Here is a 69,190-nt window from a genome sequence, read left to right as displayed (position 1 = left end):
ACGCATTAAACATAGTGTTATTTTTATTTTTTTAAAAAAACTCTAGGCTCTGGCTTTATTTTCCATTTAATATCAGATTCTTCAAAGCTTGTTTAAGTTTTTGTGATGATCATTATTTCAGTAAGGTACAGTGCTCACCTTTTATAACTGCTCAACACATTCCTGCATGTTCTGTCTAATTACTGAAAAAATCGAAGATGGAATGGAAAAAACGACGGCTAGCTTTGATGATGATCAAAGCTAGCTGCCACGATCCATCAAATATTTCTGCCCAGGTTTCTGTAACTCGATGATCTGGGCATATTAAATGCAGGTTTATTAAATATAAGGCTTCTGACCTGGAAAATAAATCCATCTTAAGCTTACACCTCAGTCCTACATTCTTTTGTCATTTTAATCCATTTGCTATTCCTTAAATGGGGTATCGTTATGTATAATATTTTCATGATATGTGCAGACTGAGAACTCCAGTGTGTGTCTCAAGTTAATTTGATCATTTGAAGAGCATCCACGAAAGAGCTCTCAGGTGGAATCAATATCTATCCTTAAAGAGATCAAATTTTAACATTGAAATTGTGTGCTGGTCCTCTCATAGTTGGAGAACAAATTCAGAACCAATCAAAATGTTCCTTCACTTTTAATATAAATGCAGTATGCATGTCTGTCAAAAGTGCAGAATCTAAAACTGGTCCACAGCCAGCATGTTTATGGTTATGTCAGCCTGTCCCCCTCTCTGATTACTGCTCCATTCATGCCTCTCAGTTGAAACTGTAATGATGACTGCTGCTATTGCTAGTGATTAAAAGAATATTTACACACTTTCTGCTCTTGCCTATCAGCTAATAATGATGTTTTTACAGCAAGCGACAGCAAGCCATAAATAAGAGAGCTCAGCTGCTCAGCATCTTCTAACTATAGAGGAGATAATGTGGATCAGAGATAGGTCAGCGCCTCAAGCTTCCACTGTTCTCTTTTACACCCAGATTTCTGTTCCCTTTCTCCTCTTATCTGCACTCTTTTTAGCCATTCTACGTCCTGCTTTTGGAGCCTGAATTTAGGTACAAATCCAAGTCAGCAAACTGCTAACAAGGTTTAGACATTTAGACTTTGACATCTAAGTATTAGTTAAAGAATAAATGATAAAAATAACTACTTTTATTTATGATGTAAATGGTAAATGGCCTGTATTTATATAGCGCTTTTCTAGTCCCTAAGGACCCCAAAGCGCTTTACATATCCAGTCATCCACCCATTCACACACACATTCATACACTGGTGATGGCAAGCTACATTGTAGCCACAGCCACCCTGGGGCGCACTGACAGAGGCGAGGCTGCCGGACACTGGCGCCACCGGGCCCTCTGACCACCACCAGTAGGCAACGGGTGAAGTGTCTTGCCCAAGGACACAACGACCAAGACTGTCCAAGCCGGGGCTCGAACCGGCAACCTTCCGATTACAAGGCGAACTCCTAACTCTTGAGCCACGATCGTGTTATATTATATGACTAATATTATTGTTGGTTGTAAAAAAGTAAAACACAAAGACAAAAAGCCGTCCATCTTCTGTGCCTGCAAAATCTGGGTTTGGCAGTTGCCAGGAGAACTGTACTTGCACTGTGACAAGTGTAAACTTGGGGCGGGGGGGATTATGGTGTGGGGTTATTTTTCAGGAGTTGTGCTCGGCTCCTTAGCTCCAGTGAAAGGATCTCTTAATTCTTCAGGATACAAAGACATTTTGAGCAATTTTATGTTCCTAAATTTGTGGGAGCAGTTTGGGGATGGCCCCCCTTCCTCTTCCAACATGACTGCGTACCAGTGCACAAGGTCCATAAAGACATGCATGTGTGAAGTGGAAGAATGTTAGTAGCCTGCACACAGTCCTAACATCAACCCAATATAGGGATGAGAAAGATTTGCTGTATCTGTCCTTGTGGCAGCAGAGCAGTCATGATTTGAATGCCGATTGTTGTTGATCATGTGCATCGTACCATTTTAGTAGCTGCTTCTATACGGATAATGATCCTTGTCACACTGGTATCATGTACACAACAATGAGTTCATTGGTCTCCTTTGGCCGCCCCAGTTACCTCATCCAAATCCTTTTCATTTAGTATAATTGGACGTATACAGATGTCCAAAATGTCCAAGAATAAAAATATAGATCTAGAAAGGAATGCAACAAATCCATTGTAACTACTTATATTTCATCAGAGCAAAATCACAAAGGAGAAACATCCTTGAAACTGCTGCACTGAGCTGCTCATCCTGTTACCAGTGATCTTGAATCACTGTAAATACATTTAAATACATACATTTTTTTAAATGTATTTATTTTTACACAAGTGCCATACAAATTGAAACAATGTTACTCTTGACTAACTGCTCAATCTCCTGGTGACAGCAACATAATAATATGAGCATTAGTGGCTGAGAACCATTGATGCGCAGAGCAGAATAAAAACAACATTAAACATTCAACAAAGGACAAGAAGACACAGTGGGATACAAAATGTTTTTTCTTCCGCTCAGCCCACACTCCTTTCACTACTTACTCATTATCTCTGGCTGCTGAAATTATTAAGTAAGTGTAACAGAGTTGCAGCCAGGTTGACAGACACATTGTAGGTTGAGATAAACCGCTTGATGTTGGCTTTTCCTGTCCCCAAATTAACAAAGCCTCGAGAGCTCTTGCCTTGAATAAACTGTGCACAACATTGTCATATCTGCAGCTTAAGCTAGAAGAAGAATAGAGGTTTAAAAGGCTGGTAATGGCAGAGGGTTTTATAGTCTATATATTTAAACACTCTATATATTTAAATAGTCTATATTACATGCTCATATAAGCATATATCTTTATCCTATAATGCAGCTTACCTTGGCACAGTTGTAACTCCTCACTCTAACAGTGCAGGGACGATTATGTGGTATAACATTCATGTGAGCACACAGTGTGGTCCTTTGATATGCCAAAGCTACTGTGAAGATCCATACAGAGGTGACTGCTGCTCTCTCCCTGCAGGGCCCCATCCGTTCTTTGCAGGTGACGTGATAAGACAGGAGCTGACACATTAGCCCCCTACCTGCCACATATTAACCACATGGCAGCCTGCAGGGCAGACATCAGGCTTTGACCGACAGAAACCGTTTAATGGACTGTATTATACTGTAATTATGTATCCCTATTTTATTGTTCAGTCTCACATTTTTATAGACTGATCTGATCTCTATATATTACATTTTTTAACTTCATTGTTGATTTAACGCAGTTCATCCATGAAGTTAAAAAATAGGAAGCGTATAATAGCGAAAATCCTTGTGCGATTTAAATTTCCTCTTAAAGAAAATTTTCAGTGCAGCTGCTATTGATATCACCAATTTTGTGGAGCTGGATTTAAGAAATAAGTGCTTAAAGTTAAAAGGTTTTAGGAAATGTTTAGCGCCATCTTGTGCCAGTACGGAACGATACATCACATGGTTGGTTGGTTGGGATCAGAACAATTTTATACAACAAAATAGTCTTTTATTTTATAAAATCCAAACATTTTACTATGTAACAGGTTACGTCATGTCTGTGAAGGTTCTCAGTCATCCAGGTCATCGTAGTCATGCATCAGACCACAAACATATTTCCTACTGAAGAAAAATCGGGAATCCTGACATCCATGTCGTTGGGGGGGGGAAATGTATGGTTACTGTGTAACCTTGGTTCTCTGAGTGAGAGACTATCTCTCCACTTTCAGGCCGCTCAGAGATGCATTCCGATCAAGCTACCACCGGTGTCATGTTTGCACAGCTGTTTATACGTAAGCTCTCGGGTGTGGCCGGGCTAGCCAGAGTGTCTTAAAGAAATATCTGCACACCATGACCGGGTGGGGGTGGGGGTTATACTCCGTAACGGAGTGGAGAGATAGTCTCGATATGGTAGAGAACTCCATGTTACGGTCTCCTTCACTTACATTTGAGCATCAGTTTTCCTCACTTCTAAAACAGTCCCGCTTAAGCTTAAGACCACTTGAAAAACGGTCGCCTCTCTGGCGTGTCTCATGGATGCAACCCAACAGTTAGTCTAAGGAGCTTGGAAAGGTAAGGATCTGGACTTCTTTAAGTTTCTTGAAGATGTTCCACCTCTCATCTGAGAAGCTTCTTCAGTTCTGAAGTGAAGATTATTATGGCATGGATGACTAAGAACTTACACAGACACCCCAGCAGTTACCATTTACAGTGAGGTCTATAAGTTTATGGACAATAACACAGTTTTGTCTTTATACAATATCTCAGTGCGTTTTAAATCAAATCAAGTTGTGAATAAAGTGTAGCCCTTCGTCTTTAATGGATTTAACAAAAGTGATAAGGAATTATCACTTTTGCAGCCCCCAACCTTCAGAGGCTCACAATTAATTGAACATTTGTCTTATACATAGTTTCATGAGGGTGTTCCCAATTCCAAAGAAATGTTGATGGATGTGAGGGAGGCTGTCACTGGTCTGAAGGTCGACAGAATAGAAATATGTGGATGGGGAGGTGCATCATTGCCAAAGACACCTTCATGAATGGAAATACAGAGTTTACAACAAGGTGCAAACCACTGGTTACACTCAAGAACAAAAAGGCAGAAAACATCTAAAAGAGTTGCTAAGTTCTGACAAACGTATTTGGACAGATGAAACTAACTTTTACCAGAATGATGGGAAGAGCAACATATGGAGAAGGAGAGAGACAGCTCATGATCCAAAGCATACCACATCGCCTGTCAAATATAGTGGAGGCAATGTACTGTTTACTGATAATGTGACTGTTGATGTAAGTAGCACGATGGATTCTGAAGTGTACAGGACTACATTCTGCTCAGATTCAGCCAAATGATGCAAAACTGATCGGACAGCATGTCACAGCAGATAATGACCCAGAGCGTACTACAAAAGCAACCCAAGAGTTTCTCATATGCGCTGATGCCCACATCTCTTTGGCCTTCACATTTAATTTGCCAGTTTGAATTAGCTCCAGATAGTATGTCTGCCTCCTTTGTCAAGTCTTGCATTTAGCTCTGTCCACTACATGACACACTTTAGTGTTCATTTTTTATAGCTGTGTTAAGCTCTGCTGTACATGGTGGATGGATTCTAGAAGTCTTTTGGCAAATCAACAAAAGTCTGGAATATTCTGGCTGCCAGTTTAGCCCAAAGGGCGAGCAGGCAACCATATGCCACAAGGCTTAATGCTCCAGCCTGGACTCACCTCTGACCCAACGCCTTTGTTGTGTGTCTTCCCCTGCTTTTCTATCCTAAAAAAGGCCCAAAAACCTATGAGCAGAGTTGAGAATAGATTATCTGTCATGGTATTTTGAAAAGTTTGTGTTGTTTTTTTTTTTTACAAAATCCAGTTGGAATCCACTGTAAATGCTGTGACTTCATGCTGACTATAGTTGCACAAAGGAACAAACTACAGTTGAAAAGCACCTTTTATGCCTACAGGAGGATGATTCCTTCAAGTTAGTCTATTTGGTTGTGGAATCTCCTCGACTGGCTGATAGTTTGCTCTCCATTTTTCATGGAAGTTTCATTTTACTGGCCTGTCATATCTCCCACAAAATCCTTTAAAATGTTATTAATGGCATTATATAATTTATAGCTGTAACAGAGTTGTAAAATGGAGTGTTGAGATTAATACGGATTTTAATCAAAAATTCATTGATGGAAGTGTCAGTCCATCTGGCCATTTCACACTTATCCTTTGTTGGGTCTTACTGGAAGCAGGCTAAGCCAGAAGTTTGTCTCCAATGCAACATTTTTAAGCTCCGCCTGTGGGATCCTCAAATATTTCAAGACTGGATGACATATATTCTCTATGGCGTAACCTCCTAGTGGGACGTGATGGGAAAACCTGCACAGATAGCAGCCCAGGATGCATCCTAATCCGATGCCTGAACCACCTCACCTGACTCCTTATGATGCAAAGGAGCAATCACTCTACTCCAAGCTCCCACCAGACTGAACTCCTTACTCTATAAGGCACATGCAAATCCAGCCTCCAGCTTGAGTGGGACACAATGAAGGCTGCTTCTAACAGCTTGGACGAGTTTACGGACACTGTCACCTCCTATATCCACTTCTGTGAGGACAGCATTGTGCCATCACGCACCAGGGTGAGTTATAACAACGACAAACCCTGGTTTACTCCTAAACTCAAAAAGCTGTGGCTGGAAAAGAGAAAGGCGTTCAGAAGCGGAGACAGGGACTGCTACAGAGAGGCCAAGTACAGGTTCACTAAAGAAGTGGACATTGCCAAACATCAGCACTCTGAGAAGATGCAGCAGCAGATCTCAGAGAATGACTCGGCCTCTGTGTGGAAAGGTTTTAGGAATATTACAAACTACAAGCCTAAAACCCCCCACTCCACTGATGACTTGCTCTTAGCCAACACCCTTAACGACTTCTACTGCCGTTTTGACGAGCCATCAGGCAGCCTTCACACCTCCAACGACCCCAACAATAGAGGCACTTTGGACACTCATTCTCCCACCTCTCCCCCCTCCATAGAGCCATCACCACCTTCAAACTGTTCACCTGCAACACCCGCCCCCTCACCCCACACAAAAGAGGATTTCACACCACCTCCTCCGACCACAACTCTTCATATTCATGAAGCAGATGTGAGGAAGCAGTTTAGGAGTCTGAATGCTCGGAAAGCTCCCGGCCCAGACGGTGTGTCTCCTGCCACCCTCAGACACTGTGCAAACGAGCTGGCCCCAGTGTTTTCTGGCATCTTCAACTCCTCACTGCAGGCATGTCATGTGCCTGCCTGCTTCAAGTCCTCTACCATAATCCCTGTCCCCAAGAAACCTAGGATCACTGGACTAAATGACTACAGACCCGTGGCTCTGACATCTGTGGTCTTGAAGTCATTTGAGCGCCTAGTTCTCTCCCATCTCAAGACCCTCACGGCCCCCCTCCTGGACCCCCTGCAGTTTGCATATAGAGCCAACAGGTCTGTAGACGACGCCATCAACATGGCCCTACACTTCATCCTGCAGCATCTGGACTCCCCAGGAACCTACGCCAGGATCCTGTTTGTGGACTTCAGCTCTGCCTTCAACACCATCCTTCCAGACCATCTCCGAGACAAGCTTTCCCAGATGAATGTGCCTGATCCCATCTGCCGGTGGATCACTGACTTCCTGACGGACAGGAAGCAGCACGTGAGGCTGGGAAAGAATGTCTCGGACTCCCGGACCATCAGCACCGGCTCCCCTCAAGGCTGTGTTCTTTCTCCTCTGCTCTTCTCCCTGTACACCAACTGCTGCACCTCCACCCACCAGTCTGTCAAGCTAATCAAGTTTGCAGATGACACCACCGTTATTGGACTCATCTCGGACGGGGATGAGTCTGCCTACAGGAGGGAGGTTGAACGTCTGGTGTCTTGGTGCAGCCACAACAACCTGGTGCTGAATGCCCAGAAGACAGTGGAGATTATTGTGGACTTCAGGAAGCACACAGCCCCACTCCCCCCCATCATCCTGACTGACACCCCCATCACCTCTGTGGACTCATTCCGCTTCCTGGGTACCACCATCACCCAGGACCTGAAGTGGGAGCCCACCATCACCTCCGTCATTAAGAAAGCCCAGCAGAGGATGTACTTCCTGAGGCAGCTGAAGAAATTCAACCTGCCAACACGGACGATGATGCAATTCTACACTGCAATCATCGAGTCCATCCTCACCTCCTCCATCACCGTGTGGTACGCTGGAGCCACTATCAGGGACAAACAGAGACTGCAGCGTGTTGTGTGCTCTGCTGAGAAGGTGATTGGCTGCAGACTCCCATCTTTGCAGGACCTGTACACCTCCAGGACACTGCGGCGTGCAGCCCGGATCTCAGCTGACCCTTCTCACCCTGGACACAGTCTGTTTGACCTGCTCCCCTCAGGCAGGAGGCTCCGGTCCATTCGCACCAGAACCTCTCGCCACAAGAACAGTTTCTTCCCCTCTGCTGTTGGACACATGAACAATAACCACATGATTGTCCCCGCCACTAACACATGACCCTACGCTGTGTCACTGCATCATTTCATGTTTGGCACTGATCACCACCTGCACTCATGTATATATCTTTCTACGTAGCACTCATAATTCTTATTCTCATGTATATATCTCATGTATATCGCATGCACATATCTTTCTTTCTACATAGCACTTTAATTCTTATTGTCTGCACTGAAGCACCGCAGCAATTTCCTAATGTTGTAAACCTCAACATCTGGCAATAAACCCATTCTGATTCTGATTCTGAGTTAATATGGTCTGCTGCCGACCCTGTCCAAATTATACCGTGATACCAGGTGCAGTGCGAAGTGGACAGGAGTCAAACCCAGGATCAATGTGTTGAATCTGTTACGGCCGAGAGGGCCCGGCTGTGGGTGTGGACTCAAATGCAGACACAGAGGGAGGCAAACGGGCGTGAACACAGTGCTTTATTTACAAGTGTCTAGTGAAATTTCACAACAGGAGACTATGAATGCTATGAATTATGAAATGCTATGAACTGTGAACTGTGAGGCCAAACTGTGAACATGAAACTGAGTGCTATGGCTAGGTGCTGGATTTCACGGATGGAAAAAAGGGGCAGCGGCTTGGATGGAGGTACGCAGTCACTATAATGAGAAGAGACAAGTAGTCAGTGGCAGTCCAGTGAATCACAGCTGCAGGATTAGGCTATGGAGGTTAGGGCTTACGCGTTGCAGGTTTAAAGTGTCATGCGAGGAAGGGGTGTCCAGGGGGTTCCGGGTGAGGAGTGTCCAGAGAGGATCCAGAATATGCGTGGAGTGAGGGACTTGGCAGGGAGGCAGGCAGGTGTAGTCCGATGGTGGAGAGGAAGAAACCAGATGACAGAACCAGCGTCCAGGCGGAGATGAGAGTAGTTCGGGAAACGTGACTGCCAGGTGGGTCCTATGACAAAGAAAAACACGGTGAGGGAAAAGCAGTAGTTGAGGGTTCTCACAAGGGGTTCGCAGCCTAGCACTGACATGGGTTAGCAGAAGATCTGGCAGAGGTCTGTTGTGAATGCTGGTCTTATATGCAGGTGACTTGATTGGAACCAGGTGTGGAAGCTGATTGGAGTCTCTGCCTGAAGGTAGAACCCAGCGGAGTGGAAAAACCCCGTGCTCACCCGGACCATGACAGAATCTCAACCAAGCAACCAGTATCTGCGTCTGAAAAATTAAGACAGTGCAGAAAAGGGCAAAAACTGCAGTTCCTCTAGTGGCCACTTGAGGCTGGCTCCATGTTAAAATGTCCAACTAACAATAGCTGATAGCTTAGTACTCTGGCCTCCGGGCTAAATATGGTCACATGTGGCTCAAATATCAGCGGGTGATGTCACAGTGATTGCATTCATCTTTTATGTACAGTCTGCAGCCTGATCTGAACACGTGCAAACAAAAATAGAACAATGTAAATAATAGAAATTAGGTTGACCTGGTGTCCTTTTTCCATATAATACTAGAAATGACTTTGTTCCTTGTAAAAATCAGTCAAAGTACGACCAGCATGGAACCTGTCCCTCCACATGTTGCTACAGTGTTTTGATCACATAAATCACAGCAGGTACATTTTAATCCAAATCAGTGAGAAATACATTTTTGAGGGAAATTGATTCCTGGTTTTAAAACGGATTTTCTGCTGTCAGTGAAAAACAAACTGCCATCTTATATTTAGGTATCATTTACAGAGATACAGTGCATCTGTCAAAATCTCCACAGATAATAAAGGAACCGGTTAATGGGTCGTTAACCATGAGGTACTTTAAGGAAGAGCGATCACACTCTTTTGTGTAGCCTGAGCAATGAAAATAAGACCTTGTGTCTGTGCAAATGAAGCTACTGAGTGACATGGCATCACCCTTGGCTTGTCTGCCTTGGGCTCAGATTCCTGGCTATTGTTGCTTGACAAGCTGCCAACAAGGCTGGCACCACTGATGCTCCTGACTCCTGCACTGATCCTGTGTCTCAAGCATGGCAGCCTGTTAGCCGATGCTTTCAGTTTCTCAACAAACACTGCCAATGCACTAGTTATTACTCCAGTCTTACTTTTGGAACTGCTAAATTTTCCAGGCATCAAGTTCCTCTAGCACTGTATCTGTTCATTTGTTCCTTTCGCAGTGGCTACTTTATAAGGTGTACATGTTTTATTGTAACCACATCTTCTGATGGCTGGCTTAAACTGGCTTCTCAAACACACCAATGACTTCGCTGTACTCTGTACACTGTATGTGATGGAATGACAGATTTGCACAATGCATGTGCATCCAACAAATCTGCAGAAACTGTGTGATGCTGTGTGATACATCACTTTTTGGGCATAATTGCCATAAATATATTTTATACACAATGAAGGTTTATACCCAGCACTATAACAGAAAGTTGTTAATGCATTTTATTCTAAACCCTAAATGTAAATTAGACGGTGCAACATCTTTTAAAAAAAAAAAAGAATTCAAACAACCCAGCACGGCAGCCCGATGTGAGAGATTTGGCACTATTTGCCAGCAACCAGCACCTTATGAGTAGTGTGACAGCCAGTTAAGCAAAGTAGAATCAGGTACGGTATAAACCCCATGCTACACTGGTTCAGTGCTACACTGGTTCAGTGCTACACTGGTTCAGTGCTACACTGGTTCAGTGCTACACTGTTAGAGAATAGATGCAAACAGTGTGTCTTTGTGAACTCTGAGAACATAATTTGCTGCCGGCAAAGTTATCATGGCAGTGCCATCACACTTCCTGAGTGCAAATTGAGTTGAGTTGGTTGCTTTGTGGTCGACCTCATTATGCACTGAATGCTTTGTGGTAATCAGAATCTAGGCATTCAGTGGTGTAATTATCTGAAATTATCTGTTTGAAAAGCAACAATTTTATGATTAACACCCAGTGTGTTGTCTTCTATAGTATAAAATATTGAAACAGAAGAGGAAACGCTCACCCAGAGGTACTTACAGTAAAGGGAAATCTTTATGGCACCCTTATGAAACATGTTTAAAAGTCCATTACCTATATTGGTTTGAGCTTTTCAGCACTCAGTGGGACTCATTTTTGTATAATTATTTCACAGGTAAGCCAGATTTTAAAGATGAATTATAAGCCAAGAGTATGCTCTATTTAAAGAGTCGCTGTAGCTCACCTAAAACCTCCAACCAGGCTGAATTCACTTCCAACTCTCTGAACTGGCTTTCGGGGCTTCTTTGCAGGTGCATTCTCATTTCAATGATAACATGAACACTGTACCCTACACCCTCCTTCTCATGGAAGAGTCCGGGGATGTCAGTGGTGTGTGTGTGTTTATCTGTGTGGTAATGGTACACCACCTCATACCTTATTAATGCTGATTTCTCTGTACTGGTTCCTTTGGCTCAGAGGGTAAAATGTAGAGAGGATGGAGACTGCTGCAAATTAATGGATAGAGGAGAAGAGCAGAGAGAGGGGAAGAGAAGAGAATGACATGATGGAAAAATGGTGACTTAATGATGTCTTGAAGAACTGTAAAAAAAAAAATCAGCAAAAAGAAGGGCAGAACAGCAGGGAGGGGAACAAAAAACAAAACGTAGGCATACTGTATGTGGATAGAGGTGAGCCATCCATCCCCATGAAGAGGTCACTGGAAACTGCCTCATTAACCAGACAGAACACATAGATCCTCCCTTGGGTGAATTACTATAACAATGATGAGCCGTGTATCGCAAAAATAACACACACTCACACACACACACACACGCTGCCATAGTAATAATGAGCAGAAGTGCAACGGTGCTTGTATGCAGGGGAAAACCCCTTCCTGTGCTAATGTATGTGAAAACAGCCGATCAGGTTTCCAGACATTAAAGATGCTATATTCTTTAAGTTACCACTTCCTCCCAGAATACACTCGGACACAAGATCACCTGGTGCTTGGAGATGTGCTGCTCCAAGGACCAACTCAGGGAACAAATGCACCTTTGCTCATCGTTCGATAACCTGCCAAAGTGCTACGGAAAATACAAATGCATCATTGTACTTTCAAACCTAAACAAACCACTGCCAGTGTTTACAGGGATGAATGCTGTAAAGTAGACTGAAACCCATCATTGTCACCAGTTGTTGCTGTGTGTGGAGCACCTTCTATTAGTCTAATGCATTACTGTTATCAGTTATCACTCCAGGACTGCATGTGGACTGCATGTAAAAGAGGAGTGTATTGACTTGTTAGTTTTGGACACTGTGTACTGAGGCGTACTGCTCACTGTCATACTGATTTCTCTGGAGCCAGAAGTGACCATATTTAGATATGAAGGTGAGGTGCTAAGTGCTAAAAATGGCCAGTCGGTTAGCAGAATCTATAAATTGTATGGGTTCAAAGCACAGACACACATTTACGCAGATGGATTAAAAACTAGAATTTCACTCAGGAAACTGACACAGTGGATTATAATATTTGACCAGATCAGTGACTTGAATTAGCAGAGGTGGACAGCTATCAGCTACAGTATGTGTTGGCACAGCAGCAATGTGCCTAAACTGAAGCCTTATCAGTATTTGAGGGTAGGATTTTTTTTTTTTTAAATCACCCACCTTACAGCTGTCATGAAGGTGGAAACTAAACAGAACATGTACTATGCTCCAAGAATGATTTTACACATGTCCTGGGATTTACAGCTTCATTTTTACACATGAATCTCAGCCGGAGTTAGGAGAATGGAGTCTGGGATTCGTCAAAGTTGCAAATTTTTATTTTATTTTATTTTTTTACATTCAATACAAAAAGCAGATTCACAGCCTCAGCTACGTTCTCACTTGTGGAAATACCGAGTTTTATTTGGGTACAGTGCTGTCTGGACAGAGCATGCAGGGGCAGGCCACATGACATCCACTCAGTATGAATTCTCCAGAGTTTTACCTGCCGCGCTGTCTCATGCATGATATAATTCTGTCGTTTGTACAATCTAAAGCTGATTTTTTTTGTCCAAATCTCTTTAATCAAAGTGGGACTATTATACCATCCATAGTTATTTACTCTGTGAGCATTTCCATGTGGAAAGCCAAAAGGCAAGGATATCAACAACAGCAACCCCCTGACACAACAGAACAGGCATGTAAATGCCATGAAAAGCACAAACCGGAGGAGTTTGGGTGGAGGTGGGTTGCAAAATGGCTTGCAAAGGCAGCAACATGGGGCTGAAACTTAAATAGCACACCAAATGGACAATTTGCAATAAAATGTGCCAAAGAATATCAGCTGAGCGAACAGTTGATGTAAAATAGCATTAAATCAACGGATGTACCAAGATTGCTGACTGTGCTTGACACTGTCACCTGCTAAAAGTAACTATGATCAGTTTAGGGATGGGCAGTCCTGGGAATGTGCACCACTGTTCCAAATTCTTTCCATTTACTGGATTCCATAAACCTTAAAAATGACTTTGTAATCTTTTCTAGACTGATGGATAACAATGACTTTGTTTCACAGCTGTTTTTCTAGACTGAGGCATGATGTATTACATTTTTAGTCTACTTCACTTTTTTAGACATTTTCTCTTTAAGTGATTTCTTGATCCAACAGGCCTGGATGTGCCTCGTGAAACTGAACTTTCCATAAAAAAGTTGTTTTAATCAGTTCATTCATGATGTAATAATTGTGCAATTTCTTTTCACATTGGTACTACTTTTTCAGTCATTTGTCCAGTAAATATAGTGGAGTCAAACTTAAACTTTAATTATCATGTAGAGCAGTAGAATTGATGTGGAAATGATTGGTGGGAAAATGAAGAAAAACTGAGGGATTCAGTTACACAGCTGCCTCTCACATACTCTCACTGAATAAATTAGCATGTTTTCACAAAGGTTAAAGGGATAGTTAAAATAAGAACAGTGAAAGAAGTTGAGGCATTACATCTGTTGTGAGCATCAACAGAGCTGAGTTTTTCCATGTCAGCTGTAGTAAAAGTATTCAAGTTTAAATGGCAACAAGAAGAATGCAAGTAAAAATCAGATTTTGAAGGAAAAGTTTTTACGACTGCAGTCTGCAGCTCAGTTTAACATAGTCCAAGTAAAAACATGAAACTGATGTACTGCAGATAAGTTTATAGCTAATTTCCAACCAGTGTCCCTTGTTGGGCTTACATTCACAATACACGGAGATAAATCATGAAACCAAAACACACCATGAATACAGCTACAATTAACAGACAATGTAAAAACAAACAAACACTGTCAGAACCTGAGCAATCTGATTCTGTGTCGGTATGAATAACAGTCCATTTACTACTGCAGAGATAAGCTCCTGAATGAAAACGGTGCCACACGTTACAAAAGCCCATTTTCTAGGTCAGCTGGGTCAACAGTAATACACAATCCAAAGACGGCAATGCCAGCACACATAAATGTATTCCCATAGCTGCTAAAGGTCACTTAATTTTGAAAGGTAATTATAGGTTATAATAAGCTGCTCTCATGCAATATGTGGTTGATTATGTGCAGGAAGATTCTCCTCTTGGAACCGAAATGTCAATGCATTCGCAAAACCATAAGCATAACTGTGAGATACACTATAAATGAAGATCTTGCCTAACAACCCACCTCCCTCATTTGCTTCCCCTTCTTGGATGACCTGGAACACCTTTCAGGATCCTCCATTGGTGAAAACTACTGCCAGAGATCTACACGTCTTCTGAAAAATTACTTTTTCTATACATCCCAAGCAGAAAGCAATGGCTTGAAGTATATAAGTCCAAACAAGTTAGTTTGGACAAGTAGTTTAATTTTTTTGTGTATGCGATCTAGCCAATCAGAAAACAGCTAGGTTTCAGCTAAAGCAGTTTCAGACATATGAGCTGCACAAACCCCCGGTATGATATAAATAATAGTTATTTTGAACTGTGAAGACCATGAAAAACACAGAGCTAGGCATGAGCAGCTTATGGAACAAATTTGTTAGGCCGAATTATAGTGCCCCTCTTATTTTTCCAGCCAATAAAGGCTCCAAAGGGAGATCTTCATAAGGTTGGCAAATTTAAAGGCTGCTGTGATCATTTCTGTTATCATTCTGCAATCTTCGCTATAGAAGGAAACACTGGTATACGGTCAGTGTTGCAGCAGTTTTCTTAAAAGGCGTGTGGTACTTTCTAAAGTAGTCATGCACTAATGCAAGCTCAATGCTATTAAAGTGAAAAGTTTTATTATCCAGTGACTGCTACTGACAGAAACTCTCTAGCATGAACTTTACACACTCCCTGCCCTGCACAATCCCCCAAAGTCACCTTAACCTTTTAACAGAGATCAAAGAGGGGCAAAAAAAAATACAGAGACACAAGAAAGCTTTAGTCACAGTTCAAAGCACCGATATCTGTGTGTGTTGTGTGTGTGTGTGTGTGTGTGTGTGTGTGTGTGTGTGTGTGTGTGTGTGTGTGTGTGTGTGTGTGTGTGTGTGTGTGTGTGTGTGTGCAAAGAAATGATGGAGAAAGTGATGAGAGAAGAGAGGGAGAGAGTCAATGAGGCACAACCTGACTTCAAACACATACAGATTAACCTTACACCCCTCCTCATAGTGGCATGTTGGTTCTGCCAGGATCCAGAAACCTATTAGTGAGTCCAAGCTCTCTTTAGAAAGATCGTGATGGGGAAGGCGGGGCACTGCAGTGGCACTGTCTGAATACAAAGAAATCCGCCTGAACACTTGTTTCTTCCCATTTAATTGGATCTGGTTCAGTTTGTACTCATGTATATGTATATTTTTACTAATGATGTGAAGAAACCAACCACAGTTGTGGAAAAGGATAATCAGAAGTCTTATTGAGAGGTTAATAAAAGAGCTGCTCAAAGGTCATCAAACACAGCTGGACCTTGAGTTCAGAAATAAAATAATCCTGCCAATTCCAAGGTTACTAATCTGAATAAAAACAGAATCCAAAATAAACATTTAAAGTCACGAAAATTTGATCTCAATATTTGATCTTCAATATTAATATATTATTTCAGTGTTTGGATATAGCCTATAGGTGATCAGTCTGCTAAAGGAACTAATGTGATGACCAGTAGCTGAAAATTAACATTAAATAATGCTGAAGATCAACAAGAGTCGTGGCTAAAAAAGTTACTTTCACTGTTATATAAGCTACTTGGATATTCTTTGCCTCTCTGAAAGTACTCTGTCAGAAAACTCTGAGGGTCTGTCTGGGGGATTTTCCTCCTCCTCGTTGCTTCTTTTTCTTTTTTGGAGTTCTCTATTCTATGGTTTTTCATCTGCTTGTTTAAGTTCGTGGTGTTGACACAGGAGTGAATATCTTATATATACAGATTACAGTTTACATTGTTCTCATTTGCAGCCATAGAATATCTCCTCTTTTTTTCTGCTATCGTGCTGTCTCACACTCCAGAGTCACATGACAGCATGGCAACAAGACACGGCAGAGCAGGGGAGGAGGTGACAAGCAACATGTGCATGCAAGATGTGAGAGAAGCAGCATTTGTTCAAACCTGTCTACTTTTTGATGGAACAGGAGCAATGTACTGAACACAGAGGGGAGAAACAAACAAAGGTATCGATCCCTTCACACGTATCAATCAACTGGTATTGATACTATCAATATTTGGATCAATTCACTCATAGCAGTAGGTTGTGAAGTCCATATACTCATAGTTAAATCGGCTGTAGTGTGGAAGTGCCAATGCAAAAGGGTCTTTGGTAACATAAAGTAGTAGTAATCCTGCTACTTTTCTCAGTAAGCAATAGATTTTTAATGACTAACAAATTACTTTAAAAACATAATGCTACTCAACACTGTCTGTCAGGCTTATAGTATGATTTACTGTTTCTAAAGTTCTACAACACAGAAACATTGTGTTTTACATTTTGCCTCTGTGCAGAGTAGCTTCACAGTGTTTGGCTAGAATAGACTGCAAAGACAGCAATGGAGGGGTAAAAGATAGATAGATGAATGAACTAATTTAAATATTCATTAATGTCCACAAAATAAAGAAGGTAAAGCTGCACAGTTTCATGCAAATCATTTTAGAGTCTTTTTTAATGGAAAACCTTGTAAATAGCTGATGAACATGAAGGCGTTTTTATGGTCTGACCAAGTGAGGTTAGGTCACCTTTTAAAGAAAAGCCAGCATGTCGTATGAAGGTTCAGTTATCTGTGCAGAATATGGCTCAGTGAGATGAGAAAGGTACAGATATCCCCTCTGGCTGCATCAGATTCATCTGTGCCTAAAATGTTTGCACAGGGAGAGAGAGTCTGTATGTGTGATGACCTAAAAAAGGCAGAAAGTCAGTGTAGGTTCAGAAAAAAGGGTACAGATAAGAGATTTGACAAGAACACACTTCAAGGCAACACACCCAACAATAGCAGCAGAGTATAGGCAATTTTCAGGGAATATATAAACATTTTTTGCAAATATGTTTGCTTTGCTTACCAGATTTAGGAGAAAAGACTAATATTAATGTGTTAAATAAGATCATTTTGAGCATCTTAGAAATTTGCTTGAAATTTAATCAGCACGCTCTTCTACCCACAGGATGAACTGTGTTCATTTGAATTCCCCATGAGCTTTTTATTTGCCATATTCTTTAGCCAGAATGTCCCATTCAATTCAATTCTATTTATGCAACACCAAATTACAACAACAGTTGCTTCAAGGAGCTTTATATTATAAGGTGAAGACCCGACAATAATACAAGGAATACACAGCAAACCCCAACAATCAAGTGCTTTGGCGACAGTGAGAAGGAAAAACTCCCTTTTAACAGGAAGAAATTTCTGGCAGAACCAGGCTCAGGAAAGGGCGGCCGCTGCCGTTACCATGAGCAGAGACAGGGCAAAGACACGCTGTGGAAGAGAGTCAGAGATTAATAATAACTAATAACTAAATGCAGAGAGGTGTATAAGACATGGTGAGTGGAAAAGGTGACTGAAGAAGCAGTGCATCATGGGAATCCCCCAGCAGAATCCAAACTGGAAGCTGGTTCCACAGAAGAGGGGCCTGGAAACTGAAGGCTGTGCTGGGTCCACATCTACAAAACAAAAACCAAACAGCAGTGTCCAGTGGAAGAGCATGCTGTTTTTAAGACTGTGTCAGGTGAGAGTGTTACCATTCGACATTTAAAGTACGCCGTAAACTCAAACTGTCAGTGCCAAGTCCTACAGTAGCATCCTGAACAAGAACATTTGGTATAGACAGCTTCATGGACGTGACTGCTAACGGTTCTCCCGAAGAACTATGTGTTTAGTACTGATTACATTCAAGGGCTATGTAACCACAATGGACCGCAGTAAGTTTACATTATTATTTTGAATTATTGAACTATTACTCAGTACACAATCAGATGCTAAACTGGCTTCATGAATGAATCATCAGTCTCTTCAGCTTTATCTCCAGCTTTGTTTGTCCGACCATGTTTAACAACTTCTGCCTTCCTCACATTTCAGTTCTCTACCTGGATGTGTTGTCTTCCTATTTATTCTCTGCTCACTACTAGAAGAGGTTAATAATTAACCCCTTGCTTACAGTTTTCTTGCATTTTGTACCTCACAAATCAGTCTACACACTTCACTCTTATAAACCCAAAAAATTAAATAAATGCCAGAAGATTCAAATTTTTTGAAACTGGAGTCATTATTGAACCTTCCGGTGAATTAAAAACAATAAATGTCAGTTTGGATACATCAGTTTAATTTATATCATATTTCTTACCTCTGGCATATTTATATTTATTCCTTAAAAACATATTGTTCGGTTTTTGAAGACAGGAAAAACTACACTGATGATGTAGAACTCTCAAAAACTCATACATATGATGCACTTGGTGTAGGGTTAAATAACAATATCTAAGCTGTGACTGTTCATTGGCTCTCTTGCATGAAATACACTTAACTGATGACTCACTGACCTGTGAAATATCTACCAAGAATTGGATCACCAGAAGATGGATGGATGGATGGATATGTCCTGTCACTGAACTATTTAATCACACCTTGCAAGGACAAATTGATAATTCTGAATGTAGCTTAATAACTTGAACAAGTTAGACAGCAAAATATCAAGAAAAGAGCAAATAGACATACTGTATGTCACTTAGTTTATTCAAAAATGTGAGAAAAACTGTTAAATGTTGAGGCTGTAAATTTACTGTAGCTTGGTGAAACAGCTGAAAAGAATAGTTGTGAAAAAACTGTTGGTTTAGAAAAGAAAGCTGAGGTTTGTTTCACAGCCTGCTGCAAGTATTTGTGTGGATGTAGCTCACGAGGTAGAGTATCTACTAATTGGAGGGTTGGTTGTCCAATCCCTGCCTGCTCCAGTCTGCATGCCAAATATCCTCGGGCAACGTGCTAACCCCAAGATGCGATGCATGCATTGAAGTGTGAATGTTAGATAGAAAGCATTTCAGCTGGAAAAAGGAGAGAAACATGAATGGGAGAATGAGGCATGTTGTATAAAGCGCTTTGAGTGCTCAGGCAAATTAGGAAGCTGTCTGTTTATATTATTATTATATTGTTTTTTATATATCACTGATGAAGCGATTACATTTAGAATTAGTTGTGTTGGGTATTTTTTGGCACGATGTATGCATATGCATATGGCATGCCATTCTTCCACAAGCAACAACTTCAATTTAAATGTCTTCCAACCATCAAAACTGATCATGTGGTGCTTCTTTCTATGATGTTTCACCACTTTCATATTCCAAACAATGATTTTCTCCATTTGATCCCTTTTCACTCCATCCAAGTGCTCGTTTTGAGGGGCTGCTGAAAATCAAGACAGCATTATACTTGTATATAGGGCAGGACAGTTTTTTCTATGCTTTCTTAAATGATAATCATCAAGCACCTTTGAGTAAATATCTATATATTCAAAGAGTGGAAAAATAAGGGATAGCTCTAAAAATTCTTATTAAATGTGGCTTTGTGGTAAAGTCTTCCACCAAATGATGTGCATTCTGTTGACAGATGAAAATATCAATACCTTAATGTGACATGACTGCCTCCACTGAGAGTAGAGAGTCAATATTCAGTGCATTTATCTCTAATTGTCTCTTTCTGTGATATCAGAAAAAGCAAAAAATTACACAAGTACTTTTTTCTCTGCTCTGCATTGCCATCAGAGCTAATAGAGCTCTGACGGTGGGGTGGAGGAGGGAAACAACATTCAGTAGTTGAGTTTGTGTAATTCCATTCGTAATGATGACAAATCCACTCTAGGGAGTCATTCAAATATCCAACGCATGTGAAGGAAATGAGAAACATTTCCCTTCCTGAAGCTCACGAAGACACACTATTATTCTTGTCAAGTGTAAAAAGAGATTTACAATTCGTTAGAGGCCCAGATTATGCTCATCAACATCACACTCACACCCTTCACTGTGTTCATTGGAACTTGCGCTTACATACACCAGTGGGGGATGGGGATTATTCACTTGTGGGAATCTTATGTTTACACATAAGCAACATCTTTGTCAAGCTTGGTGTGCTAGGCAACTTAGTGACCATAGAAGGGCATTAAAATGTTTTCAACAGCCAATCACAAAAGCAGACTACATCCAACAATTCAGCTTGGCTACTTGTTTTAATTGTGTCTTTTCCTCTAAACTGAAAAATTAAGCAAAAAACAAACACAGTAAAAAGAAAGTGAATTGATGTGTAAGACAGTGAAGCCAAATTTACAACAAAATGTGTTTATATACTCAATACAGTAGTACTCTTTGGTACTGTTGATTTTGCCAGTGCATGGTGACACTGAAGAATCATAAATGTACAGTTATATGGCATGACAGACTATAACCTAACACTAAAACAAACCTGATATAAACACAGACAACATTCACATTTTTAATGCAGTTTTACATGCATGCTTAAATTACACATATGATGGACATGGGCGGCACGGTGGTTAGCACTGTTCACAGCACAGCAAGAAGGTGCTGAATTCAGTTCCACCATCAGGCCAGGGAGTTTGCATGTTCTCCCCGTGTTTGCCTGGGTTCTCTCTGGGTACTCCGACTTCCTCTCACAGTCCAAAGACATGCAGTTAGTGGGGATAGGTTAATTGAGAACTCTAAATTTTCCATAGATGTGAGTATGAATTGTTCACTGTGTCTATGCGTTTTGCATCTTGCCCCCCGGTGACCATGAAAAAAGGACAAGTGGCAGCGAATGGATGGATATGTATATTCTAACTGACAGGTTGCGAAAAATCAGAAGGTTGATATATCCTAATAGTACTATTTACTATTAGCATGTATAGTTAATGAGCAGAAACTAAAACTAATGGAAAAGGTTTAGCAGAAGAAAAAAAGAAGTAAAAACATACTAATTAGATGCTGAATGTCAAGATTAATTGACAGTTAGATTAATCTGACAGTCCTTTTGTGCGTTCCAAATTCCATCAATTTTGAAAAGCTCTGCAGCACCACTGGCTGAAATGCTGCCCACATCATGACAGAGCCTCCACTGTGTTTTACAGAAGGCTGTAGACACTCACTGCTGTACTGTTCTACCTCTCTCCTGACCTTCGCTCCTCATATTGACAATAGTTTTAACCAAAAGTTGTCAAATTTGAACCTGTTGCTACTGCTTGCTCATTTCTTCAGTCCAGTTTTGTGTAATTCAGCATATCTCAGCCTTTTGTCCTTGTTTCCTTTCATAAGAATGGCTTCTGACAGCCACCCTGTTTCTGATGAGGCTTCAGAGAACAGTAGCAGGATCATTGGAAGGGCCCGATGTATCTCTCATGCACTATGTCAGAATCTTTGCTAGAACTTATCCTTTTTCTTAAAGACATGACTTTAAAATATACTTTCATTCATACGCTTTCATTTGTCCTCCACTTTCCAGTTTGCTGATATTTTAAGGACACACAGCGCACAACACTAAGATATGCCAGGATTTTACCAACAGATCTTTGGAAATTGCGTACAAAAATAATATTTTTTTCCCCTGTCAAACTGTCTTTGGCATTTATTGCAGTTTCAGCTAAAGAAATGTGAACAAATGACTTTTTTTTTTTTGTGATAGGGCGCTTTAACAAAGTGCCTAAAGATATCATTTTAAATTTGGCTCTTTCCTAAGATTTCTGTGATGTGTACACACAGGACTGGTTCATCCCTTGAGTTAGTTGTTCTGTTATTGCTTGAATTCATAGGTCAGTGTTAAGTGGCTTAAAAAAGACATTATTCTGAAAATGGTCAGGTACAAGGGCTGGTTTGAAAATGAGTGAAGAAGCAGTCAATGTCCAAAGAAAAACTTTTAAAGAGCTTCAGAAAGCCTGGACAGCTATTGCTCAAGAGCACTTTAAAAATTAAACAAAGTCTGTTGCTTTGGAAGCAAAACAAATCAGGGGTTGCTCAAGACCATTAAATTTCACCTCCTTTTTGCTCTTAAAATTTAGTGTATCTCCATTATTAACGCTCGTAAATATCATTGTCTTGATTTTCCATCATCCTACAATTCAGAATTGATTTTTGTCTTTTAAATTAAACTTGCTTTGCTTTAGAAATCAAATTTCCTTCTGAGCCACAGAGAGTGGTTTTATAAAATTTTATTACAGTGTAGCTTAAACTTTGCTCAGCCTTTGACATAGTTTCACCAGTGACTGTACAGTCATTGGTTGTCACTGGCTATAGCTGTGTCTGTGCTTCAGTTCGCTGTGCCGTAGTGACTGACTGTGTCCAGTGATTGCTGAGCTTGCTAAGCATATTATTGAAACAGCTGGGCATGTTGTCAACACGATATTTAGCATATAAATACAGCTGAAGTCTGAACAACAATCACCAACAGCTTCACCTAGCATAGTCAGGCAGAGCAGCTATATACTGTTGGGGAATGTTACTGTATGACTTTTCATAATCTTTCCCAAAGAAATGATGTCTTTTGTGAGATAAATGAGACCAAAGCAACATTTTAAATCATTGTGAATTGACTAACACCAGATAATGTTGTCCATTATTGCAAAAGGTAGTAGCAATAACTGTCGCTGCAACCTTTGACTGAGAGGACTTCATGTTTTGCAGTGGTTAAAAACCCATCCATCCATTCATCCATGTCCAGGAGAGATGCCCAGACCTCCCTCTTCGTAGCCACCTCCTCCGACTCTTATGGGGGAACACCAAGGCATTCCCAAGCCAGCTGAGAGACCCTGCATGTCCTGGGTCTGCTCCAGACCTCCTTCAGGTGAAGCATACCCAGAACCCCTCACCTAGGAGGTACTTGGGTAAAAACCAATCAAATAATTACGATTACAATATTAATCAAATATTTAAATGCAATGAATGTAATAAATGTAAAGATTAATTTACTAAGCAATATCATTAATTTGAATATTTGAAAGTATGTGAAAAGAAACGAAATGTAACATTTCAGCACATTTCAGACTTAATCAGAGATCTATAGATATGCCTTCAAATCAGCTAAGTACAGACAGTACACTATATAAAAATTCCCCACTCGCCCCTGCGGGCAGTCTATCCTTCAAGCTCGGGTCCTCTACCAGAGGCCTGGGAGCTTGAGGGTCCTGCGCAGTATCTTAGCTGTTCCCAGGACTGCGCTCTTCTGGACAGAGATCTCCGATGTTGTTCCCGGGATCTGCTGGAGCCACTCTCCTAGTTTGGGAGTCACCGCACCTAGTGCTCCGATTACCACGGGGACCACCGTTACCTTCACCCTCCACATCCTCTCGAGCTCTTCTCTGAGCCCTTGGTATTTCTCCAGCTTCTCGTGTTCCTTCTTCCTGATGTTACTGTAATTCGGAACCGCTACATCGATCACTACAGCCGTCTTCTTCTGTCTACCACCACTATGTCCGGTTGGTTAGCCACCACCATTTCGTCCGTCTGTATCTGGAAGTCCCACAGGATCTTAGCTCGGTCATTCTCCACCAGGCCTCGAGGGCCGGTGTCCTGCAGGTTTTAGATGTGTCCTTGATCCATCACAGCTGATTTAAATGACTAAATTACCTCCTCAACATGTCTTGAAGTTCTTCAGAGGCCTGATGATGAACTAATCATTTGATTCAGGCGTGTTGACCCAGGGTGAGATCTAAAACCAGCAGGACACCAGCCCTTGAGGCCTGGAGTTCGACACCCCTGCTGTACACTATGCCGGCCACTTGGTTATGGCGTTCCATGTATGCCCTGCCTGCTAGCATCTTGCACCCTGCTGTTATGTGCTGGATTGTCTCTGGGGCATCTTTACACAGCCTGCACCTGGGGTCTTACCTGGTGTAATAGACCCCAGCCTCTATGGATCTTGTACTCAGAGATTGTTCTTGTGCTGCCATGATTAGTGCCTCTTTCAGTCCAGCCTTGTCCAGCCACTGGTAGGATTTCTGGATATCAGTCACCTCCTCTATCTGCCGGTGGTACATACCGTGCAGGGCCCTGTCCTTCCATGATGGTTCCTCGCCTTCCTCCACTTTCTTGGGTTTCTGCTGCCTGAGGTATTCACTGAGCACGCTGTATATATACATATGCATATATACAGTGTTGGGGAGTAACGGAATACATGTACCGCCGTTACATATATAAAATACAAAATATGAGTAACTGTTTTCCGTTACAGTTACCGTTTAAAAAGGTGGTATTCAGAATACAGTTACTTTGCTGAAATAAAGGGATTACACGGCTTCACAGAGTGGAACGGACCCTCTTAGAAACCTGTTTGGAGTTACATTCACGCAGTCAACTCTCAGATAAAATACTCTGAAAAGGCGTAACAAGTACAAATTCAGTGATTTTCTCTTTTAATATATATAAAAATATTCATGCATTATTATTTTGCTCAGTCTCAGTGAAGCTTTGTATCACACACATGTAGTCCATCTCTCCCTGCTGTGGTGGGCTCCCTCTTCTTCCACTCCAGGGAGGGCCACTGTCACTTAATCCGGCCACTTGGCCCTCTGCACCTGTCAGGTGCCATCTTGTATCTGCGGTTAAGCTAGCAGAAAATAGCCCTGGGAGCACAAAGCACTACAGGAACTGAAGAGAGGAGCTGGGCAGAATCTGAGCTCTGACCAGGAAATCTGGTCCGTTGTTCTGGAGAGGTGATGGGTCATTGTACTGCAGTGTTTTTTTTTTTTAAACTAAAATCATGTCTTCTGGGCAATATACCTTCTGACAATATGGTGACCGGAACATGGTATATGCCATCTATTATTTAAGTTAGGAACAAACACATGAGAAAAATAAAATCTGAAATTGTTTCTAAAAGAAGTCAGTCTAATTAACCTTTATTACAAAAAAGAGATGAATTAGCCTGTCGAGGACAAATCATAATTGATTTGTCCGTTAGATAATCCACTTAAAAACTACATAACACATTACAGAGCCCCTGGCCACACTTCATTATGTCCACTGGAAAACATACAGTGGTATTGCCTTTGTTGTATATGATGCAAAAATAGACTGGCCATCAGCTTCTCAGAGCTGCGCATACATTAGAGCCTGTGAAGCCCTGCTTGATAGTTAATGCATAAATTATCAGTGAGTACAGAGCAGGAGATGTACTCTCAGTATATACAACTTTAACAATTTCTAACTTGCCTCTAGTCTATTGGCTACTGGATCAGAAATACGGTAATTTAAGACACCAGTCATTGGCTTGTGTTGTCAGAAAAAAGATATTTTCTCCATTTCGGTATCAGAATTTCTGCTTTTTGTGCACCTGTAGTCAGGGCCTTTGTGTAACAATATTGCAGCAGACTGCAGGGAAACTGAAACCTGCTCTCTAACTATGCACACCTTGTCCTCTTAGTTCATTTTTGTGCAGCTGCCTTTCTTAATATTTAGAGAGATTGTAGGTAATTTTTGACTTTTAATACTCATTTGTCCACAGTTTTACAAAAATAACCGTTTTGCTAACAAAAAGGTAAGCAAATTATTGGGTGAGCTTTTACTGTATCCATAACACTGTGAAAAGCTTAAACCTCCCACTATCCAAGACAATTAGCATTTCATTACCATTTGAAAAACTGCAGCACCATGCCAGCCAGTAACTAGAAGGTCTAACAGAGCCAAACCTGAGGCACAGTAAAGTGTGCCAAATTTCAGAGATGGTTGTATTTCACACACCTTAGGTTTGTCAAATTTGCATATTTTTGGAAACACGTTTTCTTGCCGTTATGGGTCACGATGCAAAGTGGGCTAATGCTAGTTCTTGGTTAAGATGCCAAAGCTTAAATTGTGTGTATATGTGTGTGAATCATGATCATCACAAGCACGTTAACCTGAAAAATAAATATAACTTGAGTTAGTATATGTGTTTTGCTGTTCTGTGCTCTGTCTTTAACGTGACAGCAAAAACATCACTTTGTCCATCTTTGAAATCTTTGTTCTAGTAGCTGCAAGTCCAGCAGCGTGAAAAAAAAGTGACTTAGCAGCATTAGGACCAAGGCTTAAGTGCAATCAAACTATGTTTGATAGCTTTTGTTTTTACCCACTGTCCGTTCAGATAAAATAAATAAGTTAGACTGTGGCTCGATTCATAAAAAGTACTTGCAAGCAGTGCTGAACTCTTCCTTCTTTCTTCCAAGAGCATGCTGTGACTGGCTCCAGGCCACAGTAACCCTGACAAGAATAAGTGGTTCAGCGAAATTAATTATTAAATGATGGTGGTAATTGAAAAGGTTTAACTCGCACTGTAGGTGCCTGATTCTCCCCTGTACTCTTATCTTATGAACCTGGGGCCAGTTCATTTGCTTCCCTCTAATGGGCTAAAGCTAAAATCCCACTTGAGCAAGCATCTGCATCGCTCAAGTGTCCTTGAGCAACACACTGAATCACTGACAGCTGACTGTGACTCCTGACCTGTGTGGGGAGGAAGAAAAAGATCAATCTCCATAAATTATTCTTGATTATTATCCATTATTGATCATACCCTGCTGGAAGGTATCAATAAGGGAAAAGGGAAGAAGGGCCCACTGTGTTCCTACACTGCCTGGATCCATATTTGACTGTTAAAAACCCCCCCAACAAACAATAAAGTGAAGCTTCCTGTCCACCAGTGGAGTTGCTCTTAACTGAGTGAATATTTGGGTGGCTCCACCACAGCAGCTTTGATTTGGATGAATTTTATTCGCTGATTTTTACTTGAGAGTTGCATCTCAGCAATGATACTGATACTACATTATTTAAAGATTAGTCAGTAAATTAGCAAGTAACACCTCTGAAGTGGAAAACATCAGCTACTGGCTAGCAACTTTATGGGCTTTGAGATGTTTGAGCACTTGAAGAAGAGATACTTTTTCAAGTAAACTAAACCAACAATCTATTTTTAGTTACTAAACAAAACAAAAAAGAAGAACCTTAACATGAAGACACCACTCGACTCACTGTCATCAGCTGTGTTCATCTGTGATGCTGCTCTAATACGTGTGAGTAGGGCTGGGCGATATGACCCAAAATTCATATCTCGATATTTTTTACCTAGATGGCGATATAAGATATATATCTCGATTTTTTTTTTTTAAAGCCATAAAGTAAGAACAAAAAGAGAGTTCTTAGTCAAAGCTGTGTCCCAGATGTCACACAGGCACTTTTATTAACATAGAGCATAGATGTACATAAAATTTACTCAAAAATAAATGAGCATTTATTAAATAATAATGCTCCATAAATAAAAGAAAACAATGTTGTTTTTGTGCATAACAAAAAGCTCACAATTGTGCAGTCAAAATGTAAACTAAAAGACGCTGAGCACAATAACAAAGACAGATTTCACAGCTGCTCTGTTCCCAACTTCTACTCTGTGACTGACAGCATTGAGTTTGAAATCCGCTTCGCAACCACGTCTCTTAACAGGTGCCATTTATGGTCCTTATACACAGTAGGGTAATATTACGTTGAAGCACAGTACGTATCACTCCGCGAGGCTCCTCGGTAGCCGTAATGCTCTGACAGTCCATCAAGCGGTGCAGCTCCGTAGCTTACCAAAGTCGTACTAAAACATTTTTTGACAGATTGCTGAGCGCTGTGTACCACATAAAATCGGTTCGCAGCCATCAAGCACAACCAGAATTCATACATAAGGCGCGCTGTCAACTTTTGAGAAAATGAAAGGATTTTAGGCTGTGCAGCGCCTCTGGGCTGCATGGCGTTAGCGTGGTTAGCTAGCTAACACGTTGACGGCGTCCAGCCCCACGCACGGGTCGATGCGCAGTAACTCATTAACGGAGATTTGCCGTGTCCGTCTTGTCGCTTCCTGCAGGTGAAGCGATGGGGGAGGAGGGGGAGTTGTATTCAGTGAAGGAGGGGCGAGGCCGAGTAACGTTGCGTAAAGACAAAAGTGGACGAAAGAGAGGCAAACTTGCGGCTCCACAAGTATAGCTTTAACGTAACATAGACTATATCGATATAAAAGATATTGTCACATCTTATATCTCGTATAAAAATATATCGATATTTTTTTAAAACTCGATATATCGCCCAGCTCTACGTGTGAGGCAGAGGACATTAAGAGTAAAGTTGTGTCCACAATGGAAGCAGTTTGCAGTGACATGGTAACCAGGGACCATAGAAAATGAATGACATTCAGTGACTTATGGACAAAATAACTGCTCCCAGCACAAAGTCAGTGGGACAGACACCTCCAGTGTGAATGCAGCTTTAAAACACAAAGGGGAACGAGCATCTCTGATTGGCAAACACTATGATGACACTAGGTATGAACTCAGTATGTCCTGTAAAAATAAATATACATGTTCATTATCGAAAAAATACACCAGCACATCTAGTTCTGTGTCAGCTTATAATATTACCTGACTGATAAATCATGGAGCTATAACAGATATCACAGACAAGAAAGCTAAGAAATAAGCTTCTTTATTCAATCACACTCACTGAAAAAAAAAACAACTATTTGCTAACAGAAAACAGAGACTCGTGTTTTACTCGGCACATACAGAGATACACAGAAATCTAATCAACAACACTAACACATACATATCTAATCAATCACATCCTGAACACACAGTAGTTGCTTAAAATAATCTCTTGAACATGCAGTGATAAACAACTGCATATGAAAAGTGGAGGAAAACAGAAAAGGCATGAAAATAAAAGCAAAAAGGAGCAGCAGCCACAACATTGCAGGGGGGACATCATAAAGTGTACAGTAAGGAAAATGGCGCAATCTCAACAATATAAGTCATTATTCTGATGGCAGTGTTTTGCCATTCCATAAAACATCTCTTGCTACATTCCTACTATGACATAGTTTCACCTCCATTTAAAGATTTATCAGTACATTTGTGCACTGGAGCTACCCACATGCAGTATTTCATTTGCAGACTACACTAAAACATGTTTAACAGGCAGCTAAAATTCAATATTAGACTTCCTTATACCAGCCAGAAAACCTTAGAGGAATGTAAGTTAAAAGACACATAACTGGGAATTTTATCCTAATTAACAGAGGTTCACACAAGGCTGTGAAACACTAAGCTGCAAAAATACCTTGTTAGATTAAGGAAAATGCTTTTTACACAAGGCAGTGAAATCCAACTGTCCAGCAGCAAACTGCTGGATACAGCAGGGAAAATGCTTAACGCTAATTACAGCCTGGCGTAACAGATATACACTCGAGAAAATGATAATATTACAGTTGTAATTACTGCCAATTAGAGAAAAATTAATTATTTATGAAGGAATTTATTTAAGCAGGAAAACAGAGAGAAGTGATTTGTTACCGGGCAGTGTGGAGCTATAAATATTACATAAGAGGAACTAATCTAAAGATATTAAACTCTACGATATGTTCTGAAATGACTTGACTGTGAATTTCCAAGACACTGATTACTGCTGTATTGTGAAACTGTTGCATTATCTGTGAGTCCTTCGTGACATTTTTGGAAGCAGTGTTAAACTTAGCAAATATTAGAAAAGAGCTCTATGATCTGAGGTGGCTGACATGAACGATGAGTAGCTGAAACCATGTGAAAAAGGTTGCTTTGGTTTTGACTAGATCCTGTAAATGACTGTGTATGGAATTTAACAATTGTGAGGCAAAAGACGCCACACAAAAAGTTAGGCTGGTACTAGAAGTAATATGTATTTTAATTGCATATCAATTTTAATTCCATTTAGATTGCATAGTCTTAACATAAAGCAATAAATGTAATTGTAAAAAATGTGTCAAACAGTATTTATTTGTCAGTAAGACTACATCTTACTGACAAATATGCATTACATTATTTTTATTACTTTACATTTAAACTATGTAAAAAACGAGTAGAATCAAAATTTTTGTGCAATTAAATTATATAATCTTAAATATCAGGCCTGAATATTTTTTTCCCCAAACGGACACCATGAAAACACACACACACGCACCAATAGTCAAAAACCATTTTTTTAAAAATCGTATTCTAAAATGTCTTTTGTTCCTTACAGAGAAACTACATTGCATACTGTAAAAGGTAAAGAACCAGTGTTTTGACTAACACATAAAACATTTTATATATTATTTTTCACAAATAAATCTGCTGATCTGAATTCTAGTTTTATTAGAAGAGACAAAGTTTTTTGCACTTTCTTTCTAAATATAAGCGATGAACTTTTCATTCGTTTCTGGCCGTTTCTGACCATGGTTCTTCTGCAGTTCATCCCGGGCTGAGCATGGAAACAGCACCATGCAACAGCCATTTTACAGACCATAATCCAACAGAGTCCCCCTTTTCCAAAGTGATTGACTGAAACAGTGACTTCACCATTATATGAAACTGCACAAACAAACAAGCAGGCCTTGTGCTCACACTAGGTCCTGCATGTAAGAACATCAGCAAAGGGGCCTAATAGATTCTTGTTGAAGATGCACCTAACCCACACCAGGTAAGTGGTGAAGGGCTTAATGTTTTCTGAAAACGTGTAGTTCTGCTGGGGAAGGATATAAGGCATGTAGGTGTTCTCTCCCTGCTCCTGGATCCACACCTCGTACTTCACCTCTCTCACTTTTAAGAATTTCAAATTCCATGGGATCTGCCAAGAGACTGTGAGTTTAGCCTCATTAGTGGTTTGTACTGAAGTTTGACATTTAGGTTCTCTGACCCGGCCCGGATGGACCGTGCTGGCCACCTTGGCCTTTTTTAAGCTGGGCTTGGTCTTCATGCCTTCTTTGAGGACTTCCAGAAAGGATGGGATGTCCACTAAAGTGTCCTGATAGATCCGGAAGAGCCACTCTGGGTTGCGGCAGCAAAGGTGCCTGGGGACTTCCTTGCTTGCCTGGATCCGATCCTGCTCCTCTTTGTCCAAGTGAGCAATGCCTCCTTGTTCCCAGGGTCTGTCTGGGTGGGTGACAGTATTCTCCTCCTTAGTGTTCCTCCAGGAGATGTAGTGAATGTCCATGCCTGGAAGGGAGGCAAGAGTTTTATATGGTGTATACTGCTCAGGGTTCACAGCAAAAGGGAACAGCTCCACCACAGCAGCACCTCTAGGGAGGAAGAGTGAGGTGATAAGCTGAGCTCCATGCATGCTGACCAACATGGAAGCGCCACTGATGACCTGTACAATACTGGGAAAAGACTGCTCTTCCAAGGACACTGTGACCACTCTCATCTGAAACTCTTGGGCCAGCGCCATGATTACCTCTGCTTCATTCAGTATAAGTCTTGTTGTTGACCGACTGAAAACGACAATGTAGTCATCCTTCTTCTCTTTCTCCTTCTCATCCTCACCGCTTCCTCCCTCCTTCTCCATCTCCTCTACCCTTGTAATGTTCATTTTGTCCATCAGAGCTCTGGCAAACTGCCTGATCTCATTGCCTGAGACCAAGATGTTAGCTTTGGGCCCCTGTGGCTGGACAAAGCCATATTGGTACCAGGTAGTCATTTTGGACAAGCCAACATAAGATTTAGTAAAGCACATGAGCTTTCCAAAGTTCTTAAGCTGTTCTTTGAGAAGCGGTTGCTTACTACTGAGAAGACGGTAAAGGTCAAAGTGTGGGCCTTCGCTCCAGCCCTCCATGAACACAAGACGAGCCTCGTCATCCAAATCTGAATACTGGTTCATGGTATAGTAGGCTGGGAGGAGGTCGTCGTGGAATACATGCATGAGGTTATCAGGATTAAACCGATTCAGGATCAGTGTTATATCTGGTACAAACACAGGCTTGGGCATAAACTTTAAAGCAGCAGCTGGGAGCTCTAGAAAGTTGAAATATTGGGTATTGTGATCTTCTACTGAAGACAAGTCCAGCAGGGCAGGTTGGAAACGTCTGGACCCCAGGTTAGGCAGCATGACAGAGGAATTGGAATGGAAGAACACAAACTCCTCTGCCTCAGAGCTGTAACAGAGGTAGTCAAAGCGGCAGATGCGGTCAGTGTGCATCTTCCCAGTGCAGACCATGCGGGTGCCGTGTTCCTGAAGCGCCTGCAGAGCAACATGGTAGTCGATACGGGCCTGTGAGACCTCCTGGGACTGCTGTGTCATATGCAGCTCTTCCTCCAACAGAGCAGCATGCTCACTCAGCTTGGAATATTTCCAAAGCAGAGCTGCGACCACAGAGACCAGCAGACCATTAACAAGTGCACCCACACTCATCCTGCAACCTGCCACTGAAGCCCGCATCACTGCTGCTGCTTAGGACCCACCTCCTGACGCCAACTGGCCTCCAACCTCAGACGGAGGCGACGAGACATCCGCTGCCAGGAGCAGACTTAAAGAAGGGGAAGAAGAGATGAGCACAAGTTAAAATATAGACATTAAAAAATCTATTTAAAAATAAAATAAAATTTAAAAAAAGGCATTGTTGCTACAAGCAATTATCTAATCAACAATATAGCACACAGAGGACAGCTATGATATAATAACCAAATTAATAGTCAGACCTATAAGGTTGCAGTGCTTTTTATGTAAGCAACACAATATCTGGTGATTCATCTGAACGGATCTCAGCTCTCACCTTTGGGAATAGCAGCTGTTTACCTAAGCGAACAAATGAGACATTTTCCTAACCTTACATCCTCTGTCACCCTCCCTGAATATGTCAAGACAAATTACAGTGCGAGGAGGCAGAGAGAAAGGAACAACACTATTGCTTTCAACTCTACTCATCTGCATACTGAGAGAACAAGTGAGTCATTGAGAGACTCAAAATCAAACCAGCGGCTAATAGCAAGCAGCTGCCAGCAGACACACGGCAGCTAGCATGCTAAATACCTATTTCAGGGCCAGCTTGGTTAAAACAACAGTTACTACAATAATCAATTACTTAACATGCTATTCCTAATTTTGAATGATATATGTACCCAGAGGAGGAGGTTAAATTTAAATGTATACTTTGGTATGCCATGCAATAAGTAATAATTTTATAAAAGGCATTTAGAGAGTGAATCGTCCCCTCTCTACAACAGGTCTTGTGACGCAAAGCAAACTAAATCAGGTCAGACTAAACTAAGAATGCACACACGCAAATTAAGCAAATTGTCAAGAACAACACATCGACATGAACCTAGCCTGGGGAAATGTTTGTTTTTTTAGATATAAATGGGTCCTGACCTTGGAAAGAAGATGGTGATCTTCTTTCCAAGGTCAGGACCCATTTATAACTTGCAATGTATGTACTGCTCTAACACTTTTCCAGTACTTTATTTTATCTTGTTCACTGCATCATTTCGTTCCTGTTATGTCATATAAAATTTGCACTTTTGTTTTTTGCTCCCTTGTTGTTGCCCTCCTGGACTCCCCGAGTTTCTTGCATGCTGTCTCTCTTCAGCAGGAGTCGACCTGACTCCCTGGGCTATTTTTGACATCAATGCAAGTACAATATGTTATTGTCAATAGGGTCATTTTTTGTGATCAACCTGAATACACACGGGCACAATATAGGCAAAACTCCCAAACACAAAATTAACAACGTAGTGCATGCTGTACAGTGTAGCGAGGAATGCTCAGACCTCCAGACTGAAGAGACCAAACAGCCACTTCATAATGCACAACACAGAAGAGCCACCTTAACGGGACAAGACTCGGCTGTCTATCTGCATCTAAAGGACAAAGGTCACTCTTTCAAGGATGCCAATGTTCACATTTTGGACAGAGAAGACAGATGGTTTGAAAGAGGAGTGAAAGAAGCCATCTATGTCCACTGTGAGCGACCATCTTTGAACAGAGGCGATGGTTTACGACACCAACTGTCTGCCATTGATAACCGCCCAATCATGATGGGGTTGGGCTAGGCTTCACAATGGGTTCACCCGAAACCTTGGCTGATTGTAACCCACACCCGTTTTCATACCTTGGCTCGTGTGATTAGGTAGAGGATCAATAGGGGGTCCATGACCCTCTTGTGGACACTCCCATAGGGCTTAAAATCTGGGACCATTTCAAATAAATAAGGCAAAGAAGGAAGGAAACAAAGACACACATGGACTGCCACAGCTGAAAGAAAACAGGAAAACAGATTTAACCTGCACATGATTGATGACTGCTTATTTTCATTCTAATCCGATGAGCCCATGATGATGACTACTGAAACCCTGAACCTTCCTTCCTCCAAAACATGGTCCTAAGAGCAATTGGTGGTTCTTTAAGTTTCCCTGAAGATGTTTCACCTCTCATCCGTGAAGCTTGAAGAGATGAAATTTAAAGAACACTTTTCTTTCAAAGCTCCTTAGACTATGATGACCTGGATGACTGAGAACCTTTGCAGACAAATATAAGCAGTTCAAAACGCAGCAATGAACAGCTGCTGCAGAGAATAAAGAAGGGTTGCACCGTCTCGACCTACTCTAGGTCTTAGGCAAAGTCTGCCACAATATGGCACTCTATGTCCAAGGTTTTAAAAGTTGAAGCATCTCGTTTTATTATTTTGTTCTCCGGATGATGACCAGGACAGTATGTCGCTAGCTGGGATGTATCTTGACCAATCTGATGATCATAGCATTTATCTCTTCAGCTAGCTTCATAATTCTCATACAACAATTCTGGTTTTATAAATGTCACTAGCTCATCTTTATTTTCCAAGCTGCTGTCTTTAAAGCCCAAAATGTTACTCTGCAATATACACTAACGGTCATAAGTCTTAGAACACCCCAATTTTTCCAGTTATTCATTCCAATTCAAGTCGTTCAAGTCCAATGAATAGGTTGAAATGGTACAAAGGTAAGTGGTGAACACCCAGAGGTTAAAAAAAAAAGGGGTAAGGTTACCAAAACTGAAAAATAATGTACACTTCAGAGTTATACAAAAACACCTTTTTCAGGGAACACAAAATGCGTTAACAATTTAAAGCTGCAGCAATGGAGGTTGACCAAGCCTTAAAGCTGGTGCTACTAATTCCTACAGCTGTTCTAACTTTTCTGGATTACTTACAACCCCCTCTGTCTGCATAAAAGCAGTGTTGGAACACACTGTGATACCGTACCCTCGTGAGCATCAATTGAACAGTATTGTACTGCAGAAAGTAGTGTGTTATTACAAAAATGGCGAGAAAAAGGCAATTAACAACGGAAAAGAGACAGACCTAGGGCTGCTCGATTATGGCAAAAATGATAATCACAATTATTTTCACTGAAATTGAGATCACGATTATTTGACGATATTTATTTAACCCTTTAAGACCTACTATAGAACCAAGTCCACCAGAGCTTATATATATATATTTTTTTATATGCTGTAGTGCCATTTGTGGGAGCATTTCAAGTTGCTATACATCAATACAACTGTTATAGCCCATATTTTAATAATATGTATGCATTAAGTACATAGTAATTACATAAATTGCAAAAAAGTCCAATAAACTACAAAAAAAATTGAAAATCGCTTTTGTTTTGTTTACATATATTTCTACTTGGAGAAATTTAAGAGGTTTATCCCTCAAAACTTTAAATACAATAAAGTTGCAAAAAATAGTTTCCCACCACAGGAAATTTATTTTGAGTGTCTTCATAGTTTTATTTTGGAGATACAGCAATTTTTATATACTGCAGGAAAAACAAAAAACAATCCTATGATGCAAATTTGCAAAGAAAACAGCATGTGCATCATTTCACTGTGGGAAGTGTTACGAACAGCTGATAGGAACGGCAAAGCGTGTTTCTGGAATATTATGTTTTTGTTCCTGCAAGCGCTTTTTATGCAATTTTTGCAAGGTATATGTGGAACGAAACCGTGACCGAGGACAAGCTGATGGCATAAGATGTAAGTACAACTCCTCCGGTTTCATATGCAAAACAAATTATTGCGCTAGCTTACACGGTTCAGGTTCTACAGGGATTTAACAATAGTTACGCAAAACGGAGCATGCAGCTCTGACCGGCTTTAAAGGGTTAACAATGACTTTAAAAAAATAATATAAAATGGTGTGCAACACCACTGAAGTTTTTTTTTTTTAAACTCTCTTTTCAACCAACGGCAGTCACTCTCCAAATAACTTTTGCTTAGCTTTCCGAGCTTCCCTCGGGTCCTCTTTTTGCGCCACGGACTGGTTTATGCCCGACAATATTTTCACGGACCGGCCTTTAAGGTGTCGCGGATAAATGAGGGAGGGGCTAATAATCGGCTCAGTCATTTTTAATGATCGTTGAAAGCCCAGATCGTAATCGTGATTAAAATTCGATTAATTGAGCAGCCCTAGACAGACCATCATAACACTTAAAAATGCAAGTCTTTCCTACAGAGAAATTGCAAAGAAAGACAAGGTGTCAGTGAGTACAGTTTTCTTTTATCATCAAGAAACACTCAGACACTGGGGCAATCTCTGACAGAAAGGTGTCTGCCAGACCCAAAGCCACAACTGAATCAGAGGACAAGTTTCTGAGAGCTAACAGCTTGCGTGGTAGGTGGCTCACAGGCAACAGCTTCAAGCACAGCTTAATAATGGTCGTAATAAGTAAGCCTCACCTGTTTAATCAAAATTTGAAATCTTTGGTTCATCACACAGGATCTTTGTATGCCTTTAAGTAGGCGAAAGGATAGCTCCACTGTCAAACATAAAGGAGGAAGTGTGATGGTCTGGGGCTGTTTTGCTGGATCCAGGGTCGGTGACTTGTGCAGAGTAAGAGGCACCCTGAACAAAAACGGCTATCACAGCACTCTGCAGCACCATGCAGTACCCTCTGGCATACACCTAGTTGGTCAGGGGTTTATCCTACAGCAAGATAATGACCTAAAACATAAGTCCAAGCTTTGCCAGAACTACCTCTGGAGAAAAAGAAACTTCTAAGCTTGAAAACATTGAGTGACCAGCACAGTCTCCAGACTTCATCAAACTGGTTTGGGATTAAATGGACAGAAGAGTGAAAGCAAAGCAACCTACAGGTGCCACACATTTATGGGAAGCTCTGCTGATAAGGGAAGAACTTTGTGAAGAATATTTGATTTCAATTGCAGAAAGCATGCCACAGGTGAGTTCAGCTGTTATAGCTGCCAAAGGTGGCTACTTTGATGAGTCAAAAGTTTAAAATACATTTTGGCCGATAAATTAATTCCTTTTTTTTTTTTCTTCTTTTTTTAACTCCAACTGCTTATTTGTACTATGCTTTCATTTCAGAGTGCAATGAGACATTAAATTGTTTAATGTCTCATTGCACTCTTTATTATATAAAAAACTGGAAAAATTGGGATGTTCTAAAACCTTGGACCAGTAGTGTGACATGTAATATACTGTGTGTATGTATGTATGTATGTATATATATATATATATATATATATATATATATATATATATATATATATATATATATATATATATATATGTCTCAGAATGAGACCCTTGAGCGACAGTTGGAACACATCGCGGAACGGATCACTGCAGTTGTGAGGTCTCAGAATCAAAAGAATGACAACACCATGGAACAGAAAGTTTGATACCATCATGGGGAGGCTCGCGGCTCTCCAACGGGAGATTGAGAGACCAGCATCGGAGTGTTAAAGAGCAGCCTGAAAATTCTCCTGGGCTGCTCGCATGGAAATTTACAAAATCAATATCAAAATTGCGGACTCCCATCACGGCGCCAGCTGCGGCCCAAGGCTGGAGCCGAACACTGATCCCCCCTCCCTTTCCAAACGCCTTCAATGCTTGTGCCCTACCGGGGAAGATGGCAGTCAACTGGACCAGCGCAGACATGCTGCAGGACCGGATGCGCTGTCTACACCGGCTCTCTCTTACCCTTTACCCGCCCCTGTTGCTTGTCTTGTGTTTCTATGGTGTATTGATAGTCATGTGCTTTTTGTGCTGAGGTGTTTTTTCTGTTATCAAACTGTTCTCCCACTAGGAGCTCAGTCTGAGTGGAGTTTTTTTTCTCCTCCTCTTACCTCATGTTATGTATTTTCGTTGTTTTTTTCCTATCAGCCTACCTTTCTGACACGTCTCCCCAATGTGATGTTTGTGTAAAGTTGGTCAGAAGGTTCCTTTGTAAGTGCGCATGCGCCATTAGCGTGCTGCCTGCTGTAACCCTAATTTCCTTCGGGATTAATAAAGTATTCTGATATATATATATGTATATATATATATAAAAACACCCAGCACGCCCCTGCGGGCGGTTTATCCTTCAAGCTCGGGTCCTCTACCAGAGGCCTGGGAGCTTGAGGGTCCTGCGCAGTATCTTAGCTGTTCCCAGGACTGCGCTCTTCTGGACAGAGATCTCCGATGTTGTTCCCGGGATCTGCTGGAGCCACTCGCCTATCTTGGGAGTCACCGCACCTAGTGCTCCGATTACCACGGGGACCACCGTTACCTTCACCCTCCACATCCTCTCGAGCTCTTCTCTGAGCCCTTGGTATTTCTCCAGCTTCTCGTGTTCCTTCTTCCTGATATTGCTGTCATTCGGAACCGCTACATCGATCACTACGGCCGTCTTCTTCTGTTTGTCTACCACCACTATGTCCGGTTGGTTAGCCACCACCATTTTGTCCGTCTGTATCTGGAAGTCCCACAGGATCTTAGCTCGGTCATTCTCCACCACCCTTGGGGGCATCTCCCATTTTGACCTCGGGACTTCCAGGTTATACTCCGCACAGATGTTCCTGTACACTATGCCGGCCACTTGGTTATGGCGTTCCATGTATGCCTTGCCTGCTAGCATCTTGCACCCTGCTGTTATGTGCTGGATTGTCTCTGGGGCATCTTTACACAGCCTGCACCTGGGGTCTTGCCTGGTGTGATAGACCCCAGCCTCTATGGATCTTGTGCTCAGAGCTTGTTCTTGTGCTGCCATGATTAGTGCCTCTGTGCTGTCTTTCAGTCCAGCTTTGTCCAGCCACTGGTAGGATTTCTGGATATCAGCCACCTGGATAGCGTAGAGCAGCTGGATAGCGTAGTGGTTAGACTACACGCCTTTGGAACAGAGGATCGCAAGTTCGATTCCTGCCTGGGGCGTCTGTATCCAGTAAGGGTCCTAAGGCTAGACCCCCTATGCTAAGCAAGCCTACCGCAGACATGAGCGAGACAGATAAATATGAAGGCATGCCGGCTCGGACGTCGCCCGGATCAACAAGGTCCGCGTCAGGTGTTGAGGAACCAGGGCACCCTGACGAAAAGTGGGCTACTGGAACAAGAAGGCATCGGTGGGCAAGGGACGAAAACAGGGCATTGTTGGAATGCTACTACGCAAGTAACCCCGGCGGAAGGGGCTACATGAATAGGATGAGGGACCTATGGATATATATATATATATATATATATATGTATATATATATATATATATATATATAAATAAATGTGTGGCGGAAACAAAGTTAGTTTTTATAAGCAGCATCTGCAAACAGTTGCTTTATATGCAAATATATACACTGAACTCAAAAGAGGAAACATGCAGGTCATGAAGACTACAGAGGAAAAGGATTTGTCTTTATTCCCCTCAAAAAAAAACATTCCTTTCTGTAAAATAAGCCGATAAATGCATATGCATCAACACTACAATGAGCGGGTGGAGGGAGGTTTGGAGTCTTCTCCCACCCCCATTCTCTGCGGCCTGCTGGAGCGGGAGGGCTAGTAGGAGGAGTTGGCCGTCCGACTGCGGTCTGGGGTGTGGGGCCTCCCTGCTGCTGCGGAGTCGGGGTGGTCTGCCTCTCCCCACCGCAGGGAAAAGGGTAACACCACCTGGGTCTGGGTGCAATTCCCCCCTCCAGGGGCAAGGTTACCTAGACCCGGTTTGTAGAGTACGCTTGGGGAGTGTGATCGTGTGTACAGCGTCTCTTCATGTCTGTCTCCACGTTGGTTGAGTGTGGAGTGAGTGCATATGAGAGCATGAGGGTGGGAATGGATGTTTGTGTCTGTGGGTGCCTGTATGTCTGTGTCTATATGTCAGGTTGGGTATCAGACGCCACCTCTCTGGGGACACCTCAGGCCCTCCAAGGTTTGGAGGCCTATCTCCACCCACCACCACTTCCCCTGCCGGTGGCGGACTCCCTCAGGTGTCGGTGTGTTGGTGGTTCTTTGTGTCTGGGGGTGGGCGTCCGGGTACACACCGGCTCACTCCTTGGCGGCCGCTTGTCGGGGCCTGGGGCCTGGGGCTCGCTCGGGCCCCTTTGGAGGTGGGGTGCCCCCGGCCTCTCGGCCTGGGGCTCGGTCACTCAGGCACAGCTGGGGGCCGGCGGAGCTCACGGGCGCGTCACTGCAACTCCCCCTGACTTCTGCTCCACGGCTGCTGGGCGAGCCCTCATCTGGGACTCTCCTCAGCTCTTACTGGAACAGTGGCGCGGCTGCCCCTCTGTTGGTCTTCCATGGTCTCTTGTGTTCTGGGGGCCTCTGGATGTCTGGAGTTTTGATCTCCTCCATACCCGCTTCACACCCTGGAGGACGGGGCTGTGGCCCCCCCACACTCCCTAGCAGATCATTACATGGAGAAACCTTTGGAATGCAAGCATGCTGATCCACACAGGTATGCACACATGGGTATTCACAGACGCGGACTAAAGCTTTCTTGGCTGCTGCCTCAAAGCACACTGTGCGCTGTCTATCTTGCGTGCTGCACAATATCGTTTATTATTTAGTAAATATTGATATCTATGACTAGCTAGTTTATTGTGATGGTGCTTTGTTTTCTCTATTATTATGTTGCTCTTTGTTGTTTGCTGTCTCCTCTGTTTGTTTTTTTTGTTTGTTTGTTTTTTTCTCCATACAGGTGACCCAGGAGTTCTTTTTTTTTTTTTCTCTCTCTTCCCCCCCCCTCTCACCGTCTCTTCTCCCCTTTGGTTTTCTTTCTTCCTCTCCCCCTCTTTCTCTCATTCATTCCCCCTGTCCTATTTATAAAAAAAAAAAAAAAAAAAAAAAAAAAAAAAAAAATGACAAAGGATGAACTGAAGCTCTGCCATCACGTAATGTCGCATACTGCTGTTTCTGATGTCATTTAAGAAAAAAAAAAATAAAAAAAAAAAAAAATAAGCCGATAAAGAATGCTTAATGCCATTTCCCATGACTAAATGTCACAGAAGAAGCACGATGAATGGGAGTCAAAGCACCATATACAGAAGCATCACATTGATGCTGATGCAGCAGTAAAAATAAAGTCAAACGAAGTGTGAAGAGGAGGCTGCTAGTGAGGCTAACATTAGGCTGGCAGCCTGCATGCGCTGTTTGCTCCACAACGACATGGGTGCGCAAGACAAGGCTTGCAGTGCCAGCAGTCCTGTTTAATCTCCCTGACTGCACACTGGCTCCCACAGGGATGCATGTGAATGCCCCCTGCAATTTGACTGAGCCAAGAAACCAAAGGCTTCAAAATGTCAAAGCAGTGGCTTTGACATTTTGATGCTGTGGTGTCTTGCAGTGGCAAGACACCACAGCATGCACAAAACACTCTCATTTGCATCGCTATGTATTACAGGCTGAAAACAGAGACCTGAACAACTGTAAGCTGCTTCCTGGATCTGGTCACATCACAGAGCTAAAGTAAATCCAAAACATGGAAGTGCTTTCCAAAGTCTGATGTCTCTGTGTATACCTACATGTATTTGGAGTCATTTAAACTGACTCTTTGGCAGTGTGATGGAGAGAGCCAATATACTGCCCAAGAATAACAATGTTCAAATAAGGAAAAGGTCACAGCAGTCACCAAATATAATCAAATTTGAGTAAAGGTCTGGCTCCTCAGTAATGGTTATAATACAGAGTCACATTCTTTTTCATATACAGTTGTGGCCAAAGGTTTTGAGAATGACACAAATATTAGTTTTCACAAAGTTTGCTGCTTCAGTGTTTTTAGATCTTTGTGTCAGTTGTTTCTGTGATGTATTGAAGTATAATTACAAGCACTTCATAAGTTTCAAATGCTTTTATTGAGAATTACATCACGTTTATGCAAAAAGTCAATATTTGCAGTGTTGGCCCTTCTTTTTCAAGACCTCTGCAGTTGGCCTTGGCATGTTGTCAATCAACTTCTGGGCCAAATCCTAACTGATGGCAACCCATTCTTTCAAAATCAATGCTTGGAGTTTGTCAGAATTAGTGGGTTTTTGTTTGTCCACCTGCCTCTTGAGGATTGACCACAAGTTCTCAATTGGACTGAGGTCTGGGGAATTCACTGGACATGGACCCAAGATTATTTGTTCCCTGAGCTACTTAGGTATCACTTTGGCCTTATGGCATGGTGATCCATCATGCTGGAAAAGGCATTGTTCTTCATCAAACTGTTTTTGGATGGTTGGAAGAAGTTTGCTGGACTTTCTTGAGTGCCCTGAAGCTGTCTTCACAATAATTAAACCTCTTTCCTTGAAGTTCTTGATGATCTGATAAATGGTTGATTTAGGTGCAGTCTTAGTTGCAACAACATCCTTGCCTGTGAAGCCCTTTTTTTGCAACGCAATGATGGCTACGTGTGTTTCCTTGCAGGTAACCATGTTTAATAGGAAGAACAACGATTTCAAGCATCACCCTCCTTTTAATGCATCCAGTTTGCTATTCTAACTCAGTCAGCATAACATAATAATCTCCAGCCTTGTGCTCGTCAACATTCTCACCTGAGTTGATGAGAACATTATTGAAATGATCTCAGCAGGTCCTTTTATGGCATGAAATGCTGTATGATGAAATGCAGTGGAAATTGAATTTTTGAGATTAAGTTCATTTTCATGGCAAAGAAGGATTTTGCAATTCATCTGATCACTCTCCATAACATTCTAGAGTATATGGAAATTGCTATCATAAAAACTGAAGCAGCAAACTTTGTGAAAACCAGCATTTGTGTCATTCTCAAAACTTTTGGCTACGACTGTACATACTGACTTTTCTACTCTCAATCCAGGAGTCAGAGTTGGTGTGATGATGATGATGATGACGAAGGACAGTACTATCCAAAATATTGGTCTAAAATTTCCATATGTGGTTAAAGTGATTAAGATCTGGTGACTCTATAAGCCTTAGCATATGGCATTTCATTGATCCGTCCTTTTGAAACTATTAAGTGACTTCTCATGCCCTGTGCATGATGGCACATAGTTATCTCGAAAGACACCTCTCCCTTCACAATAGAAATGGATCGTAGGATAAGGATGATAACTCAGAAACACAGTGCATTGATTTGCTGTGACCATTTCCCCCCAGGACATAGGTGGACCCAATTTGTCCCTGCAAAATGACACTCACAGTTTAACAGACCCAGCAGGACCCCTTCTTATAGACATGGGTTCAGGCTTTTAAAAGGTGTGTTCTGACAAGAAGAGACAAAAGCCCCATTTCCATTAGTACCTACTTGGATCGATCGGTTTACAGAGTTTTCCATAAGGTCATAGTATGTGGTACCAGGTAGGGATGCGCCATATCATACCGTTCACGGTAATACCGGCAACAATAAGAAAATGAAATATCGTGATAGAATATGGGTAAAACGCGCATGCGTGGTGCCTTTGTTTTCATACGCACATGGCTGAAAAAGCATGGCGGCGACGGAGAATGAGAAGGGCGAAAGCAGATCGTTGAATGAAACGGATGAACCAGAATTGGTTTGTAAAAATGCTGCAACTTCAGTGGTGTGGAACTGGTTTAGCTTTAGTCCGTCAGCTCTAATAAAGTTGTGGAGTTGTAAAGTATTTTGTCTAGTGTCAATTATATCGTCAGTTATATCGTTATCGCAAATTTTCAAATGTATATTGTGATAAATGTTTTTGGTCACATCGCCTTGCTCTAGTACCAGGCACTATTTTAGTACCTGCTCCCCCGGGGTTCCAAGCAATTTGAGCAGGTACTAAAATGTCAGACTGCATGTCACCGATTAGCGGATGAGTAGTGTCCCTCCATGAGTCCTGAGAGCGTTTCAAGCAAGCTACATTGTAGCCACAGCTGCCCTGGGGCGCACTGACAGAGGCGAGGCTGCCGGACACTGGCGCCACCGGGCCATCTGACCACCACCGGTAGGCAAACATGGGGTTAGTATCTTGCCCAAGGATATTTGGCATGCAGCCAGGAGGCAGCATGTGTCACATATTAATTACGTTGCGGGACACCCGGACACATTGCTATGACGACAACCAAGCACGTTAAGTAGTATCGGATTGTAATAGAAAACCAGTCGATACGGGTCGAGTCACGGCGAGTCGATCCAAGTAGGTACTAATGGAAAAGGGGCTTAACAGCACTGGTGACAAGAGACCGCAGAATCTCAACAAAATCCAAGATGCTAGAGATCCCAAGTTATACTTTTCTAAAGTGACTTAAGCATCTATGACAACCAGTCAGCTACAAAAGAATTCATATCAAACCAATCCACTTTATGTGGACAGTGTATAGGGCAGTTTAATTAAAAATATTTAACAATATATCCTTTATTACGGTATAAACAAAATAAAGAGTTGTTCCTCAATATGGATCAAATCATACAGACACTGAAACTTTGCTTGTTTTAAACATTTCCCCTGCTCATTCAGAGATCCTTTCCTACCATGTTTTCTATCTAAAATTGAAAGCCGCATATGAAATATTCAGTGAATATCTTCCTAGCGATGAGCTGTAGGGATGGAGGAATTGTGAACTGAGCAAGAGCGAATGCAATAGCTATGAAAGGCTTACCTGGCCTCAGTCAAATGACTTCATGTCACTTGATGTGCAAATACAGTTTAGCATTACACGAAGTCTGTGTATTTTGTCTCTTAAAAGGTCCCTTTACTTTTTGCAGTTTAATGTCTTGTAGAATTTATTTAAAATAAATTACATTTTCTGTCACGATTCCACACAAAATAATCCCTTCAGATATCACAACTGTAATTACAGCCAAAGTACTGAATTAAGAACGTGAAACACTTCTAAAACCCTTCTGTCGTTATGACTTTAAGCTATTTAAAATGAGAATCAAAACAAAATGTGAAAACAAAATATCTACAAAAAGTGAAGAATATTTGACATTTTCTGATGATACCTTCTACTGCACATTGACCAGTATGAATAAGCCATGACTGTAAGGTTGATTACAATATAAAATGTTCATTTCTTTATGCCATAAAATTGTGTAAAACAATAATGCAATATAATCACAACATAGTATTTAGAATCTACTGAAATTAAGTAACTGATGTTTATCTCTTGCAGGTTCAGCCTTGGTCACTTTCCTCAATTGAGCCTGTTCTCATATTACGTTAATATACTCAAAAGGAATCCGGATATTTGGAGAAATGTGATTAAGGCAGGACATGAGAGAACATGTTTACCTGGTTACTGTAATACTATTGTTAAGATGCAGTAGTAGATCATATCCCCCTCCTGCTCTTTCCCAGCCATTACTCCCAATTACTGTAAGAAGGTACCTTCTAAGTGACACAAGTGATGAGGCTGACTTTTCTCTACTGCCAACAAATGTTTGCTATGGAAATTTGCTCTTTGCATCCAGCTGTGCTGAAACGGAGCCAGTATTATTATTTTGAAACACTAATGTTTTGTTTCCACAATTATGAATGAATTTGTAAACTGGTTAATTTTGCTAATTGTGCTCATCAAGCAACCATAATTCAATTCAATTTTATTTATATAGCGCCAAATCACAACAAAAGTCGCCTCAAGGCGCTTTATATTGTACAGTAGATACAGAGAAAAACCCAACAATCATATGACCCCCTATGAGCAAGCACTTTGGCGACAGTGGGAAGGAAAAACTCCCTTTTAACAGGATATTTCTAATTTTAGAGATGTTGCGCAAATGGAAGAAAGCAGTCTTACATATTTGTTTAATATGTGCATTGAAGGACATGTCCTGGTCAAAAATGACTCCAAGGTTCCTCACAGTATTACTGGAGGCCAAGGTAATGCCATCCAGGGTAAGAATCTGGTTAGATACCATATTTCTAAGATTTTCAGGGCCGAGTACAATAACCTCAGTTTTATCTGAATTAAGAAACAGAAAGTTAGCGGCCATCCAGGTCTTTATGTCTTTAAGACATTCCTGCAGTTTAACTAATTGGTGTGTGTTATCTGGCTTCATGGACAGATAGAGCTGGGTGTCATCTGCATAGCAGTGAAAATGTATGCTATGTCTTCTAATGATACTGCCAAAGGGAAGCATGTATAGTGTAAACATTATTGGTCCTAGCACTGAACCCTGTGGAACACCATAACTGACCTTAGTGTGTGAAGAGGACTCTCCATTTACATGTACAAATTGGAGTCTATTAGATAGATATGACACAAACCACTGCAGCACAGTACCTGTAATACCTACAGCATGTTCTAATCGCTCTAATAAGATATTATGGTCAACAATAACTATCTTTTAAGACACCCAACACCCTCAATGTGTCTGAACTTCCATACTAGCATAATATTTAGCATGGTTAAATAGTATGTGAGCAGTTTTTAATATGTCCCTAACCAATGTTCCCTCTAAGCTCCGCGCGTGCGCAATTGCGCACTGATGGCACGGTCTCTGCGCAGAAAAAATCTGCATTGCGCACAAAAAAAAAATTCTAACGTGGATTGGAATTAAAGTAAATACATCAACAATTCTGTTTTGCAGTGTTAGTCAGTAAGTGACTGGCTGCTCCAGTATGGGATTAGAACGATGCCACCTTATCCCATAGTCCAGCCAATCACGTGATTCACATTCACGTATATACGCAGTTAATCATCGTCGTTGACAGGCTATGACAGCGTCCTTATGTGCCGACACAGGTGTTTTAGCTAGCAAAGCAGCGTGGCTGATGTGGAGTGAAGCCACGTTAATGACAATGTGTGCAACCATTGGAGATGTGAGCAGGACGGACAGAACAATAGACGGAAAAAGTGCGGACTTTATACCAGTTTTTAAATTGTGTTGATAGGCCACGTAAAACCAGAGTTGTGATAAAAATATCTGCAATGTTTGGTTTTCTTCCCGAATACTACCGTTGTTTATATTTACTGCGGGAAGAAATGGTAAAAACTGCATTTTATAAGGAAAACGCTCGAAAGCCTGTGAGCAAAGATGAAACCAAAACCCCCCCACCCTTTCCCATTGGTCGAAAAATGTACCATGTCGACCAATCAAAACATGGTATTTAGTTGTTAAGAAACGGGAGGAAGTTTTAGGAGTGACAGCGGTTTTGAGATGTGAGAGATTTGCGACGTTTAGCGCAAATCTTGTGTCGTTAGTGTGTAGTGTAGTCAATAGTTTTGTTGTGTGTGTCAGAACAATGAGGCGACTGCTGAATGTTACAGGTGTTACAGGAGTGATACCTCTCCTGCTGTCAGGCCTGCAGGTATCAGGCTGTTGTTCTCCTTTATCTCAAAGTGGACAGAAATTATTTTTTGGAGTGGCACAAATAATTTTTGTGGCATCAAATTTGATGCAGAACAGCTGATTGTTCTGTAAATAGTTTGAAATGTTTATTTTAAAAAATGCCTTGGCTGCATTTTTAGGTAAACAAGCTGCAAAAAACTTTGTTGTTTGCATAACTCAGTAACTTTTTTTGAAGAAGTAACTATATAATTAATTGCCCAACATTGGTCATTATTTACTGTATTTTGCAGACAGAGAGTTACAGGACTCTCTTCCAGACCACAGACTCAGACTCATAATACAAGTCAGAGCTTTTTTTTTTTTTTTTTTTTTTTTAAAGAAAAAAAAAAAAAGAAAGTTGTGTTTTCAAAATTGGAGTTCAAGTTATTTTTACTTCCAATAGTGTTAAAATACTACACAGGTCAAGAACAAGGTTTTTTTTTTTTTAATTTGCCAAATGTTAAACTTTATTCTTTACTCATTTATTCTATCTTCTCAATTACAATCACTGTATACAACAGTATCAAAGGACCCCTGCTCCTCAGAACCCCCCATTACTTCTCACCAATTGCATTAACATCCACTGTCATGGGTGTATACAAAACCTTGCCTGCATCAGTTTTGCATACAGGATGTAGAATCATCAGGCATCTTTGCATCCCTTCAGCGCTCCAACACTTCACATCTACTTTTTTTTTTTTTTTTTTACTGTCATGCGTTGACTCAGCAACACATGACAGTAAAAATAGGCACATAATTATTATCAACCATCTACACCAACACCAGGGCCCTTCAGGTGGTCCTCAATCCTAAATAAATTCTATGCATTTAACCTATCTAGTCTAGGTGTAGGACTAATGGACAGACAACATGGCTCTAGCTGTAAGCCCGTGCAAGTCAAGGCTCCCAAAGAAAAGTCACAATATGAAAGACTTTTCTGTCTATGCATCAAGGACTCTGTTCTTTTTAAAGAAAAAAATAGATGTAAGGTAATTAAAAATATCAGACATTTTTTAAACCATAACCAATCAGGCTACAAAGCTCTGAGAAGAAACACAATTAGCGAGTTCATCACTATGAGCAACCATTACTTGTAGTCGTTTGATTTATTATTAATGTGAAAATATTGACTAATAGAACTTAGTCAAGACATACATGACAAAAGCACTAAAAACTAGTTGAATAATGAGCACGCAGCTGCTACTTTTTAAAAACACAGCAGCTGTGTGAGCCTGTAACAACAGAGCCCCCTGTTAGCCTAGTTCCATCAGCATGTGACTTTACACTGTCATTTTCTAGCAGCCAAATACTTACAACAGTTTTCAAGTAAAACGAAGGACAATACAGCTATTTTTGGTCTAAATTGCAAAACAATGTTTAAACAGCTTATTTTAGGCTTGAAATATAAATTATGGATAAATTAAACATGGATACAAGAAAATTATTCAACCCAATCTACCAGTGAGGCCAATAACCTTTTCCTTTGCATCATTAGTAATACTTAACCGTACTGCTTTCATAAGACATCTACAGCTTAGTCTGTGCTGCATCCACATGAGTGTAGAAACCACTGATGTCTGGTTCTTTATATGTTGTACCACACTATACATTACATGGAAAAAACAAAACACGTGACCCAGCCACTATGAAAAGGTGAAAGCAGGAAAGGATTTTTGTGTCACACATCAGGTGAGCAGTTTTCATTCAGTTTTCATTCATTAAATCATAATTCCCTGTGATTTTCTAGAAGTTGTGACATAAGCACTTCTTTAGACCAGCTTGGACTGGGAATTGATCAGTGGTACAAAAAAAGAGGGAAAATCTGTCTGTAAGCTTTGTATGTACTAATGTTGATAAAGCAAAACACGGTCAGCATCATCAAATGTTGATAAATTTGGAAGGGAACTATTTAATGGCTAACTAATGCTGAAATACTCTATTATACTTCCATTCAAGACAATGACAGTCTCATTAACTACTAGACAATACCATCCATCCATCTTCCTCCGCTTATCCGGGGTTGGGTTGTGGGGGAAGCAGCCTAAGCAGAGGAACCCAGACCTCCCTCTCCCCAGCCACCTCATCTAGCTTGTCCGGGGGAACACCAAGGCATTCCCAGGCCAGCCGAGAGATATAACCTCTCCTGGGTCCTGTTCCAGTGCGAGCTGGAGGACATCATCCGATGAAGCCAACAGAACCACATCATCAGGCTACTATCTAGTAGAGCTGGGCGATAGAACGATAACGATATGTATCGCGATATAACTTTTACTCGATAGAGAAATTAAGCTATCGCGATAGACCTCGCCGCTCTTGTCCTCAAAAAAAAAAAAAAAAAAAAAGGTCAGCCAATCCAAATTAAGTAGCGCAGAGCCGAACCAATCACAGCCGCAGCGTCACGTCGCGTGACTTGTTACGTACAGCACAAGTGCCAAGCCGCACGTGTGTTTGTTTGGGAAGCAGCCAGTGGGTAATGGAGCCAGCGCGTAATGGAGGAAATGAGTGTGCCGACTAGAAAAATCAACCGAGCGTGACCGAAGAGAAAACAGATGATGGTTCCAATGCCGGAGAGATTGTCAAACGGAAGAGCCATAGAAGTTCCGTAGTGGGAAGGTATTTCGGCTATTTCAAGTCTGACAAAAAACAGAGTAGCGTGCACTGTAAATTGTGCCGAAAGCAAGTCTGGAAATACAATAAACTGGTGCATGCGTCTCACTGTGCGCCACGTTATTGTTTCGGTGAAATGAATTTCTACAATACTGTTACTGTTAATTCTACTCTCTGCAGTGTTTAAATGCTTACATATACACACAGTTACTGTCCCTCCACACATACGACTCGGTTCTGCTTCTATGCCCCAGCTTTGTTTACTTTTTCCCACCGAGGCTTCTAGACTTCTGATTGGCCAACATTTAGGCACGGTTAGGAATCTAGCGCCACCTGCTGCTTTGGCATGTTCATAGCAGCGTTTTCCTTCATTTCTGCCTTTATGTGTGGACGGGATTATTTTTTAAAACGAAAACGGAAAATCTCCGTTTTCAAAAATACCCGTGTACGTGTGGACGTAGCCTCAGTCTCTGACTGGAAGCGCTAATTCGTCATTCGGCTTTTGTCAGACTAAAGTAACTGTTTGAAAAGCTCAGCTATACAACAAGGAGAGATTGAGAATTTCCTTTTAGTTCTCAGTTTATTTGATATTGACAAAAGTTAGTCAGTTTTGTCTGTTCTTCTGTAAAACAAACTAAGATTTATTTTTAGAATTAATATTTTGTTTCTAAGTGGAATTGACAATTTAGTAGTCTGTTTCGTTTGTCCTATTTTGAAACTTAAACGCTTTAGCGGCTGCCTTTTGTGTAGTTTGCAATATTTGCCTTTATTTATCTGAAAAAGTCTCATGTTCCTTAAGTACATCTACCCTGTTGAACTTATTATGGGAAATCAATATTTAAATAAAAACAAGCTGCTGATTATTTCACATTTTACTTGTGAGCAACGGCACATTTAAATCTTACAAATATAGTTATTTGGCTTATATCGTGATAGATATCGTTATCGCCTGAAATGAAAAAAACATATCGTGATATGAAAAAATCTCATATCGCCCAGCTCTACTATCTAGTACTTCCCTGGTGGGGAAGCCTGGTCAAGTTTCTGTTGTGGCAGTCTTCCAGACTCCATCTCTGGTGTTTTACATTTTTGCTGGCAATAGAAATCTAATCTCAAGATCTGCCTCAAAGCAGAGTACTGCAGGTTCTACAGCCAGAAAGTGTACGGTCACTTGACTGAGGATGCAGAGGTGAACAGGGATTGCCATTGGAAGCTGAAGGCCAATCAAAGTATAATAACAAAGTAGTAATAAAGTATAATAGAAGCTTTGGTGGACAATGTGATGAGCTTTTGTAAATAACTATATACCAGCTTTCTCAAGTGTAGTCTTCCTATGGACTCAGGAGCACATAGAATGATCCTTGAACATTTCGTTCTTCTTGTTACAGGTCAATTCACCTCTTTCTTTGAACTATCAATCACTGCTCTCTCCATGCTAACACCAGCGTTACTGGGTTACTCTGGAGATGGTAAGCACCCTGATGATGTGGAAGGTAACACGGGGCAGTATTTAGCGTTTTAATGGGGATCCCGGAAAGCCGTGAAGTCTCAGGGAGGAGTGGCAGAAGTATCCTGTGCACTGTAGCTGTTCAGCTGGTCCCAGCTGTTTATCATTCCTCATAGCTCACCATCCCTTCCCTTTTAGAGATAACCATCTCTCTTTTTCCATATCTTTATCTACTTTGAAAATCACCTCAGAGGGCCTACCCCTGCCTCTTTCAAAAACAGATTGAAAAAAAGAAAAACAGACACTGTATCACTAGAGTCCTTTCTTTTCTCCCCTGTACCTGTTTTTAGTTCCCTTCGGCCACTTGATTGCTGAGCTCTTCTGGCTGTGATGATGTGTCCTTATGTGTTGTCATCTTTATTCCTGAACTAAATGTGGCCTGTCAGATTGGATCAAGCTGCCTGGAGCTCAGTGTGGCACCAAAGAGAATTAACGGCCCAGTAGTCGTTATCTGGCTGTACAAAGACAAGTCACATAGTCTGTCAGAAAATCTTCCAGGTCTGTGTTTGACACATCTCATGTCTACCCACTTGCCTAGATCAAACTGAGACAGATTACTTGACTGTTTGATAGCCAGCTCTTTAACAACATTTTCTTGCTTCCCTATATCATTTGCTAACAGTGACCCACTGTGCCTTCTGCAATATAGCAGATATAACATCAAGGCTTTTGTGTTGTCTCTTCTCCCCCAGGGATACAGGCGATGCAGAGGCTGGCGTAGACAATCTGCAGAATGTGTGTGAGTAAGTGACAGACAGACAAAAAAGGAACAAAGTGAGAAGGACAACCTCTGAAAACACTGCAGCACAGCACTTCAGCGCTGCCTCAGGACAACAGGCAATATTCCAGAGAAGGGACCGAAATAGAACAGGAAAAAAAAAAAGCTGGATGAACACTTAAGGATATCTGCCAGTGAACAAGATCTCAAGTTGCTGATCCTATCCGTTTTGGAGACTTGGGAGTCCTGTAAATTTAGAAGGATTTTCTTCCATACAAATTTGTGGAGGGCATGGTGGCAGGGGAAGAAAATCTTGAGCATCCTTTGGTGTTAAACTACTGTTAAAGGGTATGTCCATTTTCACTTGAATTAGAATTGTCTGCAAATAGTGACATATTAGTCCTTAGTTGTTAGGATTAACATTATCACGCCTGTGTGCAGCAAGGATGATGCAGACAATAACAAAATCTGTGTCAGGATGAAAGAGTAAAGGTATGATTTCAGTCTGAAGACATCTGCTGCCAGTTCTGCACAACTGAAGTTAAAGTTCCCACAAGAAAATCTGACTACAAACTACTCCAACATCATTTATCTACTTCTAAATTGGTGCTTTGTTTGTCATCTACCATTAAAATTTTCCTTTGTCTGAGTCATTGATCTTAATCTGAAGTCTATTTTTTTTTCACTTCTCTGTAACAGCAATAAGTCTTAGCATTTTGAGAGATTTCCTCACAGTTTCATTTCTGGAAAAAAATGGCAGGAGATGCCATTAACTAGTCAAGAATTTATATTCTCTGCTGTAGCTAAGCATACTAAAAATACCTTTAGAAACTAGTGCTAGAACTGAGCTTTAAAATCCCTTTACAGTCAATTAATCCTGAAAGAAATAAACATACATGAAAAGACTCACTAGTCCTCCAAACAATATAATCCATCCATTCATATACGTACTTACAGTCACTTAACAGGGTCACATGGGCAGCATTCCAAGCACAAAGGGATGTCGGTGGTTTCAGAGGCAAAAATAAAATAAATAATAGATAACCACAATTTAGTACCACCTTTACACTTAATTCTAAATAGATATTTTCCTTCTGTTCTTAATGAAGGCTCTGGCAAATGTGTACTTCTTGTCCCTGACACTTTAGGTAGGGCAAAACAAATATCAGGTCAATTAGAAACCCAAATCTTAGGAACTTAAAAGCTTTTTCACAGGATCTCCATGCATAATTCATAGCCACTCTGAGACAATCAGAGGTTTCACTAACTTCTGTTTTGCTCTGAAACACAAACAAAGAAGGATTTCTTTAAACTACAGCCTAAACTGCATTTAAAAATGCAATGAGTGTTTGAAAACCTGGCAGCCTGCAGTGGTCATATGCGATAGAGCCTAGTGAGGAACTAAATGGAAGACAGTCCTGGATGATTCCCAGAAACAAGCTTCAGACCAACCAACCTAGTCTTTACACTATACATAACTTCTGGTGTAAAACAGAGAAATAATTTTAGGAGACACTTCTGATAAAGCTGGTCATACCTATACTAGCAACAGGCTTTGCATTGGAGCCTGTTAGAAGATCAGACTCAGAGTTTCTTCCATTTGGAGCCAAAGCCTTCCAAGTAACATATGTTTGTGTTGTCCTACACACTCTGAAAGCACTATGAACCAAGCCAAACGTAACAAAATACTATATGAAGGTTTCTGGGGTGTCACGCTTTTACCATGAACACAGCAACAAACGTCCAATGTCATGGGTTTAGGAGCTGGTAAGAGAAACATGAGCCAGCTGTCACTCATTCAAGTGTCAGACATTAAAGTCTTCTATAAACTGTCTCAACAGCACCCAAATTAGAGAGCCTGAACTTAGTGAATGGGAGCATAATTATTCAATGAAAGACAAGAAAAAGATGATTTTTGAATAGGAATCATAAGGTACTCCCACATTGGCTTCAGCCCCAGTATAATTGCCACAAATGGCTTGTTACAGTCTTCTGAAGCCAAAAGGCCAAAACCACCCACAGGTACTTCCCAGCTGTAGTGGGTATTCTTGAGCTTATAATCAACACACCATTATATGGGTCAACTGCTCTGAATATGAGCTGGTTAGGAGACAGTACAGGAATTGTACCTCCTACGCTAACATAATCAGAGCATTATAAAATACAGCTTCTGCTGGCTCACTGTTCTACTTTGCTGACATGGGACCAAACTAACTGAGTTCTTGACCTTCTTTGACACAACGTTGATTTCAAGTGTAGCCCTAGTGTTTACCAGAGAGTTATAGACCTCTATCTGGGGTGATGGAGTGATCAGAGTCCATCAATTTCTATAAATAACCTATAAATTTAAATAACCAAGTAAGTCTCAGCAGAGCTACCTTCTCCTGAGTCTAACTACAACTCCATCACTGTAGCAGCGGATGAACCATTTCTTCATGAGCTGCAAGTGCTGGTTAGTGCAGGACTCTAGCTCACAGCAGAAGGTACCAGCTTCAGTCCAAGACAGAGGGATTGGAGTATGTCAGTGGAGCATGCTCTCTGGGGAAGCAGCTGAATAATATCAAGGACTGTGTTAAGGTTCAAAATTGAGGAAGGAGAGTACAAACCACCCTGGGTCCAGAAGCTCTTGGTCAAACAATGATTTTAATGAACACACACGTGTGGGAAGACAACTCTGTACGCAGACAGCAAGTAGTCTTCGACTTCCTCAAAGCATAAACAGATATTTTATAGCATCAGGGTTTGATTTACTGACGCCCCTTCATGCGTCACAGATACATTTTATACATAGATCAGATCAACACCACAATGACTTTTAACCCAGAAGATCATCTTCTATTTTCATGGCCGATTCCTCCGGTCAACCTTTCAGTTCCTCTTTCTTGCCGAGAAGACAAGGACGGTTCCTCTTTTACCGAGACATGACTAATCTCTCTCTCCTCTAAATAAATCTAACTCATGTGTGTGTGTCACGACCTCACATGCTCTCTGTGTCACCTCTTCACCTGTTGCACTTCTGACCTTTCACTAGACCAGAGGCTCACTGAGACTATGTGTATGTCTTCTACTAAATAAATGTTTTAACCAAGAACCTCTACTAAAACCTTAATATGAAATGACCTGATATATAAGTGTTTTGTAAGCATGTATTGCAATTCCTTCTATGTTCTAGTTTTCCCTCAGCATGTATCACCTGAACAGTCACGTCAGTGAAGCTTAAGACCTTTAAAGAACCTGAACATCAACTCAAATAAGCACAGATATGCATTGTGTACACAATAGTTATAACTGCATCTGAAATACAAAATTAACATCATCATAAACATCTTAAGGCCATCTTAAAGCTATCTGTTACATTGTCAAAGCAATGATCATACTGCAGATTATATTATTAATGCAATGGTAATAATGATGATTATTTAACAATAGCAGTAAAATAATTTCCCTGCTCCACAACTGCAATAATGGTGAACTGGCCACTGGGCCAGCAGGCAGGAAACTTATGTGTGTAGAAGAGCCACAACTAGCTGGTTAGCAGTGACTGAACTTTAAAACAATCAGATTTTGCTCAGTAAGTTCAGCAGTTCAGCAGCTCAGCAATAAATTGGCACATATACTTGGCCACCCATTAATATATATGCGTGGCTCATCCAAATAAAAACTAAAACAATAAAACACTGAGCCCACTTAAAACCCAAAGTTCAATAAGCTTTAGGAAGATGACCTTCATGTAATACCTAAAGTGTTCTCTAATTGCATTTTTCGTTACATGTATAATGAATTTCTAACAAAGGCTGCACAGTGCTACACCCTCCAAAGCATGCAGAAAAAAAGAACAAAAATGAAACAAACGATTTTTATGAAGGATGAAAAAAAAAAAACCATGCCTAAATGACAAAAGCCTGGATGTGCCTCTTCTGGTGCCATATTCACTGACACTGTGGGTCACTGTGCCAAAAATGGTGCCTTCCATTTATCTGACTCATGGGACTGATGATTTGAGGCACATGTACATCAGCTCCACCACCAGCCTCTTAAGCTATGATCACCTGAAGAGGCCTCTTATGGTATAAATCTCTCTCCAGAGGCGTTTGTCTGCCTTTGCAGTGGTATGTTTTCTGACTTAGCCTAATGTATAATCTGCTTTCCAACAAACTGAACTGAACCCATACTGTGTGCACCAGAGTTGCTGTAAAAAGTAATGAGAGTCAATTTTGCTCAGCACTTAGGGGATATGGAAATGCATAAATATCACTTATTTCCACTGTTAAAAATGTAGGGGTCTTCACAGAGGGGACTCAAAATCTGCTAAATAAGCCAGAGCTATAGTGAAAGGTTGCAGAGAATGGCTTTGAATTATTCCAAAGACAAGAGCAGAAATGCAGATCATATTGGAAGTATAAAAGGGACAGGGCAAAGAAACAAAGCCAGGTGACACGTCAAGTCAAATCGCTTATGGTGATGTAATCAAGATGTGACATTATAACCACTGGATCACTTTATTGGTAAATATAAATTATTGAAGGAACACAAGTATGGTTTTAGGGAAAATGGAAGTACTACTTATGTATTAATGGTGATGTTGAAGAAATGCCACAATACTGATCTACAGAAACTTAATACAACATATTACAGTGAATTATTGAGAAAGTTGGCGACATAAAGGCACAAGCTCATACCTGGATTAAAAAGCTGTTTGGAAAATAATGTGAAAATTCATTCATCATTTTCGTAATTTAGAAAGGCTACATTTGGATATTTTAGAGATTGGTCCAAACATTTTTTTATGCTTTTTGCACTGCTTTTAATGTGAGTAGCTTCCCACTTACCCTCTATCTTGCTTATGGAATATTGCTTTTCAAAAGAAGACAGATGGATAAATTGAAGGAACGAAGGTTTGCAGATGTGCAGCATTTTGAAAATGACTACCTTTGTGGTTCTGGTGTTAAAACAAACATGAATTCTCACTAGGATTTCAGTCTGTTTGGATTAATGTCTGATTCAGAAAACATGCAAAAAGAATATTGGAAACTCCAGAAATATGAAATAACATCTTGTCTGTGAGTTTATCGACCATGAATACCACAAAAGCTTCACTGTGGTATTTTTATTTTCACAGCTCCAGTGTCATTACTGTGAACACCTCTTGTGAACCAATATAGAGGCAACAGCAAGCCGGTTTCCATTTGCTCAGAGTGCTAGGTTACAAAGCTGCACACCAAAGGACCATGATCAGACTGATAGTTATTCTTATTTTTGACAGTACTTATTATTATCAATCAGCTGATAAATGAATATGACAAAAGGGGATGTGTGGGATTAATCCTCCCTTTCTCAAAGGAAAACACAGCTATGGATGCATATGAATGATGTTTGCCTTAGATAATCACTGACTTGAGTCAAGTGCTGCTGACTCTTATAATTACAGTTCAAAGATACCTTGCTTGTATTCTGTGGTTTAATCTACAGTTTGCTTTTGAAATATATCATAACTTTCTTATCACACAAACAGTGGCGGTTGGTGGTTAAAAGAAAAAAAATAAATTTTGGGTGGGTGCAATTGGGTCTGACAGATCAAACAATGAATGTCATGAAAAAAAACACAAACACAAATAACCCAGCTGTTCTACTATACTAAGCCTGAAAAAAGGTGAAGCTTCATGCTATTGTACAAGTGGCTACAGCTGCTCTCATGTCTTTTGCACTTTTCTGTTAAGTGCTTTATCATATAGCCTGCAGGGGAAGGTTTGTGTATATGCTCTCCCACGGTCCGTGGACTGCTGCTGTCTAATTCCGGATCGTCGAGTTCAAGCCCTTTGATTCTTTTCTTCGACCAACTGCCTTAAAAACAGAGTGTTGCTGTAAACAAACAACTGATTTTAACCCTGTTTCAGCAGCACTTGAAGTCACCATTCTTGGTCAAAAGCTAGCTAATGAGCATCTGTTCTTCTTCTTCAAAACAAGAGTGGCTGTGGTGTGACGATGTGTGAATGACATGAATGAATCAAATTCTTAAACAAGGCAGGTAATCCATGCCGACTGGTTCAGGATGCACAAAATTGCACCCCAAGGGGTGAATTCAATGCTCCAACTGACATGACAGGAAAACTTTCAGTGTGTACATAGACTCCCATTACTCTGTTTAAACTAAGTGCGTGTTATTTACAACATCACCCAAAAATCTATATTCAAACCCTTCATGGTCACAAAATTGAAAAATTGAAACTGTTAATTGCATTAAAGGACTCTGCCTGGAGGTTAGACTCCAGGACTTTTAAGAACCATGTGGAACGTTTACCAAGAAAATTAGAATAGAATGACTTTATTGTCCAAATTAATGGAAAATTGTCAGAATAAAAATTCTGGTGGCTATCAGCCAACATACATACATATGCATATAAAAATTCAAGACAACTATAGAAATAAATCACAGCATCTTATTAATTAGTACACTGATTGCTTTTGGCACAAATGATCCCGTATACACCTTTTTACTAGCTAGATGCATCCTATAAAATCGTTCAGAGGTCATTATTTCAAATTCAAAATAAAGGTGTTCACATTCTGCAACAATAGGCCGGGCTTTACTTAAGACAGCCTGATGACAAAGCTTATCCAATGAAGTTTGGTGTCGACCAATCAGTTCTGACAATCCTGTTCAGTTCTTCCTATTTTCAACAATCGAGGTACCATACCAGACTAAGATACTGAACTGAAGCATGCTTTCAATCAAGCTGACAACTCTTTCCACAGTTGTGGCTAACTGCAGAGCCTCCCAATATCCTGATAAGAAAAAAATTCTTATTAGCAGTCTTGTAAATGGAATTAGCATTAACTATAAAAGTTTATCTTTACATTAATATATGTTCCCAGACTTCCACAGACTGACCAGAGAGTGAAAGACCTTTTATCGAGCCTGTGTAATTCAAGACAAGCTCTTTCACATTGGCAAAATTAATCAACAACCAATGAGAGTTATGCCATTATTCCAACCTACATTCCTGAGCAAAACAGTTAGAGTTGCTACAAAAGAGATCCACAACAGCTATGTCGTCAGCATATTTTAACATTTTCGCATTCCTATCCTGCAGCTGCATGTAATTTACATAAACATAAACTGGCATAACGATGGAACATACCGTTGAGGGGCCCCGTAGTAACGTGATTTAACTGACAAAATTTATTGATGACAAAGGTTGGTTGGCTGGTTATGTATGTAGAAACAAATCTTGATTTAAATCAACAAGTTGCAGGCTCATGCACTAGAATTGCACACTAGAATATTGTGCAATCCACAATTTTTGCTTGATTAACCTTCTAGGTCCACCTTGAATCCTCTTGATTCTGTGGATCACAGTGCATTACAGTTTATCTATCACAGGTGATTACTGTCTTACTCACCATTGCACCTTATATGAAAAAGTGGGGTGATCCTACCTCGCAAATCGAAGAGAGCAGCACTGTACCAAGGCTCGATTGCAAATAGTGCCTGCTTACCTTTGTTCTTAGACTGAATTTAAACACTGTACACAGCACCTCTTAGATGTACAAAACTATGAATCTACATTCTGTTACCTTTTAACATGTAATATTTATTTATCTTCAGATATATTGTGGTGCTATATGATTTGGCTATGTGTCTAAATTTGCTATATGGTTCTTGGAAATAGATCTCTTATTTTAAAACATACATTTTACATTTATCAAATTTATCATTAAATATAATAAATAACCACTAAAAAAAAATCTTAATAATAATCGTAGCTACATGCATGAATGTATTTTTCAGGTTAGGTTAAGTACTACTTTAAACAAACACGTCAAACACATCTATGCGTGAGCTGGTAGCCGCTGGACACGTTTCCCCCTGTGATATTTACCAACACCTGCAAAGGCAAAGCCCGGTGACAGTGAAGCTGAAGGAATTTCACAAGAACAGAACTGTGTCCCAGCAAAGCAAAAAGCTTTACCTGAACTGCAACTCTTACCTTAGGTCTAAGTGAAAATGTTGATTTTGTCTTTCAAGACAGTTGAGAGGTTAGCTCATTTGGGCAGCATCAGCGTCTCAGTATGTTGCAGAGTCGAAAGCAAAGACGTGTAGTGGAAACGGAAAGAAAAGCATACCGGCGTACACGGCAGCTGTGAGTAACCAAAAAAACACCCGCGTGTTCAGTCATGAAATTTCTCCGAGACTCGGCCGGGGGGTTTTGCTCTTGTTTACAAGCTAGCCTAGCGCTCACAAAAGCAGAACCAGAGAGATCATCTGCCTGAATACCGACTCCACTCTGCTGTGTCCAGTCTCCACCTACCGCCGAGGGGAATCCCGCGCTCAGATCTCGCGATGACACGAGCTCTCTCACAAACGCTCCTGTGTGTGACTACCTAGTAGTGATGTGCGATACCACTGATTTCCTTTCCGATCCGATACCAAGTAAAATTCAGGGTGGTATCGATGATGCTGATCCGATACCGATTCTCTGTACAAAAACTTAATGTTTAATTGTATTTCATAATACAATATAGAATTGCGTTATGTAATTGTAATAATAATATAATAATTGCTTAATGATGCAGAATAATCATATAGAAATAAAAAACCTGAGGTTGTGCGCTATTTGAGTATGTTGCCTGCCTGCAGCACTAAAGGACTCCGCGAGAGACGCCTGTCTCACCCTAGCAGCACCTGTCCTTCTCCTCCTCTTCAGTTCGCGTGATGAAACTGATGCAGTAAAAAAAATAAATAAATAATCCAGCATTCATTTTATGAATAGTTGCAGCTCTGCTTTGTTGGACAAGATTTGAACTGATACAGAAAACAAACATGTGAAATTAAATGTTACATATGGTACAAGACAATTGAAATGGTAAATGCAACTGGGTCCCAATCCCAGAACGGGTCATTTGGCAGATGACAAGGTATGTACTGACAATTTTGCCTAATATTTAATCTGTTATTATTAATCTATTGTAGGAACCTTGCATTATTTGGATCATCGCTAGTGGGAAGTGCACTGGTGTGTGATGGGAAGACAAACATAAAGCAACACTCCCATCTTGAGTTTGAAAAAAGAAAAGCAAGCAAGAGGATTGTTTCTGTTGTTACTCCATCTATTCATAATCTCTTTATAAATACAAACGCAGCTCTGTCATAACCAAAGCATAAGGGAACATGAAAGTGACTGATAATCCTGAAAACCAACAGGTTATGACAAATTAAAGGATGACAAATAGCTTCCAGAATTACTTTAGTGCTCCTTGTTATAGACACTGCTCAACTAACTGGCTAACTTATTAACTAAATAAATAAATAAATAAATAAATACATGAATAAATAAACATAATAAAGGAACGCTTATTCATCACAGTATATTATCAGGTCAGTTAAACTGGGGTATTAATCTGCTCGGTTAAGTAGCAGACAGGGTTGTTAATCAGTTTCAGCCTCTTTGGTATTAATGATGTTAACAACAATTGCAACACTGAGATAACCACTAAAACAGTAATGGTTGTACGGATGGAACCCACTGAAATTTGTTTCAGGATGAAAACTGCCCTATAAAATGACCTTTCTTAGTGGGCCCTGTGCTCACTGCTCAGCACTGTAGAGCCCAGTTGGCATTTTCATAAAATACCAGAATTGTCAGATTGCCCACTGGTGCTGTGTATTTTCACACATACTCACACATACTAACATGAAATCCTTCTTCATGTGACAGATGTGAAAGGAAGACAAGTCATTAGAACTTTAAGCTGCCTTGTTGGGTCTGTGATGGTTGAGGGAGGCATATGGGATGCACAGACCGTGCACATAAAAGCCTGGCCTCATGTGATGCAGTTCCTAGAGGATGAACGATTTTATACCATTGACTGCCCTCCATGCTCACCTGATGTAATCCAATAGAACACCTCTGGGACTTTATGTTTTGGTCCATAGGACACTGCCAGGTTGCCCCTCAGGCTGTCCAGATGCTCAGTCATGCCCTGGAACAGATCAGAATCAGAATACTTTATTAATCCTGAAGGAAATTATGGGTTACAGCAGGCAGCATGCTGGATAGCGCATGCGCACAAACAAAGGAACCCTCTGACCAAACATACCCTACACAAATATCACATTGGGGAGACAGGTCAATGAGGAAATCCCACAGTAAACCATCTGTCGTCTCATTCAGAGTATGCCACAACATTGTCAGTCATGCATGTCAGTCAAGCAGATTGTTTCAACTTTTATTTTTGGGACGTCTCCTAAATTCCTCTGTAGTTTGGTAATTTCCATCAACCCTGACCTTGGCCCTGTCGCCATCAATTGGCACTTTCTCTTCTCTGGCCAAAACTTAGCCCTAAACACAACAACAAACTGCTCCAACAAGAGATATTTGGTCTTGTACCTGCTTAGCTTCCAGAATGAGATTAACCCTTGTATGGTGTTCGGGTCTGTGAGACCCGTGTTCAGTTTTTTTCAAAAGAAAAATTAAACAATTAATGATTTTTTCACGTGTAAATGTGTTGTGTCTTTCCACTCACTCCACTTGATTATAACTGATTTATTTATAACATTTTATATAAAAGAAAAACGAGAAGCACATTAATTCATAAATGTGATCTAACAAAGGTAAAGGGAAAAAATTAACCATGTTTGCTGTTCATATGTCTTGTAATTGGGATGAAGTAAACATCTGTTGAGTAATTTAACATAAAATTGTTTGATAGTGTTAATTTGGAAAGCCAAAACTCTAGCGGGTCCACCAGACCCATGAACACTGGCTGAGTAACAAAAATACGAACACCACACAAGGGTTAAATTGGCACATGCTCAGTGTGTTATGGCAGTACGTTGTTGCTTTGATCACAAAGTAAGAATTTATGGATTCAAAGGGTGAACCTGGGCGTATGAACTCTCACTCAAACCCCAACCCTACCCAATATTCTAAAGCCCTAACCCCATCCTTGGCTGTAACCGTAACCATTGGAGTAACCCAACCCCTGGCCCTAATCCTATTGGTTAGAGTTATTGCTTGTTTTACCAAAAAACTAACATTAAAAATGTATACTTTCTGCCCATTTCCGTATTTTTCCATGATCTTTCTCTACACATCAGGAACATTCCCATTCTGAAAAAACAAGATAAACTTTAAGCCCCTGGTATTCCCAAGTGGTCTTCTATTCAAGTACTAACCAGGCCCAATCCCGCTTAGCTTCTGAGATGAGACAAGATCAAGCAAGCTCAGGTTGATATAGCTGTAAGCTGATCTTTGTAGCACAAACTGGGAATTTATGGATTCGAAGAGTGAACCTAGCTGTACTGTCTCTGTCTCTCGGAACTACAACCTTTCCAATATTCTGAAACCCTAATTTTCTAAAACCCTAACACTAACATGGTACATGTGTATTCTTTCATGGGCCTCTGCCTTATTTTTCAATGCTCTTTCTCTCCACATCAGGAGCAGTACCTTTCTGAAAAACAAGAAAAGCCTATAGAACCTGGTATTCCCAGGCGGTCCAAGTACTAACAAGGCCCCACTCTGCTTAGCTTCGGAGATCACATGAGATAGGGCATGCTCGGGGTGGTGAGCTCGCAAGCTGCCACTTGGAGCAAAAACTGGAAATTTATGGATTCAAAGGGTGAACTTGGGGGTATGTTCTCTCACTCAAACCCCAACCCTACCCAATATTCTAAAGCCTTAACCCCATCCTTGGCTGTAACCCTAACCATTGGAGTAACCCAACCCCTGGCCCTAATCCTATTGGTTAGAGGTATTGCTTTGTTTTACCAAAAAACTAATATTAAAAATATATATTCTTTGGGCTCACAAACTGGGAATTTATGGATTTGAAGGGTTAACCTAGCTGTGCTGTCTCTGTCTCTCAGAACTCCAACCTTCTAAAACCCTAACCTTAACCCCAACCCTGGCTGTATACCTAATCACTGAGGTAACCCAATCACTGGCCCTAACCTGATTGCTCGGATGTTTCTCTTGTCTGATCAAAAAACTAATATCAAACAGACACTAAACTGTCCCAACTAGACATAAATGGCTTTTGGACATTACTAACAGGTTATACAAAATGGATGCATTAAATGTGTACAATTTAATGGGTCACTGTCAGTGCTCTTTTTCTAGACATCAGGAGCAGTGAAAAACAGGAAAAGCTTACAGCACCTGGTATTCCCAGATCCAAATACTAACTATATGTATGTATGCTAAACTGTCAAAAGCTGCTGCCTGTCACACAAACTGGCATTTTATGGATTCAAAGGATAAATCTGGTAGCCACTGCTCCTGTTGCAGAGCTCTTTACTTAAGTGTAAATAAACACTTTGAACTTTCCAACTATTTTTGAGTCTGCTTTGTGAGTTTGTGCAAGAATTCGGTATGACAAAGAGGAAATAGGCCTATGAGCTGGAGGAACAAAACTGAATAATTTATATGTTAAATTTAGCTCTGCTGTATTTGCTCAGCATTTATGTAGCTACCGTAGAGCACAACACAATGGGATATGAATTACTCAACTTTATCTTGTTGCACATAAACTCTGAATGTCTTACATTTGTTATGTATTTATATGTATGTCTTTTGATTTTGTTATTTTTCACTGCACACATTTCAACATGGAAAATGCACCTTCTCTGTGTGGAATACTTCCGACTGAGCGAGCAAAAAATAAAAGCTGCAACTGAATAATGAAAGTCACTAAGCACCTGTGAGGGAAAGCTGGATGTTCAGTGAATCATTGAGCCAGATAACATGCCTTACTGGCAGATCAGGTATAGGTACACTGTGTGATAGAGCAAAAATAGAGAGAAAAGGTTTAAAGATCACAATTTTCAACTAAGAGTAATACTGAATAAGAGAAGAGAAAGGATGCGGAGTAAAGGCCTAAACATAGATCTGATTGTCTGACACTAGGTGTCAGTGCACACCTTTTACTGCAAAGACCAAACAACAGAGACAGGGAATATGTCCGAAAATGAGGTTTGTGTTAAAGTCTTGAAGTATGGAACCCAATTATTTCAGGTTGATTATCACTTTTGACATTTATCTTTTTTAAAAATCACGGAAGAAGTAAAGTACTTCCTGCTATCTCATAGTATACGGTTTTTGAACTTTCAGGGAAATGTGTCATTATTATTATTATTATTATTGTAACATTATCGTTATTTTTGTTGTTGCTGCAGTATCTGTCTACAATATTTGTGTTGTTCAGCAACCTTTTCCAATCAAGACTGTTTGACGTCAGAGTTGAATGCGGTTGATGATGCTGATATGCTACCTTCAAGTACTCCTCGAAAGAACCTGTATTCAGTCTGCTAGATTGTGAATATATACAATTTGCTGATGCCTGTCCAAATGACTACAACCTTATTAGTGTCAATTAGCAATAATAACAAAAGCGATCAAAAACAATTAGTGTCTATACTGTAGGTTCCATGAAAAAAATGCTACCTTGTTATTGCATTTAAAAAAAATTTAATGGTTTTGTAGTTAATCGTGATCCATATCTATTCAAGAAAGGAAATACGTTTTATACCTTGTGTATAATGTTTAAAGCAATTCTATGATAAGTGTGACGGTGTGACATTTTTGACACTTTCAGCACCCGAAGGCAGCGCCACAGCCCCGCCGCTTCGGCTGGGAGGATACTACCATTCCGATTAGGGCAGCTGTTGCCAACGATGCAATGCCTCCTTCATGGAATGAACGCTGGGCATAGGCACCGTGTAGTGCCGTGGTCTTCTTGAAGAGGCTGCACCGTCCTGGTCTTTTGTGATTATTCGCCACAAACAAACAGCCCCGGAGCGCATAAGGTACCCGGTGAAGACTTGGACACGCGGGTTTATGGTTAGCGGAGAGAAGCTGGAGCGGTGAGCTGAGTGAACCGTAGTAACTTTAGCTTGCTATATGCTACATGCTAACTAAGGCTAGCTGGGTGGTATTGAAAGAAACACCTGTTCCCCCGAGTGACCAAAACGAAAAATGAGTTTGTGTTGAAAATTCTGTAGGGTGGGCTGGTGACGTTCCGTTGTTTCAAAGTGATTAACGTGAGTCATCCGGTAAGCTAACATAGGATCAATCAATGAACAACGAGCTACCCTCGTCCCCCGGGTGGGAGCTAACGTTAGTTGGTTGTGCTACCTCCGGGCCCGTTACACAGCTGAGTTACGAGCTTAAACTCTGCCGTTGTTGTAACAAGTATTTTTAAACATTTAATGTATGTATACATATTAGGAAAGTTCAATTTTTATCAGTACGAGGCAACGAGTTGGGATGCATTAGCTGGTGCAGCATGTAGCAACCACCCTGTCAAAACAAGCCCAAGCTCACTGCATTCAGAAAGCTGAGTGGTTAAACACACCGGGTTTTGTGCTAACATATATATGTTCAGTACGCTTAGCTGAACTCAATTAATTCTGTCATGTAGCCAAGCCTATTCTGTATAACGCTGTATAAAGAGACAGGCAGATGCATTTAGGCTAGACTGACATGTCACCACAATGGAAAAAGGTGCTTCTCTCTGTTTTTTTAACATCAGCTTTTCTCATGACAGGCAATTAATGCATTTTGCTTGTTTGTGTCTTCTGCGCATTAGGAAGCTGGAACCATGGGTTTAACATTAAGCCTTTGATGAACTGAAATAAGCTGGACCCTCTTGACTCATCCAACCCGCTCCTGCCCATAGCGGGGGCTCCCCTTTCCCCCTCACCTTCCAGAGTTATGGCAGGCTTTAAGCGTGGCTACGATGGCAAGATCGCCGGCCTGTACGACCTGGACAAGACCCTGGGCCGTGGCCACTTCGCTGTAGTCAAGCTGGCACGCCATGTCTTCACTGGGGAGAAAGTGGCGGTGAAGGTGATTGACAAGACTAAGCTAGACACAGTGGCGACGGGCCATCTTTTCCAGGAGGTCCGCTGCATGAAGCTGGTGCAGCACCCCAACATTGTGCGCCTGTATGAAGTGATAGATACGCAGACGAAGCTTTATCTCATCCTGGAGCTTGGAGATGGAGGAGATATGTTTGACTACATTATGAAGCATGAGGAGGGCTTGAACGAAGAGTTGGCTAAGAAATATTTTGCCCAAATTGTCCACGCTATCTCCTACTGTCATCGGCTGCACGTGGTGCACAGGGACTTGAAACCCGAGAACGTGGTGTTCTTTGAAAAACAAGGGCTGGTCAAGCTCACTGACTTTGGATTCAGTAACAAGTTTCAGCCAGGAAAAAAGCTGACCACCAGCTGTGGATCTTTGGCATACTCAGCTCCTGAAATACTACTGGGTGATGAGTATGATGCTCCGGCTGTAGGTATGCAAAAGATGTTTGGCTGATGAATGATGGTAAAGAAATGAAATGAGTCACACAGCTAATTAGAACATTGTATTGGTGAGTTGCAGAGGTGTGTACTAGACAGGATGTGAATGTTGATGCAGCGCATTTTTAAAAGTGTAATGCACTCATTAAGTTTCAGCAGTCATTTTATCTTCCACTGAAGAGCACCGGGCCTGTTGCCTTGAGCACTAGTTCACTATCTTGTCCACTTTATTAACTCCCCTAGCTCTTCCAAAAAAGGAAAGGAAAAAAAGACAAAACTAAAAACATTGTCAGAAAACAGGCTTTTGGAATCAAACTGCACAGAACGTCTTTTCAAAGTCACGTTAATAGCCAGTTTTAGCACACAGCAGTGTGATGGGTGGGAATGTGGCTAGCACCTGTTTCACACAGTTTTGTCTCACCCTGCTGTGACACATCGGCACTTAGTCTTTATACGGAGCCTGAGCATGTGTTCGCTGTTGTTGTAAGATAACTTTAACTCAACAGTTATGAGCCCTGGGACTGTGTAACAGAACTTGTTTTAAATACCAAGGTGTGTGTTCCAGCACTGTGCTGCTGGGCATGGATCATTTTGAGAGCTGCCGTAGGCTACAAGGTCAGCCCAACTACAGCTGATGTCTGTGAGTGTCCCATTGCACTGAATTAACTGTCTCATTGATTTTCCTGTGAGGACTGACAGTGCAGACAGACACATTGCGTGTCCTTCCATGACATAATTATGATATTTGTCATATCAGGTGGCTTTGCTGAGACTAAAACCATGGGACTAAGTCCATCTCCTGAATTGGATAATGAGATGTACTCTGTTAAGCTTGTTTTTCAGACGGTGTGGGTGTGCATGCAGTCTTAATCCTAAAGGAGTCTGAAATCGGTCTCATGATTATTTATGCATGTAGAAAGGGCTCTCAAAGGTGTTCCTTCAAGGGCAGTCAGCTAGATGTTAATTTGCTTTTTCTTTTTCAAATGGAGTTCTCACAAACTTGAGAGGTGCAGTTGAGGCAATGAGGAAGCTGTGGTTACTTTCTCATTGAGCCGTACACACCCATGCAATCACAAACCACACACATGCTCATTTATCCTAAGACTTTGATATTGTACGCGTGACTGGACAGCGTTGTACCCTCTGCTCTGTGAACAGTTTGACTGCATGACTGCAGGGGATATCTGATTAAATGGCAGGCTTCATGTTATCGCTTGCTGCTGTTGGTGGCAAGCAACCAACATGCATTATCCATTAAAGTAAAGAGAAGACAATTTACTTTTTTCTTGTTATGCACTTCATCTAAAGAATGAATTAAGGTATAAACTAACAATGTGGGCCCCCAAAATTGTGGTATGAACCAAAACCATTGTTTGGGAGAAATTGTTACAACCCCAGTAGTAACCAGTCTGGAATGTTTA

At 41.0% G+C, this 69,190-nt stretch overlaps 2 protein-coding genes and 1 long non-coding RNA gene across 6 annotated transcripts in view; 1 reads left to right on the top strand and 2 right to left on the bottom strand.

Moving 5' to 3' along the window:
• Window positions 1-8,542: 8,542 nt before the first annotated feature.
• On the bottom strand, window positions 8,543-11,402 carry LOC147318402 (uncharacterized). Of its 2 annotated transcripts, XR_015131375.1 has the most exons (4): window positions 11,367-11,402; window positions 9,024-9,209; window positions 8,733-8,946; window positions 8,543-8,651 (listed from the first exon to the last, which is right to left on the bottom strand). It is a non-coding gene; the product is annotated as an uncharacterized LOC147318402 (long non-coding RNA). The 2 variants fall into 2 exon arrangements; XR_015131374.1 differs by having other exon boundaries at window positions 8,733-9,209.
• Window positions 11,403-28,820: 17,418 nt separating this feature from the next.
• pomgnt2 (protein O-linked mannose N-acetylglucosaminyltransferase 2 (beta 1,4-)) lies at window positions 28,821-60,737 on the bottom strand. The gene is made up of 2 exons (XM_086310325.1): window positions 60,448-60,737; window positions 28,821-32,665 (listed from the first exon to the last, which is right to left on the bottom strand). Exon 2 carries the CDS (start codon window positions 32,575-32,577, stop codon window positions 30,769-30,771), a length of 1,809 nt encoding a protein of 602 aa, XP_086166451.1. The 5' UTR covers window positions 32,578-32,665; window positions 60,448-60,737; the 3' UTR covers window positions 28,821-30,768.
• Window positions 60,738-66,063: 5,326 nt separating this feature from the next.
• Window positions 66,064-69,190, top strand: part of snrka (SNF related kinase a) — a 57,630-nt gene continuing 54,503 nt past the window's right edge. Inside the window, exons 1-2 of one of the 3 annotated variants that reach the window (XM_086310317.1) lie at window positions 66,064-66,266; window positions 67,049-67,762. In XM_086310317.1, coding sequence (XP_086166443.1) covers window positions 67,174-67,762 — 589 coding nt within the window. In that variant the 5' untranslated portion in view covers window positions 66,064-66,266; window positions 67,049-67,173. Of the gene's footprint in view, window positions 66,324-66,378; window positions 66,501-67,048; window positions 67,763-69,190 lie in introns of those variants that run through there. The other 2 variants (XM_086310316.1, XM_086310318.1) reach the window with 2 other exon arrangements.

The sequence above is a fragment of the Aulonocara sp. 'chitande type north' Nkhata Bay genome, linkage group LG11 (genome assembly GCF_057382095.1).
Source record: "Aulonocara sp. 'chitande type north' Nkhata Bay isolate Kocher_YH1m ecotype deep benthic linkage group LG11, A_spYH_male_GT1.1, whole genome shotgun sequence".
In the NCBI taxonomy this organism is placed as follows: Eukaryota; Metazoa; Chordata; class Actinopteri; order Cichliformes; family Cichlidae; genus Aulonocara; species Aulonocara sp. 'chitande type north' Nkhata Bay.
Note: the sequence above shows the minus strand (reverse complement) of the source record. Positions and strands in the feature narration are given on the sequence as shown.

What these genes read in the sequence shown, in the direction of transcription:
- pomgnt2 (XM_086310325.1), bottom strand. Translation starts at nt 32,577, where the DNA reads ATGCGGGCTTCAGTGGCAGGTTGCAGGATGAGTGTGGGTGCACTTGTT.